Genomic DNA, 72089 nt, shown 5'->3' with positions numbered 1-72089 from the left:
TATTTTGAATTGGGAATAGAATTTCCCACAATTGAATCTTTCAAAACTGCTATGAAGGATCATGTTATTTATGAGGGAAGGAAGATTAGGTATATAAAAAACGATCAAAGAAGAGTTAGATGTGATTGTGAGCATGGGGTGGAGAGGATAAAAAAGCCAAGAAAGCCAAAGGGGGCAAGGAGGCATCTATTAATGAGAATGCAGAGGCTGTGAATGAAGAGGCTGCAAATGTGACTTTTGGAACTGATTCTGTTGAAACTGTTACTGCTAAGGCCACAGAAGTGGATGCTGGTACTACTGATGTGGTTGCTGTGGGTGCTGGTGCTATCAAACTTAATCCTTGTCCATGGGATAATCAGCTAAAGAGTTACCAAATCAAGACTTATATACCTCAACACACCTGTGCCAGAGAATTTGGCAACAATATGGCTGACCAGAAGTGGGTAGCCAATAATTGGAGAAGAGGCTCCGAACTCAACCTCATATTACTCTAAGTGAGGCTTATGAGCACATCAAAATCGACTACAATGTTATCATTAATGGAAAGATGGTGTATAGGGCCCTCAAAGAAGCAAGAGAGCGTGTGATCGGGAATGAGAGAGCACAATATAGTAAGTTGAGGGATTATTTGAGTGAGATCCTTAGGAGTAACCCAGGAAGCTCCACCATATTAGATGTGACACCGATGCCTCAGTCCCCTCCATTGTTCAATAAGCTATATATTTCTCTAGATGCTTGTAAAAGGGGGTTCAAAGCTGGGTGTAGAAAACTAATCGGACTTGATGGTTGCTTCTTGAAAGGCTACTTTGGGGGACAACTCCTTTCGGCTGTAAGTCAGGATGCGAACAATCATTTCTATGCGATTGCGTTTGCTGTTGTTGATAGTGAAACTAAAAAAAGCTGAAAATGGTTCCTCACATTGTTGCAAGAAGATATTGGAGATCAATATATCTATGGATGGAATTTTATTTCGAACCAACAAAAGGTAAAATGTTATTTAGCTTAATATTACCAATGTCAAATGTGCTTTATTAAGCTAGAATTAATACTCAAATTATATGAGCTGTTAGTTAATTTCTAGTTAGTTTTAATTATATGAGCTATTAGTACTAATATCTTAGTTTTTTTATAGTTAATTTCTTGATTTTTGTCCTTCTTGTTTTGTTTTCTAGCTCTTTAGTTTTGTGGATAACCTACCACTACTTTGAAGCATATCTTAAAGTGCTGTCATTATGATCTTCCTTTTTCTGTTAATGGTGCCAAAACCTTTTTCTTGTTTTTGTTAAGATTGGTTAAATACACTTAAAGATTGTGTCTCACGACAGGGTCTTATGATATTTCATCATGTTGTTGTTATCGTTCATGCTTGACTTTATCTTATGCATATTTCTACATATAGGATAAAAAAGCTAACTATAGTAGATATATTTTTTTTCTCGTTGCTAGAAAAAAGAAAGATAGATACTATGAATGATAAAAGGAAATGAGACAAACATAATAAAAAATCCCCAAAACTGTTTCAGGAAAGGGGTTGATACTTTGTGTGAGTTGTTATTAGTTGTTAATGATTTATGTAAGTTGCTATTAATTGTGTGTGTCTTCTTTTGATGGTCTGAGATAGGGTCTGTTGCCTGCGTTAAAGGAGGTGATGCTTCACGCACATCATCAAAATTATGTCAGGCATATCTGGAAAACCTTCACAAACCGATACAAGGACAAGAAAGTTAAAAATATTGTCTGAGAATGTGCTATATGCACCACTAATGCTGAGTTCTAGGCAAGTATGAAGAAGTTGAAAAGGATAAATGAGGATGCATGGAACTACCTTGCAAAGTTTGACCCAGCTTGTTGGACTAAAGCTCACTTCAGTCACGGGCCAAAGTGTGACAACCTCACCAACAATATGTGCGAGGTTTGGAATGTAAAAGTAGTTAACTATCGATCCAAACCCATTTTGACTATGTGTGAGGAGCTTCGGTGCTATATTATGAGGAGGATGTCGAAATACAAACAAGTATTGGAAACCCACATGCATGGGGTCTGAAGTGGCTCCTACTCAACAAAAAAGGCTTGACGACATTATGAAGGATGTTAGATATTGGCAGCCGGTTTGGGTTGGTGACGATGAGAGGAGAATATTTGAGTTCCAACAGGGATCAAAGAAGCTTTCTGTCAATTTGTCTCAGAACAAATGTACTTGTAATGCTTGGCAATTAACAGGTACTACATTGTCAGTTAATTTTTGTTTATGAAATTGTTGTGTTTTAGTTCCTAAAAGTATGTCTTTTATGTAGGCCTTTCGTGCGCCCATGCACTTGCTGCAATAGCTAGAAGGGGTGATAGACCTGAAACATATGTGCATCCACTTTTGAAGATTGGAGCAGCTTTAGCAACATACCAACACTACATCCAGCCTGTTAACTCCGAGGAGTATTGGGAGAAAACAAATTACTTAAATCCAGTTCCTCCAAAGCTAAAGAGGCTAGTAGGTAGACCACCAGTAAAGAGGAGGAGAAAAGATCTATCGGAGAAAGAAGCTACCAGAATTGAAGGCAACAAAGTTAAAAAAATATTTAGGGTTACATGCAGCAAGTGCGGCGAGACTGGTCATAATTTCAAGACTTGCAAGGGTCCTCTAGCAGCAACAACTAGGAGACCAATTAATCCGTCCAAAAGAACAACAAAGGTTGGGACAAATTTTGGAACCTCAACCCAACCGGCAAAGGAGATCCATGTCTCCCAATCAGGTCCCCAATTGCAGGTAATAACCACGACCAAACATATTGTTGCATCACTATGGGGACTATATTGTCATCTTTAAAATAGCTCAAGGATATTTTGTGGATATATTTTTGTCTATTTTAGAATGTGGTTGAACATCCCCATCCGACTCAGGCAGCAATAAATTCATCTGATTTCATGACTAATGTTGTGAGTAAAATTACTACTAAGTATTCACATTGTGCTGCTAGGCTGATAGTTATGCTAACATGGCTTTGTTTAATTATTGCAGCACACTGTCCCAACTATATTGTGTCAAGTTGCAGGTAACTATGGAGCATCTAATCCACCAAGTGCAAGGGCCAAGCAACCTATCATTAGGCCTCATCATCCTGCACCAATTCATTCTAGCACACCACCTCTTATTCCGCCACCTAGAACCATTCACGGGATCTCAGCAAAAACTGTTGCATGTACAAGTAAGGGGACTGCATCGAGGATGTTCCATTTTATCCCAAATCCTAGTTTCAAGCATCCGAAGAATAAGTGATGAAGAGAGCGATGAAAATGTGAAGCAAGAAGAAGAATTGCAAACTAAGGACAAATGATTAGGGTATTTTGATGTCTTAATTTAATCTTTTTTTTGTTATGGAAAAAGCTTGAAATATTGATAATGCTCTTCGAGATGAGAAATTGTTCTGGACAAAACTCCCTTTTGTTTTTGAATTATGATTAGACTGGTATTTGCATGAATTTTATCTTCGGTTCAAGTAATTACTATATTTTAAAGTTGCTAGAGCAACATATTTGATATTGCAACTATTTGTACTGTTTTTATTAATTTTTTTGCTAGTATTTTTAGAGTTTGTTATATCAGATCTAATGTGTATATGAATTTATTAACTAACGTCGAGGGAACAAATTCATGAAAACACTATTGTTTTTTTTAATAATTGCGTTGGTACTAAGCCAATAATTTGCTAGATTACATACAAATATAATTGTGTAATTATCTTATAATAAAGATCCAAGAAAATTTTTTGTAAAACTTATAAACACTAATATATTACAAATATTTTGTTTAATCTAACTTTGATTCAATTCACAAAGAAAACAGAATGCAAATATCATTCAAACATTGAACTAAATCATTGCTTATATATATATATATATATATATATATATATATATATATATATATATATATATATATATATATATATATCAGTTACAAAGAAGCAGTTGCAACCCATGACCAAAATCAACAATGCAAATACGATATAACAAATACTACATTGAAAATCTCGTGTTGCACTCAATTTCTGGAGCTACATTTTGATGAATTTTTAACATGTCAGCTCTACTCTACAATTCCACTAGTAGTGCCAGCAGCAATTCCATTACTTTATGCTCCAAACTAGCAGTGCCAGCAGCAAATATATGTGAAACATTACGAACAATCTCACCACCATTCATTGCAACATCCTAGAACAAGATTGCCTTTTAATTGTAACTCTAACATACAATTAATAATGTTGTTATCATGAAACCTACACTAATAAGATCATGTCAAGTTAACTGGTGCCGAAGATCAACTTGGAGTTAGAACAACAGAAAATAATACTTATAGATACACAAAATCTTTTTTTTTTCAAGACATGATAAACTATCAATTATTTTAAAATAAACTTTGATAAATTAAAAAAAGAATAAATTTAGGCAAGATTAGTATGTTACCTATGATATAGATTGGATGAATCAGGATTTAATAGCAAAATGCCAAAACAACCAGCAATCCAGCATAGTAATTATTAAGAGGCCAACAGTAACGAGCAAGGTAATCAAGATTGTTACTGCAAAAGAAGTGATGTAGAATCTTGATTCCAGAACATAACTGTTCCTCAACTCTGTTATCATAAAATAAAAAATTTAGATAATTATCAATATTGTGCCAAAATAACCAAAAAGATAATTTAAAGGAGACAGATAAAGCATTTTCGTATATGTTTATATATATGATTATTAATTTGATAACCTTTTTTTGTATATTTTTATATTTTTTTTTACTAATTTGATGTATGAATACAGTGCACTATTGTTATGTTAATTCAAGTTATGGTCTTGTATGTATATGGTAAATACACCATACCTAGTTAGGTACAGATCATGCATACTCATTCTTTCATTAACTTTAATAAAAGAAAAGAGTCCATGTTCTTAGATACAATAGTGCCCATCTAACAATAAATCATATTTAAAAAATAAGTGTTCAAAATTGAAAGTGTGCGGAACTACAACACCGTTCCCTTGTGCCAAAATATTAGTAACGAAGAAGAGGGACGGAGCTACTAGCATTATGATTCGTGAGCATCTTGTCTATTTTTTCACAGTGAATTTGCATATAATTTGTTGAGTTTAATTAAGAATTAATTATACTTTAGCGATTATAGATGCTATTTTGAGTTTTGTACAATTTTATTTATTTTAGGTAGCATTCGGATGGATTTGATGAAGTTTCTGCAGAGAAAGAGAAGAAACCAAAGAGATGACCAGCGAAGACCGACGCGGACGCATGGCTCACGCGACCGCACCGAATGGAGAAATCGCAATGACGCGATCGCGTGCCTGACGCAAACGCATGAACTGGAATCTGCACAAATGACGCAAACGCGTGGACAACGCGGACACGTCACATGCGCGATCTGCAAAAATACAAAAAATGCTGGGGGTGATTTCCGGTCTGTTTTAACGCAGTTTCCAGACTAGAAAACACAGATTAGAAGCTGCAAAATGGATAAATCAAGTGGTCCCCACCCATCAGCTGAAGACTTGTTAATTAATTCGAATTTAAATTCAAAATCCTATTTTTAGGAAAAGATATTATTTTTAATTTTAGATAATTAGATTTTAAATTTATTAGGATTAGTTATAAAAAGGGATCTGATGCCATCAGATTGAAACTCGGTACATTTAGACGCGGTACATTTTACCTGAATCCTTATTTTCTTTTCCATGAGCAATTAAACCTCCACTGTTAAGGTTAGGAGCTCTGTCTATTTGTATGGATTTATTCATTTGATCTTTCTAATTTAATCCATGTTTAGATTTATATTTCAATAATTGTTTTCGCTCTTTATTTTATGAATATGGGTGGAACGGAAATATGACCCATGTTCTAATTGAGTTCTTGTATAACTTGAAAAAGCTCTATACAAGAACAACAGCTTGAAAACATATTATACTGAATTTCTAATTGTTTGTATTTAACGGGATACGTGACATATAATCTCTTTATTTGTGGATAATTAGGATTCTTTTGGCATATAAACTAGAAATTGATCATCACCCTCTAATTGGAATTAATTGACCAAGGAATTGGCAGTTAATGAATTTTAGAGGAGACTAGAAAGGTCTAAGGAATTAGGGTCTAGTCACATATAGTTTGTCATGAAATTAAATCTTGCATAATTAAAATAGTTAGTAAGAAAACTAAATCAGAAAAAATAGATAACTCTAAAACTTTAATTATATTCTCTATATTTTATTCCCAACTCATTGCTGCTTGTTTTCTGAAATTCTTAATTTACTATTTAATGCTCTTTGAATACCAAAATATTCTTTTCTGATTGTCTAACTAATCCTATCAAACGCTATTGTTGCTTAATCCATCAATTCTCGTGGGATCGACCCTTACTCACGTAAGGTATTACTTGGTATGACCCGGTGTACTTGCCGGTTAGTTAGTGTGGTTGTAAAATTCGCACCAAATTTTTGGCGCCGTTGCCGGAGATTGACTGTGATTAACGACTACTAATTATTTGATTGCTTAGATTTGGCATTTTAGTTTTAATTTTATTTAAAAATTTTGCTTTAAATTTTCAAAAAAAAAAATTTACGGTATTTTTCTCTTTTTTTTTTCTTTTACGTTAAATTTTTTTTCCTTTACGTTATTTTCTTTTTTTTTTTCTTTTCGTTTACCCCCCCTCCCCTGATCGTTTCTTTTTCTTTTTTTCTTTTCTTTTATTATTTAGTAAAAAAAATAAATAAAATAAAAAAAATAAAAAAAATAAAAAAATAAAAATAAAAATAAAAATATTTTGATTTATTTTATTTAAAATATTTTTCTCTAAATTTCTGAAATTAAGTTTGGTGTTACGGGTTAATTTTGTTTTAATTTTTTTATTTATTTTTTTTTAATTTTTGAATTTTTCTTTTTTTAGAGTAGTTAGTATTTTTATTTTTATTTTTTTTACACAGGTTATCTCATTGGGAATTCTCTGTACTCTGACGTAGAGATTCCCATATTTTCTTGTTTTTTGTTTGTTTATGCGCAGGAACAGAGACAAAGAACATCTCTTAGACTTTGATCCTGAACTTGAAAGAACTTTCAGGCGACGTTTACAACAGGCAAGACTTTACAATGCTGCTGAATCCACTATGGATCCTAACAATGCTGATAATGCCAATGTGGCAAATCCTAATGCGAATGAGCAACAAAGAAGAGTACTTGGCTCTTATTCTGCTCCTACTGTAGATCTTTATGGAAAAAGTATTGTGGTGCCTCCTATAGCTGCAAACAACTTTGAGTTAAAGCCAGAACTAGTCACCCTGGTACAACAAAACTGTCAGTATCATGGTCTTCCCCACGAAGACCCAAATCAATTCATTTCAAATTTTCTGCAGATTTGTGATACTGTGAAGACAAATGGAGTGAACCCAGATGTGTACAAACTAATGTTTTTCCCGTTTGCTCTAAGGGATGGAGCAAAACTATGGCTAGATTCCCAACCCAAGGAGAGCTTGGATACTTGGAACAAGGTGGTTACGGAGTTTCTGACTAAATTTTTCCCACTAAAGAAGCTGACTAAACTTAGGGTGGCGGTTCAGACCTTCAAGCAAATGGAAGGTGAAACTCTTTATGAAGCTTGGGAGAGATACAAGCTACTGACTAGGCAATGCACTCTGGACATGTTCTCCAAATGGACTCAACTAGATATCTTTTATGAAGGCTTGGGTGAAATGTCCAAGATGTGCTTAAACAATTCTGCAGGAGGTTCATTGCACAAGAAGAAGACACCGGAGGAGACTATTGAGCTTATTGAATTGGTTGCTAGTAACCAATACTTATACTCATCTAATAGAAATTCTGTGAACTCTGAGACCTCCCAGAAAAAGGGCATCATGGAAGTAGAAGCTCTTAATGCTCTTCTTGCTCAAAACAAGCTAATGTCTCAACAAATAAATCTACTTACTCAACAGATGGGTGGCATGCAAGTCTCAGCTATCAACACCCAAAATTCACCACAGGAAGTCTCCTATGACATGGCAGGTAATTTTGTGCAAAATGATAATTATGATTATGCTCAATCTTCTTTTGAACAGGTGAATTACATGGGGAGTGGTTCTAGGAATCCCAACAATGACCCATATTCTAAGACATACAACCAGGGATGGAGAAATCACCCAAATTTTGGATGGAGGGATCAACCTCAGAGACCTTAGAACTTCAACAATAATTCTCAGGGCGGTTTCCAACAGAACAATTATTTGGAAGCAATATTGACAGGTTTTAAACAGGAAACCAGAGCATCCATCAAGAACCTGGAGATTCAAATGGGTCAAATAGCCACCAGAGTTAATGAAATTGATCAGAGGACCACTAATAGCCTTCCTAGTAACACAATTCTAAATCCAAAAGAGGAATGCAAGGCTATCACCGTGATAAGTGGACAAGTGGCAAATACAGAAGCACAAGTTATGCAGGAAACCAGAGCCTCCATTAGAAACTTAGAGGTGCTAGTGGGCCAACTAAGCAAGCAATTACTTGAGAGGTATGTAAGTACATTTCAAGGTGATACAGTGGTGAACCCAGGAGAAGATTGCAAGGCTATTCAGTTGAGAAGTGGTAAAGTAGCTGGATCTGAGACCAAGGCCAATGAAAAGCTAGCTGACAAGGAAGCTCCAGAGGAGAAGAAGGAAGACATAGAGCATGCCCCTCCAAAGCGTGCGAACAATCCATTCCCAGACTCCCTTGACACTCATCCTACATTGCCAAAGGCTCCTGAGAACAAGCCTAAGATGCCATATCCTCAAAGACCTCAAAAGGAGACCAAGGACAAGCAGTTCTCAAAGTTCTTGGAAATTTTCAGAAAGTTACAAATTAAAATTCCTTTTGCTGAGGTTTTGGAGCAAATGCCTATCTATGTCAAGTTCATGAAGGAGCTGTTGTCAAAGAAAAAGCGTTTAAAGGGAGATGAGACAGTAGTCCTGACTAAGGAATGTAGTGCTGTCATTCAGAATAACTTGCCAAGGAAGATGCCAGATCCATGGAGCTTTCAAATTCCATGCACCATTGGGAGCACAACCTTTGAGAAAGCGCTATGTGATCTGGGGGCAAGCATAAATCTAATGCCCTTATCTGTGATGAAGAAGCTACAAATCCAAGAGGCACAACCCACAAAGATAGCATTACAGATGGCAGACAAATCTATGAAGCCTGCATACGGATTAGTGGAGAATATCTTGGTCAAAGTGGGTAAGTTCTTCCTCCCAGCAGACTTTTTGATTCTTGACACAGGGGAGGATGAGAATGCCTCTATAATTCTAGGAAGACCATTCCTAGCCACTGGAAGAGCTCTGATTGATGTAGAAATGGGCAAATTAGTGCTTAGAGTGCATGATGAGCAACTAGTCGTCCATGTTTTCAAAGATGTACATTCAGCAGGTGAAGAAGAGAGGTGCATGCAGACTGAGCTTTTTGATCCAACCCTTCAAAAACCCTCTGATGATACACAGCAGAATCTGCAACTCAAACCTCCCTTGGCAACAATCAATAAAATTTTTCCTGACATCAAACCTAAGTTTGGCGTTGGGAATGCATCATCTACCAAGGAGGAGGTTCCCAAAAAGAAGAAAGTACCCAGAGGATGGAGAAACAAAAAGATCCCCACTGAAGGTTTCTCCCCAAGAATGAAGGTGGTGTTGACCAGCAATCCGGCATGGGTTTATACAGTAATCAGAATTCTTTCTCTGGAGCACATTGAGCTACGCTATGGAGACACAGGAAAGAAGTTCAAAGTAAGGGGTGAAGAGCTGAGCCCCTATGATCCTCCTCCTTAGAGGAGCTGACTGTCAAGCTAGTGACGATAAAAGAGCGCTTGTCGGGAGGCAACCCGATAATTTCGTATCCTTAGTTATTTTCTCATTTATTTTGTTTTTGTTAAGTTTTTACTAATTTTTTTATCATGCAGCTATTTTATCACAGGAATGACAAACCCCAATTTGACGGTTTGTTTTGTATTGAATTTAGAGTGTCTTGATAACCTTTTGTCACATTTAGCCTATGAATTAGCATGGTTTTGTCATCTCTTCCATATTCGTGCTTAAGTGTAAAAACATGCTTTTTAATCCTTATTTGGATGAATCCTAATTTCTCTTTGATTCCATAAGATGCCTTGATGTGTTTGCTAGTAATTACAGGATTGAAATAGGCTAGGCATGGATCAAAGGAAGCAAGGAAGGAAGCATGCAAGTGGAGAGAAGCACAAAAAGCCAAAGAGTTGATCTCGGCCAAGCACGCGCACGCGCACAAGGCGCTCGCGCGCACATTGCGAAACAGGCCAAGGACGCGCACGCGTACCATGCGCGCACGCGCCGATGATGGCACATGACCTCACTAAAGCAACACGTGCCTGGCGATTTTGGAAGGTTTCAGCAACCAACTTTGGCGCCAAAATGCATATAAGAGCCAAGGATTGAAGGGGGATGGACATTGATTCACACATTCACACCCATAGACTAATTAGGGGAAGATTAGATAGATAGTTAGTTTTAGAAGTAGTTTCTAGAGAGAGAAGCTCTCACTTCTCTCTAGAATTAGGATTAGGTTTAGGTTAATCTCTTTTCTTAGATCTAGATTTAATTCATGCTTTGATTCAATTTTCCTTTATCAATTCTCAATCTTCTCATCTCTCTCTTTCTAGTTATATGCTTTTATAATTGTAATTCTTCATTTTGTTTTGGATAGATTGTTGTTCTTTAGTTTCATTTCAATAATGCAATTTGAGGTAATTCATGATAATTGTGATTTCCTTGATTGTTGTTGTTAATTCTTTACAATAATTGTTGTTAGATTCTCTTCTTGTTATCAATCTACTATGCTTTTCTTTTATGCCTTCCAAGTGTTTGATGAAATGCTTGGTTGGGTTTTAGTGTAGCTTTTGTTCCTCTTGGCTTTGGTTGAGTAATTAGTGACTCTTGAGTTATCTAATCCTTTTGTTGATTGATAATTAGAAGTTGCTAATTGATTTGAATACCCCTAAAGCTAGTCTTTCCTTTAGGAGTTGATTAGGAATTGAGGAATCAAATTGATTCATCCACTTGACTTTCCTCCATGGTTAGAGGTTAACTAAGTGGTAGCAATGAACAATTTTCATCACAATTGAGAAGGATAGCTAGGATAGAACTTCTAATTTTCATACCTTGCCGAGAGCCTTTTATAGTTGTTAGTTTACTTTCTTGCCATTTATCTTTCATGCCTCTTATTAAAACCCCAAATATAACTCACAACCAATAACATAGACACTTTATTGTAAATCCTAGGGAGAACGACCCGAGGTTTAAATACTTCGGTTTATAGATTTTAGGGGTTTGTACTAGTGACAAACAAATTTTTGTACGAAAGGATTATTGCTTGGTTTAGAAACTATACTTTACAACGAGATTTTATTTGAGAAATTCTAAACCGTCAAAAATCCAATCGTCAAAATGGCGCCGTTGCCGGGGATTTGCAATGGTGTTATGTTATTGGTTATTGTACATATGTAAATATTGTGAATAGGTTTACCTTTTGTTTGCTTCTTAATTTTTGTTAGTTTTATTTTGTTCTCTCACTATGAATTCTCACTTTGGCTTTGAGTTTGGTTCTAATTGTGTTGTAGGAAATGTGGACTTTAATGGCAACATGTACCATGGATGGAATCATCAAAGATGGGAGGAGCCTCAAGGAATTGATCACTCCTATTGGCAACAACCTCCGGACACTTATAGGTATAATTTCCATCCTAATGCATGCCAATTTAACGGCTATGATGATTCTTTTTGTGACACTCAACAACCACCATCATATGCCTATGAACCTTACCCTCAACATGAACATCAACCAAACTCACTAGCCTCTCCATACCAAGCACCTTCCTATGATCCATATCCATCATATGACCAATCATCCATACCATATTTTTATGAACATTATGAGCAAGAACCTTTAGACCCACCACAACCCTATCAAGATTACTACCATGAACCACCTCAACACTCACCATCTCCATACCCTTACCAAGAAGAACCACCTTCCTACTATGAACTCTCTCTCCAAAATAATGAACCTTCCTATTCACCCCAAGCCCCAATAGACGATCCTCTCACTTTGTTACTCCAAGGACAAGAAGCCATGAAGCGGGATACACTTGAGTTTGTGACCAATTTGACCAAGGTGGTGCATACTTTAACCCACCAATGTTTGAAGACTCAAGGTACTTCCATGACCACATGTGAAAAGTCAAAAGAAGAGCAAAGCATGAAGGAGAAATTGGAAAATTTGGTGGAAAAGAAGGGAGAATCAAATTTTGTATTGGAGCAACTAGAGGAAGCTATAATCATTGAAGAAAAGGAAGAAGTGGTTGAAGATCTAGGGGATGTTGAAAGTCCATGGAAATGTAGCATCATGGAGCACTTTCCCAAGAAGCTTGATATTGATGTTGAGGAGGGTGCGCAACCTCCAAAGCATATCATCGTTGAAGACTTGGAAGAAGCTTATCAAGAGATGGATTCAATCATGGATGAATTCCTCTCTACAATCGAATCCTCTCCCATTGGACATGAAGTTGAAGTTATAGAAGAATGTGTACAACCTCCCAAGGAAAACAAAAATGGCGTGGCGTATATTAAGATTGAAGAATACGAAGAGGTTGATCAAGAGATGAATTCACTCATCAATGAATTCCTATCTAAAGTTGAATCACCTCCCATTACACAATATGTCAACACCAAGCCATGTAACAAAATAGAAAAGGTTGCGAACACCTCAAGCTAAAAAAAAAAAAAAGAAAACGTGCAAATGATGCGCAGCGTCGCTGACGCGTACGCGTCATAGGGGTGTGCATGAAATATATATATATATTTGACAGAGAGTTGCGTGGGAGTGGCGCCAGAATAGAGCCTTTCGCACAAACAAACTCACGCGTTCGCGTACCCCATGAGTTCGCGTCGTTTGTGATTTTTGCCATTCACGCGGGTGCGTCACTGACGCGGATGCGTGACCTGCAAAGTCGACGTAAAAGAATGTTTGGGCAGAGAGTTGTGTTGGCTTAGGGCAAGAATTGTGCTAAAAGCACAAATTTGGTCACGCGGACGCGTGCTGTACGCAAACGTGTCATCTGAAATTTTGGCTCCCAAGCCATACGAACAGAAAGCCACGCAGCCGCGCGGCTGGCTTTGCGCAATTCGCACAAAATCTAGGGCACGCGGACGTGTGCCTGACGCTAACGCATCATTATGAAAATGCGCGACCCACGCGTATGCGTGCTGTACGCAAACGCATCGTTTGAGCCGCCCAGTTTTCTTTCTCTCTCTCTCCCAATCCTAATTCTCTCTTATTCTTTTATCTTTTTATTTTTCTTTCATCATAATATTTATCTCTTTCTATTTTTAGTTCTTATTTGCTTGAGGACAATCAAACCTTTAAGTTTGGTGTTGATGCTTCACTTAAGGGTTTTCTGTTTCATCCTATGGCACCAAAAGGGAGGCGAATCATCTTCACTAAGGAGCACAACCTGAAGAATAAAGCGACCGCTAGGATAACTAAGGTGGTTGAGTTCCTTTCATTTTTTTCATTTTTATTCCTCCCCTCTTTTTCTATGTTATGTTCCGGCTTTCTGCTATTTTGCTTTGTTTGTTGCATGATTATTTATTAGTTAGAATCCTAGGACTAGTTTAGTTTTCTTTTAATTGCTTTAATGCTGAAAAGATGTTTTATGTACCACTCATTGAACTTGAATCTAAAGAGAAAAGAAAAGAAGTGATGTATTGCATGAGAAATTGAGTTAATTTTAAATAGTTTTATTTACTTAAAGGTGGTGGTATTTTCTGTGATTTTTAAATGCATAATATGAACAGTGCATATTTGAATTTGAATCAAAGGATGTTAATGTATAAGGAATAGGAATTTAGAAAATTATTATGACTTCTCTGAAATTTAGAAAAATTTAATCGTTGAAGCAAAAGAAACAAAAAACAAAAAAAAATTAATAAATAAAAGCAAGGTCCAAGGCTCTGAGCATCAATGACTAGGGAGGTCAAACATGATTAAAAGCTCAAAGAGTTGTTTCCCTAGTCATATGCTTGTGGTGTGATTGTGTCAAGTAATCCTTGAGACAGAACACTTAGAGTCGAGACCAAGTGCGTTTAACAGAGTATGCCAAAGGCTTTGAGCACTACTGTCTGGGAGTAACTGAAAGAAAAATCAGAACTCAAAGAGAGTTCCCCAGTTAAGTGCTTGTGGTGTTTTTGTGTCAAGTAACTCTTGAGACAAAACATTTAAAGTCACAGCTAGGCTCAAAGTGCAAAACACCAAAGAAAAATAAATTAAAGTAAATTTTGTTGTGCTCAAGGATTAAACTAAAATGTAAAAGATCAGAGAATTCATAATATTATCCGGATTCTAGTTCGAATATCAATAACATTTTGTTTGACTCAAAGGAGAGTGAAATGCCAAAACTATTCAGGATTATAGTCATAAACCCCACTATAAGAAAAGACATGAGCTTAATCAAACTCTCATTCTCATGCAAATTCACATCCCAAGCTTATATTAGTTTTGGTTGCTTGAGGACAAGCAACAGTTTAAGTTTGGTGTTGTGATGCGTGAGCATCTTGTCTACCTTTTCCTAGTGAATTTGCATATAATTTATTGAGTTTAATTAAGAATTAATTATATTTTAGCGATTATGGATGCTATTTTGAGTTTTGTGCAATTTTATTTATTTTAGGTAGCATTCGGATGGATTTGATGAAGTTTCTGCAGAGAAAGAGAAGAAACCAAAGAGATGACCAGCGAAGACCGACGTGGACGCATGGCTCACGCGACCGCGCGGAATGGAGAAATCGCAATGACGCGATCGCGTGCCTGACGCGAACGCGTGAACTGGAATCTGCACAAATGACGCAAACGCGTGGACGACGTAGACGCGTCACATGCGCGATCTGCAAAAATACAGAAAATGCTGGGGTGATTTTCGGGTTGTTTTAACCCAATTTCCAGCCCAGAAAACACATATTAGAAGCTACAAAATGGATAAATCAAGTGGTCCCCACCCATCAGCTGAAGACTTGTTAATTAATTCGAATTTAAATTCAAAATCCTATTTTTAGGAAAAGGTATTATTTTTAATTTTAGATAATTAGATTTTAAATTTATTAGGATTAGTTATAAAAAGGGATCTGATGCCATCAGATTGAAACTCGGTACATTTAGACGCGGTACATTTTACCTGGATCCTTATTTTCTTTTCCATGAGCAACTAAACCTCCACTGTTAAGGTTAGGAGCTCTGTCTATTTGTATGGATTTATTCATTTGATCTTTCTAATTTAATTCATGTTTAGATTTATATTTCAATAATTGTTTTCGCTCTTTATTTTATGAATATGGGTGGAACAGAAGTATGACCCATGTTCTAATTGAGTTCTTGTATAACTTGAAAAAGCTCTATACAAGAACAACAGCTTGAAAACATATTATACCGAATTTCTAATTGTTTGTATTTAACGGGATACGTGACATATAATCCCCTTATTTGTGGATAATTAGGATTCTTTTGGCATATAAACTAGAAATTGATCATCACCCTCTAATTGGAATTAATTGACCAAGGAATTGGCAGTTAATGAATTTTAGAGGAGACTAGGAAGGTCTAAGGAATTAGGGTCTAGTCATATATAGTTTGCCATGAAATTAAATCTTGCATGATTAAAATAGTTAGTAAGAAAAATAAATCATGAAAAATAGATAACTCTAAAACCTTAATTATATTCTCTATATTTTATTCCAACTCATTGCTGCTTGTTTTCTGAAATTCTTACTTTACTATTTAATGCTTTTTGAATACCAAAATACTCTTTTCTGCTTGTCTAACTAATCCTATCAAATGCTATTGTTGCTTAATCCATCAATTCTCGTGGGATCGACCCTTACTCACGTAAGGTATTACTTGGTACGACCCGGTGCACTTGCCGGTTAGTTAGTGTGGTTGTAAAATCCGCACCACATTACATACCAGAACCACCAGAGAGACTCTTTGCAGAATAGTTCTCCTCCATTTGATGGCCATAAGCAGACATAACTCCAAGCTGCAAGATCTACCCTTGAATCTGATTCGAATAAACCCTATTTCGTGTCGCTAGAAATCAAACCTGCATCCTGCAATTTCGGAAAAATTGGATCTTCTTCCATAAATAAGTGAGATTGATATTTCTAGTTATGGAAAAAATTCAGAAACTTTCGAATAACTAGAGTTTTCAAGAGATGAAGAATTTCACATTTATTTGCAACGAGATGTTTGGGAGAAGACACTAAAACGACATCACTTTTTGCTACTTGTGCAGGGACTATTTTGTCCTTTGAGCATACGTGGATACTTAAGTGTCACGTATGCGAGTGAACGTACTAACTCAGCAGTTTCCGTTGATGAGTTACGCCAAAAATTGGACTGGGGACTAATTTGACCGACGGAGATAAACATTGGAGATTAATAAGTGTATTAATTTTTTTGGGGGACTAAAATGTCTACTTTTAAAATTTTCAAAAACTAATTTGGATAATTACTCCTATTATGTAGTATCCTCTAAAAGTGTAATTTGGAGGCTATTATTTCCCAATTTCTATTATGTTAAATGTTAACTCTAGCTAATAGTATTCTATACTGTACCATACTCATGTTTTGATATAACAAATTGCATCTTCCATGTTTCTTCTATACTTTGATAAGTTAAAGAAAAAAGTGTTATTGTACTGTCTAGTTTGATTTAGATACGAAACTTCTTTGTATTTTTAGGGTGTCGGCAAGAGAAAAAGAGTTACGAGGATCTAACCCTACTCCTTGTAAAGGTGTTTGTTTTGTTACAATGATAAATTTATACGTATCGGTATAATAAAAATATAGATAAATTAAAACACGACACGTGGATTATAATTTTTACATTAATAATTAAATTTTTTTTAAATACATATCATATTAATACTTTTACTAAATTATCCTTATAATTTAATAAAAATATAAAATAATTTTTTATTTAATATTATAAAAGGCTTCAATACCTTTTTTATGTTAAACAAAACTATTCATTTAAATTAATCAAATTTTAAAATTCAACTAACTTTAATTTTATAATTCTAAATTTTAAACAATTTAAAAAAATAAAAACACATTTTATTATTCATCCACACTAAAAACAAATCATTCAATTTTATTAATACTTTTCATGAACCTTAATCTTTTATAGTCATTTATAGAAAAAAATCTAAAATACTAAAAAAAAATTAAAGATGTTCTTCATCTTTCTGGATTTTCTCATCAATCCTTTACCCTCTCGAGGAATGCCTCTCACTCTCAATTCTCAAACTCAAACTCTCTCTTCTTTCTCACTGCCACTAGCCCACTGGAGTCTCACTCGACTCTCGTCTCCTTCACACCCGCCGGCTTCTCGTCGTTCATCTCGACTCGTCGCCAGCCTTTCAACGTCTCCCCGCCCTCCCTGAACTACTCGTCACCAGCGACAAAAGCAACTCGTCGGGTCGTCGGCGCTCGTCATCTTCTGATTTCGGGTCTCGCTGTCACCGAATCGCCATGGATCATGGACCATCGTGGGGTCGTTGCTCGTCGTCTTGCGGTGTCGGGTTCTCGCTGTCACCGAGTCGCAGTGGACCGTTAGTGAGTCCTTGTTTCATCACTTTCCCTGCTTTGTTTTTTCCAAATTTTTCTTCCCTATGTATTTTGAGATGATGTTGAATTGCTAATAAATTAATTTATCTTGTCGATGATCTAAATGTTGCTGTAAATCATGAGAAAAGTAGGATTAACAATTTACATGAAATTTCTTAACAATTGTGCATTCAGTTTAGCAAAATTGGAACATTCTACATTCACAAATCAGCATACTACCTTTACTTATGATTCTACTACTTATTTATGCACTGTAAATGGATTTTAACTTTGGTCATTTGCCAAGTTTCATGTCTAATAATTTAATTACTTCTATTGGTGATAAAATATTCTGGTTTTCTATATTTTTGTTACGGTATATATGTACATAAATACATGTTTCTATCATTAGTATGCATCTGCTGGGGAACTTATGAGATTACATTTACTGAAGTTCTGAAATTGATGTGATAATTTGTTGTTTTATGATCCAGTTGTTGGGCAAATTTTTCTAGACGGAAGGGATTTAAAGCTATATAATTTGAGATAGTTGAGGAGCCGCCTTGGTATAGTTTTCTCAACCACCATAAGAAAAACATCCTATATGCTAGGCATAATGCCAGTGAAGCTGAGGTGAAAGAGGCCGCAAGAATAGCAAATGCTCATCATTTCATTAGCAGTTTGCCTCATGGTTACGACACAAATGTTGGGATGAAAGGTACTGACTTAACTCCAAGACAGAAACAGAGAATTGCAATTGTTAGGGAAATTTTGAAAGATATGCCTATGTTAGTGTTGGATGAAGCCAGTTCATCTATTGAATCTGAGTCTAGCCGAGTGGTGCTAGAGGCTCTGGACATACTAGTCATGGGGAGGTTTGCATGTGGCAAGAACAGGAACAATGAAGCTTGAATTAGCACTAGACACTGATAGTCATAGAAAAGAGGAAAGTGTAACAGGAATAAATGGGTAGAATTTGAAAATAGGAGTTTGAAGTTTGGTTGGTACCAGGTTTCTGAAATGTATGCATATTTTTTTGGAGGCAGGCTGTTTGAACTGGAAGTGTTGTCCCTATTGGTATTTTGATTTGTTTCTTAAAAAGAGGAGAGTGGTGGAATCAACGCTGATTCTACTTAGTTAGGATCTATAGTGTGGATAAATGATAAACTTATTCATTAATCATTACTGCATTCCTTTTCTTGCTTATGAAAATTATATAGAAAATTTAGTCCATTAGTTGTAACCTCTGTACATATATAGTGAGAGTTTAGAAAAGCTTTCTCTTTTGCTGGTTGAAATGATTAAAAATGATGTCATCAAGTTATGCCAAGACAACTGTTGAGTTTGGAAAACTTAAATTAAAAAACTTAAATTAAAAGTGATGACCAAACATTATTAAATATGTTTAAGTGTTTAAATAATTTCCAATGGTTTGTTTGATGATTTTTATTCAAGTGTGCAGGAAGCAAAATAATTTTCCACAATGGGCTAAAAAGCTAATCAAACCCACTTTGATTAATGAATTAATTTAGCCTTGTGCAAATTAAATAAATCAAGTGGCTGAATTTTGAGATTGAGATAAGCCCAAATCAGAAGCCCATAAACCAAAGTTGATAAATCAAAGAATGGAGTCCAAGGATCTCAAGCATGCTTCATTTCTCCATGCCTTGGTTATTGGAACCCAAATTTCAATTCAATTAACTTTATTCTTTGGTAACCAAAAGTCTGTCACATGACTTTATGCCTTGGTAACCAAAAATTAATTCAATTCAATTTATTTGCATTGAAAGCTCCACGGTTACCTACTCTCCTTTGGAATGGAATTTAAAGTTAATTCAATTGGTTTAATTGCATTGGTAACAGGAAAGAGAAAACTCAAAATTTATTTGATGACATTAATTGATTTCACACGTTACTATACCTAGGGGAATGGAAGTGAAAATTAACTCACTTTAATTTCATTCATTACTTCCATTGATAGTTTTTTTTTCTCTCTTCTCTCTTTATGTTTCGGTCACTTCACTGACAGGGAAGAAGCTTGTAGAAGCAAGCTATCAGAAGAAGAAAAATAGAAGCTATGAAGAAGCAAGTGACCAAGGTGATGATGGCCCTTGCAGAAAGAAGATCTACAGTATAGCGTGGCTAGGATTTTTGCTACTAAGGGCAAAATGTGGAGAAGAAACTTCAGGCTCTCCATATCCAAAAATGGAAGCAATCCAATTCGGTCAGAGAAGAAGATCCCTTAGGTGAAGCTCGTTTCTACTTTTTGTTCATCCATCATATAAGGTAGCTACTGTAGCTACGTGGAGGAAGAAGCAGAAATAGAACAGATGGAGCTGTCAAGGATCAATGATTCATCAAGGGTCAGGATTCTTTCTTGGGGACAAAGTCAAGATGGAAGGCTCAGATTAATGAAGCTTGATAAGAATGAATGAGAGAGAGGTACATTAATGTTATTATGATTTCGGTTTTCCTCTCTCTTCTCTCTGTCCGAACCGGTTTTAGGTTGAAGAAGAAGAAGTTGGCTCGGTTGAATCGTTTCAACTTTGGAAGCTTCCTCTTCTATAATAAGGTGAACGGCCAAGGCTTGAGACAAGGAGAGTAAGCACAGAGTTCTCATAGCTACCCAAGCTAATAGAAGTTCTTCTCCTTCAATGTTTTCTATTTTGTATTTTCTTTAGTTTTGTCTATCTTGAGTCTCATGGTGAATAAGGCAAACAGTGTGAGGTTTGTAAGAAAAATCCAGTGAGTGGAAAAAGACAGAGGGTACAAAATCAAAGAAAAAGCCATAGATGTATTAGAGGTCCTTTGTACATCTGTGTTGTGTATCATGATTCTGTGAAAATCTCCTTGCAAGTTGGGTTAGTACTTAGCAGTTAAAAGCTTGGCAGGTGACCAAGTCAAGTTCAGGATTGGGGATAGATTCTGGACTTGTCCCGGATAGGAAAGATAGTTCCTAGGGAGAATTGGTGTTTGTAATCAAAGATGATTATAGTGAAATTCCATCATTGTTGTGATGGAGACTGGATGTAGACTGCATTAGCAGCTGAACCAGGATACTTCTTGGTGTGATTCTTTCTTTCTCTTCTACTCCATTTCTATTTCTGTTGCGTAGGAGAAAAAATTAAAAAATATCTCCTGACTGATTACGAGACAAAAAGAAAATGTCTCTTGACTAGTTACAAGACAAAAAGAAGAAAAATCTCCTGAAGCTATTTCAAAGGGCAGAAAGTAACACTCAGCAAAAAGGGGCTAAGATTCAACCTCCTTCTCTTAGCCACTGATTACCATCAATTGGTATCAGAGCTTGGTCTCAAAAAGATCAAGCTTTGCAGCTTGGAGAAAAGATCCTGATGGCAGAGAACAGTGGCTTAAACCTGGTGGCCTACACATTGACAGAAGGGCAGTCAAGCAATAGACCTCCACTCTGCAATGAAAATAACTACACCTATTGGAAAGAAAGAATGAAGATTTTTGTTCAATCAGTAGATTACAGACTCTGGAAGATAATCTTGGAAGGTCTTCAATTTCCAACAACTACAGGAGCTAATGGTGTGGTTTCTCTCAAGAATGAAGCCAGCTGGACAGAAGAAGACAGAAAAAAGGTGGAACTCAATGCCAAAACTATCAACTTGCTCAACTGTGCGATCAGCTTCGAAGAGTGCCAACGGGTATCAAGATGCACAATGGCAAAGAAAATCTGGGACAAACTTCAAATCACTCATAAAGGTACAACCCTTGTAAAGAAGACCAGAATAGACATGCTGAACAGATAATATGAAATGTTCTCAATGAAGGAAGGAGAATCAATAGATGAACTGTTTGAAAGATTCAACATCATTATCAATGGCTTGGATGCTATGGGGATCACATATCCTAATTTGTGCTTGTGAGGAGAATTTTGAAAAGTCTCACAAAAGAGTGGGAAACTAAGGTAATAGTGATATCTGAGAGTAGTGGTCTTGATTTTATGACTTATGATGATTTGAGAGGAAATTTACTTGCTTTTGAAAACACATATTTAAAAAAAGATACAAAAAAGAAAGGAATAGCTCTCAGTTCTGTTACTAACCCTCTAGATGATAAATCTAGTGATAACTCATCTGAAAATGATTTTGTTTTGTTTGCTAAGAAATTCAGAAAAATGGTAAAGTTGAAGGAAAGAAGCAAAGGAAGCGGCTTAAGAAAACCAAAGAAATATTTCAGTAAAGTGATCTGCTACAATTGTAAAGAGGCTGGGCACTTCAAATCAGATTGCCCTAAGCTGAAGAAGGAGGATAAGCCGAAAGGGAAAAGAAGAAAGGTCTTATGGCTTCATGGGAAGACTTGGAAAATGACTCTGATGAAGATGAAAAATCAGAAACCAAGTCTCAAACCTGCCTCATGCCAGATCACGTGGAACAGGTAGTTTTTCCTAACCTTAACACTGAAGACTTTCATTTTATGATAGATCACCTTTCTGAAAAGATTAGATGCTTCCTAAGTGAAAACCAAGATCTTGAGTCTCAAATTGCTATTTTAAAAGCTGAAAATGGTTTTCTCAAAGATAAATTAAGGGAGGCTGAAACTGTTGTTGAACTTGTTGAAGAAAACAAGCAGTTAAAAGTCCAACTTAAAAGCTGTGAATACCACCATTCTGTAACTGCAAATCTGAATTATTTTGAAGAAAATGAGTGGCTGCATAAAGAGATAAAAAGGCTTAAAGAAGACCTAGTCAACTTTGCTCAAAGTTCTGAAAATTTAAATCAACTCTTGGCTAGTCAAAAATCTCTTTATGATAAAGCTGGGTTGGGTTTTCATAAAACTGCAAAATGCGAAACCTTCTTTTACAAACATGGCATCAACTTCATATGACATAAGGTTTCAAAACCCAACAAGCTTTAGAAAAACAACAACTCAAAGATTTTGTAGACTTTGCAATCACAATGGACATTTTCCTATTCAGTGCTTCTTTGGTGAAAGAATGATTGAAAATAAGGTTTACAAAATTGTTTTTGATTATAATAACTTGGGACAAAGAAGATGGTTTAACGTCAAAGGATCCAAAAAGATTTGGATACTTAAGGTCACTTGAGCTTATTTTGTAGGTGTGCCTAGCATCCAAGTGAAAGGACAACATGTGGTACATGGATAGTGGATGTTCTAGGTATATGATCAGAAATTTCGGAAAGGCAACCTTCTTTATTAAGCTTGATGAGTATGATGGAGGGTTTATCACTTTCGATGATAATGAAAAAGGAAAGATAGTGACCATAGGTAAAGTTGGTAAGAGTTTTTCTTCCTTCATAAATGATGTTTTACTTGTTGATGGGCTGAAACACAATTTACTAAGCATTAGCCAATTATGTGATCTTGGTTATGAAGTTGTTTTTAGAAAATTAGATTGCTTAGTTATTTGTGAAAAATCTGGGAAAATCTTGTTTGAAGCTAAAAGGTGTAATAATGTGTATGGATTGACTCTTGAGGATTTAAAAAATCAAAAAGTGACATGCTTTACATCACTTGAATCTGAAAAATGGTTTTGGCACAAGAAATTGGGACATGCAAGCATGTACCAAATTTCTAAACTTGTTAAGAAAAACTTGGTAAGAGGTATTCCGAACATTAAATTTGATAAGTATATTACTTGTGATGCTTGTCAACTAGGCAAACAAGTAAAATCCTCTTTTAAACCAAAAGATGGAATTTCTACTAAGAGGCTATTGGAAATGTTGCATATTGATCTTTTTGGTCCAACTAGAACTCAAAGTTTAGGAGGTAAACACTATGGTTTGGTGGTGGTGGATGACTGCTCTAGATTCGGTTGGGTACTCTTCCTAGCTCATAAGAATGATGTTTTCCATGCTTTTTCAACTCTTTGTAAAATAATTCAAAATGAAAAAGATTTGAAAATTGCCCACGTGAGAAGTAATCATGGAAAAGAAATTGAAAATCAAGATTTTGAAAAATTCTGTGATGATTTTGAAATTGCACATAACTTTTCATGTCCTAGAACTCCTCAACAAAATGGGGGTAGTTGAAAGAAGGAATAGAAGCCTTCAAGAAATGACTAGGGCTATGCTTTATGAAAATGATGTTCCAAAATTTTTATGGGCTGAAGCTGTAAATACAACTTGTTATATTTTGAATAGGACTATCATTCGAAAAGGATTAAAAAAAACTCCCTATGAGCTATGAAAAGGAACCCCACCTAATCTTAAGTATTTCCACATTTTTGGATGCAAATGTTTTGTACTTAACAATAAAGAAAATCTTGGAAAATTTGATCCAAAATCCTATGAAGGAATGTTTGTTGGATACTCCACCACTAGCAAAACTTTTAGAATTTACCTCAAGGAACATAAAACCATAGAGGAATCCATACATGTGTTCTTTTGTGATACTAATTCAATTCTCAGTGCTCTTTTAGATGATGATACAGGAAGTGAAGCTGATATGAACCATCAACCAAGTCAGGAAAGTCCCAATACTGTCCCAAGTGAAGAACCTGTCCGTCCAGAAATATCTCATTAGGATGGAAGAGACATTTCAGTTTTGTCTCCTGAACCAATCAGAGAATCCGGAACAGAACAGTCAGCTGAAGCTCATCAAGGCAGAACCTTACCTCAAAGGCCAAGAGAATGGAAGTTTATGAAGGGTTACCCCCATGATTTTATCATTGGTGATCCTTCCCAAGGCGTACATACTAGATCCTCAAGCAAGAAGCAATTGGAACCTAGCAATGTTGCTTTCTTGTCCCAATTGGAACCTCTCAACATGAAGCAAGCTCTTGAAGACTCCTCTTGGGTCAAAGCCATGGAAGAAGAGCTAGCTCAATTTAAAAAGAATGAGGTTTGGACACTAGTACCAAATCCAAATGGTAAGAAGGTAACCGGTACAAAGTGGATCTTTAAAAATAAATTGGGTGAGGATGGTAGTGTTCATAACAAGGCTAGATTAGTGGCCCAATATTACGATCAAGAGAAAGGTATTGATTTTGATGAGTCATTTACCCCGGTGGCTAGAATGGAAGCAATTAGGTTGCTTCTTGCCTATGCTGCCCATAAGGTCTTTAGAATGTTCCAAATGGATGTTAAATGTGCTTTCCTTAATGGTTTTATAGATAGGGAAGTATTTGTGGTTCAATCCCCCAGTTTTGAAAGTAAAGAATTTTCAAATCATGCTTTTAAACTTTCAAAGGCTCTTTATGACCTTAGGCAAGCTCCAAGAGCTTGGTATGAAAGGCTGAGTGCATTCTTGTTGGAAAATAAGTTTCAAAGTGGTACCACCGATACTACTTTGTTTATAAAAGAATCTAATGATGATATTTTGCTTGTTCAAGTTTATGTGGATGACATAGTGTTTGGTTCGGCCAATGAAACCTTGTGTGAAGAGTTTGAAAAACTTATGACTAGTGAGTTTGAAATGAGTTTAATGGGAGAACTAACTTTCTTTCTTGGTCTCCAAATTAAACAAACTCCTAGTGGTATTTTTATTCACCAAGGTAAATATGCAAAAGAATTAATCAAGAAATTTGGCCTTGAAAATTCCAAACTAATGGGAACACCTATGCATCCAAATACTAAACTTGAAAAGGATGATAATGGTAAAGATGTGGATGAAACATGGTATAGAGAAATGATAGGCTCATTCATGCATCTTACATCCTCTAGGCCGGATATTGTTCAAAGTGTGGGTGTATGTTTAAGGTTTCAATCTCACCCAAAAGAATCATATCTTTCGGCCGTTAAAAGAATCATTAAATACATTAAGGGAACATGTGACTTTGGCTTGTGGTATCTTAGATCTAATGATTTTTGTGCAGTAGGGTTTTGTGATGCAGATTATGTGGGAGATCGAGTGGATAGAACAAGCACATCCAGAATGTGTTGCTTCCTTGGAAGCTCACTAAACATGTGGTCAAGCAAGAAACAAGCCACTGTTGCTCTATCCACGGCTGAAACTGAATACATATCTGCCTCTGCTTGTTGTTCTCAATTAATTTGGTTAAAAACTCAATTAGAGGATTATAAATTGAAAATCAACAGCATACCTTTATTTTGTGATAATATGAGTGCAATAAACATTTCTAAAAATCATGTTCTGCACTCTAGAACTAAGCACATTGAAATTAAATATCATTTTATTAGAGAACATGTACAAAAAAGTACTATTGATATTCAATTTGTGAAATCCGAGGAATAACTTGCTGATATATTCACTAAACCATTGTGTGAAGATAGGTTCTGTTCATTGAGGAACAGTTTGGGTATGTTGGATTTGAGTTTTGTTGAAAAATTATCATTTTACTGACTCTGTTTGTTTTTGTCTCATAGGCAGCAAGGAGACAAATCTAGGCAAGTGATGAACTCTTCAAAGGAAGACTTGTATAAAGTCCAGAAAATTTGTGGATTAAAAATGAATTGTGCCTTATTGCCCAGCATGCTGTAACCACCTTTTGGGCCTATGTAAGACAAACTTTGTTCACATGATATGATCTCATTATTTTTAAATCATAAAACTCTTTTAATTTTTGAAATTAATTTTTCAACATGCCATCACTTTACTCCATTTCAAGTCATGTCAGCTTTAATCTTTTTTCATTCCTTATAACTTGTGATTTCAGTTTTCATGTTTTTTAAAACTTCAAATTAATTTTTGAAAACCGTTTTCATTAATGATTTTTCTTTAAAAGAGAAGGTTTGTTCCTAGTATTAATTACAGTTCTTTTACTCCTAAAAAGTGAATCATATCAGAGGGTAACTGTTTGAAACATCCTTGTTCTTTATGCTGTTTTAAACTCCATTTCCATATCTTTATCTTACTTTATGATTCATCATATGCGAGACTGTGTGAAAAGTGATAAAAGGAGTAACTTGTCATATGGTATGTTTTTGACTTACTTGATTGAGCATTTTAATGTTGATTTGAGTAATGAGCCTGTTGAGAATAAAGTGTCCACAATCAAAGGTGGTGGTATACCGCAACATGATAAAGGTAAAGATGTTCTCTTGGAGTTTGCTACTATGACCAAGCAAATGGTAAAATCTAGCAAAGAAGCTAGAAAGCTTGCATTGCAAAATGAAAATACTTGGCTAAAATCTCATGAAAGGGTAAACTTGCTCTTAAAGCATTTGGATTCAGTTGATGAGGACATGGCTTCTTTCGAGAAAAAAGATGATGTTCTAGAATCTAATGAAGAAAATTCGGATGCCTAAGTTTGCTCCCTGTTGCTACTGCTGCTGAATGCTCTCTGTGTATTTGACTCAGTGCAACTATTTTCATTTGTCTTGGATGACTGTACCAAACTTAACTTTGATGCTGTTTTGTTTTATGCTTTAATTATTATGGACTGTATTGTTTTTTCTCCAATTTTTTTTGCAGGGTCCCTCCTTGAGGACAAAAGGGAGAGAAGAGAAAAAGGGCTGAATTGAAACTATTATGTTTCATTGATTTGTTGTCCTATTTTGCTCTGTATGTTTCATTAGTTTGTTGCCCTATTTTGTTCTGTTTTATGCTCTGATCTGGCTCTATTTTGAGTACTTTGTGTAAGTGGGTTAATTTTGACTTAAGCTTTGAGTGTCATTGATAAATTTATTTGCTCAAATGCATGCGTGCTGACTGAATTGTGTAAAGTGTTTGCTAAATTTTTTTTTATGAAAATCTGGCTCTATTTTAAAGGTTCCATTTTTTTTGAAATTTTTATCTTCTGGAACTCTTTTGAGCTTATATACAGGTTTTGCTCCCTTCAATATTTGGTTGAATCAGACACACCTTAAGGGGGAGCTTATTAAACAAAAAAAAGGGGAAGATTTTTTTGAAAATCTTCAAAGGGAAGTTCTCTATCTTAACTCTTTCAATTCAATTTAATAATGTTTTTCATCAGAGGGAGATTGTTGAGTTTGAAAAACTTAAATTAAAAGTGATGAACAAACATTATTAAATATGTTTAAGTGTTTAAATAATTTTCAATGGTTTGTTTGATGATTTTTATTCAAGTGTGCAGGAAGCAAAATAGTTTTCCACAATGGGCCAAAAAGCTAATCAAGCCCACTTTGATTAATGAATTAATTTAGCCTTGTACAAATTAAATAGATCAAGTGGCTAAATTTTGAGATTGAGATAAGCCCAAATCAGAAGCCCATAAACCAAAGTTGATAAATCAAAGAATGGAGCCCAAGGATCTCAAGCATGCTTCGTTGATCCATGCCTTGGTTATTGGAACCCAAATTTCAACCCAATTAACTTTATTCCTTGGTAACCAAAAGTCTGTCACATGACTTTATGCCTTGGTAACCAAAAATCAATTCAATTTAATTTATTTGCATTGAAAGCTCCACGGTTACCTACTCCCCTTTGGAATGGAATTCAAAGTTAATTCAATTGGTTTAATTACATTGGTAACAGGAAAGAGAAAACTCAAAATTTATTTGATGGCATTAATTGATTTCACATGTTACTATACCTAGTGGAATGAAAGTGGAAAATTAACTCACTTTAATTTCATTCATTACTTCCATTGAAAGTTTTTTTTCTCTCTTCTCTCTCTATGTTTCGGTCACTTCACTAACAGGGAAGAAGCTTGTAGAAGCAAGCTATCAGAAGAAGAAAAATAGAAGCTATGAAGAAGCAAGTGACCAAGGTGATGATGGCCCTTGCAGAAAGAAGATCTACAGTATGGCGTGGCTAGGATTTTTGCTACTAAGGGCAAGATGTGGAGAAGAAGCTTCAGGTTCTCCATATCCAAAAATGGAAGCAATCCAATTCGGTCAGAAAAGAAGATCCCTTAGGTGAAGCTCGTTTATACTTTTTGTTCATCCATCACAGATGGTAGCTACTATAGCTACATGGAGGAAGAAGCAGAAATAGAACAGATGGAGCTTTTAAGGATCAAGGGTTCATCAAAGGTCAGGATTCTTTCTTGGAAACAAAGTCAAGATGGAAGGCTCAGATTGATGAAGTTTGATGAGAAGGGATGAGAGAGAGGTACATGCATGTTGTTATGATTTCGGTTTCCGTCTCTCTTTTCTCTGTCCGAACTGATTTTGGATTGAAGAAGAAGAAGTTGGCTTGGTTGAACTGTTTCAACCTTGGAAGCTTCCCCTTCTATAATAAGGGTGAACGGCCAAGGCTTGAGACAAGGAGAGTAAGCACAGAGTTCTCATAGCTACCTAAGCTAACAGAAGTTCTTCTCCTTCAATATTTTCTATTTTGTATTTTCTTTAGTTTTGTCTATCTTGAGTCTCATGGTGAAAAAGGCAAACAGTGTGAGGTTTGTAAGAAAAAGTCAGTGAGTGAAAAAAAGCAGACGGTACAAAATCAAAGAAAAAGACATAGATGTCTTAGAGGTCCTTTGTACATCTGTGTTGTGTATCATGATTCTGTGGAAATCCCCTTGCAAGCTGGCTTAGCACTTAGCAGTTGAAAGCTTGGAAGGTGACCAAGTTAAGTTCAGGATTGGGGATAGATTCTAGACTTGTTCCGGATAAGAAGGGTTGTTTTTAGGAAGAATTGGTGTTTGTAATCAAAGATGATTATAGTAAAATTCCATCATTGTTGTGATGGAGGCTGGATGTAGGCTGCCTTAGCAGCTGAACTAGGATACTTCTTGGTGTGATTCTCTCTTTCTCTTCTACTTTATTTTTGTTTCTGTTGCAAAGGAGACAAAATTGACAAATATCTCCTGAATGGTTACGAGACAAAAAGAAAATGTCTCTTGACTAATTACGAGACAAAAATAAAAAAAATCTCCTGAAGCTATTTCAAAGGGCAGAAAGTAACACTCAACAAAAAGAAACTAAGATTCAACCCCCTTCTCTTAGCCACTGATTATCATCAACAACAATTTCAATACAGGTTTTTTCGAACGTAGTGACCTAAACTTTGTCACTGATGCATATGAACTAAGGGTAAATTCATTTTAATACACCAAAAACTAACATCTTAAACTTGGTTTATTTATTTATCATCATATAAAACGAGCAGTGAAAACTTTTGAACAACTTTACTCATCAATGAGTGTGCCCGTTTATCTATCTCGAATCTTTATTTAAACAGTGCAATGCAAGTTTAATTGTTTAAGTTTATACTAAACTTGATGTTAGATAAAAGAGATATATGTGTTAGTAACAAGTTGAGACAGTTAATAGTATGTTGTAATTTATGTTATTTGATACCAGTAAATTGGCATCAAAATTTATATGTATTTTTTTATCATTAAAAAAACTTTCACTCTTTAATCTTTATTCTTTCAACTTCCTTAGTTTCTCATATTCAACGAATTTTTGGTATTGGAAAGAAGAATATATGAGGTAGTCATATCTTATTAAACATAAGAACTTGACTTCAGCTACTATAAAAAATGGTTCATATCCAACATCAAAAACTAGTCGTACAACCTGTTTAATTTTTTTAAATTAAAAAAAGGAAGATGAATCACTGATAATTCTAGTAAATTGCTTATTCCAAAAAAATTATCTTACTAAATCATATATACCAATTAGAAAATAAACAGTGCCTTAAATCCAAGGTCGGGCAAGCAATTATATTAGAAACATGAACAACCAAGCCTTAATAATTATCCACTCAAGAGAGTAACTTGCCTCGTTAATAACTATAATCGTAAAACACTCATTCTTAGTTGATGCACTGAAATAGAACTGAATCACAAAACAATCATAAGTATATTCCATTATCACCCAATAGCTTTCACGCCACCTAAGAAATCTCGTAATAGTACTATAGCTAGTTCCACATTTGGTACTGATTTTGCGAATCTTGGTTTGGTTTACCAGGGAAAAGAAATATAACCATCTTTTAACTCTGGCTCAATTCATTGTGTGAGAGATGAGACTGAAAATCATGTCAAAATGTGACTCAATGCAGTTTCGCTTAACATATTGGATTAAGTTGAAATTCAGATTGAACCCTACAAACATGGTTTCTGAGCATTCTCTGTGCCATGCCTAACCAATTCCAATCATTATGACAGGAGAATTGAGATAGTGACATAAATATATTCTCTGGTTATAAGCCCGGTCATATGAAAAACGATGAAGTTGTCGATTACAGATGAAAGGAACAGGAGAATTTGTTAGAACTCACCAAATCATGAAGTAGCTTCTGATTGCGCGAAGGAAGCTGACGGCGAGACTCGAAACAAGAAGACGACGAGCCCCAGGACTTGCTGCTTCTGCCGCCGGCAACGAAGAGTGCAACGAACGCACGTGTCTGTGTGCAAGACAATGACGAAACAGAGAGCAACGACGACGATCAGTCTCGGAGACGAGAAGAGGGATGACGACGTTGTTACGAGACCGGAGCCGAGAGAGAGAGTTTGAGTGCGACGCCGAGACAAATGAGAGAGATCGAGCTTGAGAAGATAAAGAACCATGAAAGAATAATTTTGATTTTTTTTGTTTATCAGATATGTTTTTGTTTTGTTATTTAAATTATTTGAAAATATAAAATTAGAATGAGTTGAATTTTAAATTTGATTGATTTAGAAGGGTATTTTTGTCTAATCAAATAAAGTAAGAATGTTTAAACTTTTTATAAAATTTAATAAAAAAATATTTTTATTTTTATTTAATTAAAAAGGTATTTTAATAAAAGTGGTGATATAATATATATTTAAAAAAAATAAATACTGATGTGAAAAATTAATTTCACATGACTTATTATTATTTGTTTATATTTTAAACCTATCGGTATGTATGAATTTATTATCGTATCGTAACAAACACCTTTAAATAATAAGAAAGATGGACTGTCATTTAAAATAAGTACGGTAACACGTTTACTTTTTCTAACAATTGAAATGAGTGGAAGCATACATAATTATACCGTTAAACTGTTTACTATTAACACAATTTTTTTTAACTACCAATTATTAATACTATTGCTTATTACATTCGCTTAAAACTTTAACTAATATTCTTAGTATATTGTTAGAAATAATTTTAAAATTCTAATGATAATAATTAATAAATTAAACATACATAGATTTACTTTGTGTATACATTTTTTTATATTTTTATCTCTTTTCCAATAATATTTTTTGTACAAAAATAATTCGAAATAATTAAAATTAATATTTGCATTATTGTTTGTGTCCATTTTTTATATATTTTTATAATATAAAAATATTTTGTTTTATCTTTTCTTATTTTAAAAACAATTTGAAAGTAGTTGAGTAGAATTTACTAGGGGTGTAAGTTATCGAACCGGATCGAAATTTACTGTAAAATCGAACCAAAATTTATTACAACCAAACAAAAAACCGAAAAAATCGATTTTTTTTTCAAACTAAACCAATTGGTTTGGTTCGATTTTTGATTGGCTCAGCAAAAACCGAACCGAACCAAATAATGGGTTCAGAAATACTCGTTTTTACAAATTTGCCCTCTAACCTAATAACCAAACCCCCAAATCCGTAACTTACCACTCACCACTCACCACTCACCACTAGGGGTGGCAAACGGGCCTAAACCCGCCGGGCCGGCCCGCGTAACCCGCCAAAAAAGGCGGGCTGGGCTAAAAAATCGGGACCGCCAAATAGCAAAAGCCCGCCTAACCCGCACCGCTTAAACTGCGGGTTTTGGCGGGGCGGGGCGGGCTTTCCCGCCGGGCTAAGGTTTTTTTTAGTGAGGGGGTATTTTTGCAATTTTTTTCCTAAAACCTAACTTCTCCAACCTAACTTACAAGAGTATGAAGATAAAAATTGAGTGTTTTGAATATGTTTATGTTATTTTGGAGACAATATTTATAATTATGTTTTGGATTATGTTTATTTTGCTTTGGAGAGAATATTTATACTTATATTTTGAATGAAAATTTGGTTTATAATTATATTTATTAGATATTTATAATTACAAAGACTTTAATGTTTGTGAATATAAAAAATATAATTTTTTATGCCATTAGAAATTATAAATTTATTAATATGGTTGTGAAATTATATATATTACTTAGTAGTTAATAGTAAAAAAAAAAGAGGAGTTTTGGCGGGCTTCTGGTGGGGCGGGGCGAGCTTCCCCGCTTGCCACCCCTACTCACCACTCAGCGCAGCCACACACAACCCCCAACACAAAGCTTCAGTAAACTCACTCTCCCTCTTTCTCCTCCATGCCTGAGACTCTGAGAGGATGAGAGCCTGAGAGAGCCAGTAAGCCAGAGAGCTGCCGCCGTCCTTCAGAGTTCAGTCGCAAGTCGTCCATCGTGACCGTGAAGGACGTCGTCGATCTCCATCGCGCCATCTCTAACCGCAGTCTTCACGCCGTCATCGATCTTCGTCTGATCCGTTCTTCTCCATCGCCGAGCAACAGTCTCCGTCGCCGAACAAACCCTTAGTCCGAGCCCTCTCCAGCAACTCATTGTCTTCTTCTGAGGTTAGTAACTTGGTTTTTTCACAATTTATTGCAATTTATGAGATGTTCTTGTTGCTGGTCTATTCTTGTTGCTCTCATAAAAATTCATTGTCACAAGGTTGTTCATGCATGTCTGTTGGTACTTGGTAGAAATTTGGCAACAAAATCGAATCTTTGTGATAAGATTTGCCACTCACATACATACATACATGATACATGATACATGATGGAGAAATTTTCATTCTACTGTCGAAAGCACGTGTTGCATTTTCTATACATGTTTTTATTTTATTTTATTTTGTTTAGTATCTTATATGGTGAATGAATGTGTTTTTAGGCATCTTGGAAGATGATCTCACAAATAATTTTATTTATGCCAAAAATATTATATGCTAACAAGTCTTGAAATGTATTGAAATGAAGAGCAAGTTAGAGATAATTTATGCCAAAAATATTATATGCCAAAAAGAATATTTAAGAATCCATTGAGATGAAGTTTGAAATGGAGAGAGTGCAAACGATAAATATTTCCTGTAAAAGTTTAGGAAGAATTTATCTTTTTAGCTGTGTTTATCTTTTTCTTTCATAAGAAAAAACGAAACAATATATTAGGAACACATAAAATAGCTATAAATTATTATGTTGTTTGATAAAAATATTCTTTAAATTTATTAATAATAAAAAGAGTTTTGTTAACTTAGGAACACATTTTATGCATACTATATTAGGAACACTCAAACATTTTTTATATTCACTATGAGATTAATCATTATCAAGGTTCTGAAAATCGATTCAAACTGGCTGGTCAAACCGGTTAAACCATGAACCAGACACTAAAACGGTTCGAACAACATGGAAAACCGTGAAATTTAAAAATCGAGATTGAATCGGTGAACTGGCCGGTAATCAGTCGGTCGAACCGAACCGTGACCTGGCCGGTTTTTGAGCTTTGCAGCAAAATGCTGCCGTTTGGAACTCTGGAACCCTAAATGGCTAAATGTGATGAACGCTGAGGCTTCTCTGTTCTCTCTTCTGAGTTCTGAAAGTGAAATTTGAATCCCTAATGCCTTCGCCCTTCACCATTCTCATCATTCATTAAGGTTCAGAGAGAAGGAGAGAACGCCATCACCCATCACAATCTCACCGGCACACACAGCCACACGGGTTCGTCGTCGCGCAGTGAGCTCCGTCGCGCAATCACTTCCTTCGACCAGTCACCACTCGAGTCGGCGTCGCTGTCTGTCTCCCACTCTCCCTACTGGCCTGCTGCATGTTCGATTGAAGCGTTGAAGCCTGAAGGTGCCTTCGAGACTGAGAGAAAGCCTTCGAGTTCCAGGTAATTTTTATTTTAGTTATGAACTTATGATTGTTCATTGAGTAGCTGTGATGAACTCTGAATACTGTGATACTGTGATGAACTCTGAGTCTATGATGCTGTGATGAACTTTGAGTCTCTGATGCTCTTTGATTTTGTGACATGATGAACTCTGAATTCTGAAACTGTGAACTCTGATTTTGTGAACTCATTTTTTGAACTTTGATTTTGTGACATGATTTTGTGAACTCTGATTTTGTGAAATCTGATTTTCTGAAGTCTGATTTTGTGAACTAGGTGAAGTCTTATCTTGTGAACTCTGATTTTGTGACATGGTTTTGTGAACTCTGGTTTTGTGAACTCTGATTTTGTGACACTGTGAACTGCTAAACTTTGAATTTTGGATGTAGTTTGTTGTAAACTTGAGAGTTGAGATTATTGGGTTGGATTGCTGGTAATGTTTAGGTATGGATGAAAGTATCCACCAAGAACTACCTAGGAATAATAATGCTGAAAATAATTCTGCTTCGAATGAACGTTCTCTTCCTCCCGCGAATAACGAAAGTCAGTCACAAACTTCTAGTGTTCGGGGAAAATCTGATCCTGCTTGGAGATATGTTGCTTTACAAAATATAAATGAAAAACCGCATTACCAATGCTTATTTTGTCTGAATACTTTTGGGGGGCGGGGGAATTAATAGAATGAAAAAGCATTTAACGAAGATAGGTGGAGACATTAAGAAGTGTTCTAAGGTCTCGTATGATGTAGAAAAACAAATGGAAGGTTTATTGAAAGAGATTCAGAAAAGTAAAACTATGTAGTACTTTTGATTGGTTGTTTTGTTTGTTGACTTTTGATTTTTGAATTTGTACTTGAATGAGATTATAACATTTTGGTTTATGTAGTACTTTTAATTTGAATGATATTTTAAAGTTTAGATTAGACTATAATTATATTTTCATGTGCTTATTTATATTTTATTTATTATTTTATTATAAAACGATTTTTTCTGTTCAACCATGATCGAATCAGTTGAACCTATAAACCAGTAAACCAATAGTTAGAGCGATTTGATGACCAGTTCGGTTTTCAGAACCTTGATCATTATATAGTATTCCCAACTTTATTGTTAACCAACCACATGGTATTTCCGTTATGATTGTTTTTATCTTTATATATTGCTGTTACATTAATAACTTAGTATGTTGCTGTTGCTTTAATAACCTAATATGTTGCTGGAAAGTGGCTTTTTGAACAAGTTTAAATGCTGATTTTTCAATAAAATTGCTGTCTTTGTTGTTCATTGTTATGTATTCATAGTTTATGTTTATAATTTATAATCTATATTATGTTTATGTTTATAATCTATATTGATTTCTTTGTTTTGTATTTGTAGAAATTGCACCAACTGGAGAAGATGATGATGAGTCTGGTGTGAATTCAGATTAAGCATGTTGGCTGTTTTGGTTTTTATTTGGTTTAAAGTGTGTTTGTTTTTATTGTTTGCTAGACATTTTTAATTGTCTTTGTTTTATTTTTAATTGTTGTGACAAGTTGAATTTGTATTGAATTTGGATGTCATATACTCTTGTTATTCTAGTTTATTCTTGTTATTCTAGTTTATTGACAGTTTTAAACTTCATTTTATGATGATTTAATTCTGATTATTAGGTTTAAAAAAAACCAAAAAAACTGACCGAATCAAACCGCTGTTGGTTCAGTTCAGTTCAGTTGTCTAAAAAACAGCAAACTGAACGGTTAGTATTGTTGTAAAACCGAACAGATCGGTTCGGTTGGTTTTCGGTCTAAAATCAAATCAAATCGAACCGATTACACCTCTAGAATTTACGGTAGAATAGAAGTGGAGATACGAAAATGGAGAATAGAAATGGAGATACGAAAATGGAGGAAGCGTTTGAGAATGGAATGCAATTTCCAAGGATGAATGAAAAGTTAATGTATTATTTGGGTATTAGCGGCCACGGGGACAACATACAATTTAAATAATGGGTAGTTAGAAAAAAATAATCGTATTAATAATGGATAGTTTAACGGTACAATTATATATACTTTCACGATTTCAATGATAAGAAAAAAATAAACGTGTTAATATATCCAAAAAGGATAAAAAAAAGATATTTTCATATAATAAATAAATAAATAAATATTTTTATATTAATATATTTAAATATAATTAATAAATAAAATATTTTTTTATAAAATATTCAAATATAAAATTATTTTTATTTTTTTATAAATTTTTAAAAAAATAACTAAAAAAATCTTTTTTTAAAAAACTTACCCAAACAAACTCAAAAGATATTAGTAATATACTTTTTTTTTCATTTTGGGGGATAAACCTGATATAAACTTTCTCCTCCAAAAGTCGGTCGGAAAAGTCGGTCGGAAAACAGTTAGAAAGGGGTGTGTGCCGTCACCTTGGTCGCGAGGTCCAGTTGATCAGTTGAAGCAAAACGGCGTCGTCCTTCAAGTTGTTAGGGAATTATTTTAATTTCCTAATTTGTTTGTAGGCAATACATATATTAATTATAATCATAAATTATGCTATTTCAAATTAAATAATTTATATAATGGTGATCTCATTTATTGTTTTAAACAAGTGTAATTATCCGTGCTATGCACGTGATAAAATTAAAATTATAATTTTAAATTATTTTTTTTAAAATTAATTTAAATTATAATAATTTGATTAATAAAAAAGTAATATATTATGCATTGTTTTTTTAATCTAGTGTTAATTGGATTAACTCTAAAATAATTATTAATTGGTTTTAATAATCTACTTTCTTCAATAGATCAGATATATATATTGAATGTGATCATAAATAATATAGAGATAGTTAAATTTACCAACAAATATATTGCCTATTATCACACTACAAAACAAATTAAATATAAAAAGGAGCTGGTACACAAAGATATGTTATCGTAATAAAATATCACACTATGAATAATTATATTTGTCAAGTAAATTTATTTATACTCTATATTTATTATATTATTTTAAATTTAATATATATATATATATATATATATATATATATATATATATATATATATTTGCTTCTCAAGTTGTCCACAATTAAATTGGGATTATGTCTAAAGTCTTAACTCGGTAAACAGAATATAATTAATATCTAATATTTTAATAATAAAATACCTAAAATAAGTTAATATATAACAATAATTAATACCTAAATATCATATATATATATATAATATTTATTTTTGATATTGTCCAAAATTAAATTGAAATTATGTTCAAAGTCTTAATACCATAATTGAGATATAATTAATACCTAAAATTTTAATAATTTAATACCTAAAATAAATTAATTAAATAACAACAATTAATACCTAAAATATTGAAAATGAATTTTTAATAAATGTGAGAAATAAAAAGAAAAAAATTAATAAATAATATTAGTATTTAAATGAAAGAATCGATAAAGAATAATAATTATAAGTAAAAATAGTATTTTTATTTTGAAAAAAAAACACATGAGAAATTGTTTAAAAATCCGTATCATGTACATGATAATAAATTGTTCAAAAATTCGTACTATGCACGTGATAAGGTTAAAATTATAATTTTAAATTATTTTATTGAAATTAATTTGAATCGTAGTAATTTGATTAATAAAAAAGTAATATGTTATGCGTTCATTTTTTCTTAATCTAGTGTTATGTGTATCAACTTTAATATAGTTATTAATCATTTTCGTTAATCTAATTTTTTTTCTAACTTTATGATTTAAAATAATAATTTAAATATTAATAATTAAACAAATTATTATATTATAATTACTTACGTTTAAAATAACAATTATTACTTTTGATTTGGAATTAAATGAGAATAAAAATGAATATTATCTTTTGTTCTTTAGATAATTATCTTTTAGATTTTAGATATATTATCTTTTGGAATTTAGATACTATTTTATTTGGGCTTTAGTGTTTAATGGGTGTCATACTCAAATATAAATAAGCCTTCAAGGTTTTGATCCCCAATATACTAAAGCCATCTTTATTATTCTTTTTCCATCAGAAGAATCACAGTTCAGCGGAAGATCCAAATTCTTCCATCTATTAATTTCCGACTTTTATAAGTAAAGGTATGCTTCCGCATTATGATATAATTTTGGTGATTCAATATGGATTAATATGGGTTAATAAAATTATTTATTCCAACACAAGTCTCTTTCTCCGATTCCAATGTAACGAGGCCCCGGCTCCCCCCCCTAATTTTTTAATATCGAAGCTCACTTTCGTATTTTCCCCTAAATTGCTCTGAACTTCACAATTAGGGATTTTTTAAATTCATAATGGAGCTTGGAGCTGCTGCTTATCCAAATCCAACTTGCATCATGGAGGTTAGTATCATATTCATGGCCCTATTCCTTTTGCTCTTTTAGGAGAAATATTTAGTTTGTCATGATGTTGTCCTAGTGTCTAGTATATTTTTTGTGAAACTGACCCTTGAGTGTGTATATTTGTTTTATGAAGGACATGAAGAATATTTTTAGTCATTATTGAATATGCCAATGATCGCTTTTGTTCATCTCTCCAATAAATAATTAATACAATATTTTTTTGTCCAAAATAAGTTTTCTTATATTTTCACTGCTCAATATTATATCACTTCTTACTGTTGCTTTCATCAGTTAACAATTCTTGTTCGATTAAAATTTAATATTTTGAAGTTTTGCTGCTATGATATTTTAACTTTGAAGGTGCCTGCTTCACCTTCTGGATATGAAAGGGAGTATTATAGGAATGAAAGGAGACATCACAGAGATGAGTCAAGAAGTGGTAGTAGAAAACTGCAACATATAGACAATTTTAAAAGTAAGGAGCCTTATTTTGAGAGGTATTGACGTAGTAGGTATGGCCATGAATACAACAGAAAGAGGGAGCATTATTCTGAGAGGAATTCACGTAGTAGATATGACCATGAATACAACAGAAAGAGGGAACATTATTCTGAGATGGATTCACGTAGTAGATATGATCATGAACGCGGTAGAAGTAAGGAGCCTTATTCAAAAAGGAATTTCCGTAGTAGGTATGACCATGAATATGGTAGAAAGCGAAGCAGATATGAGGGTTCCAGGAGAACGCTTGGTATGTTATTGTTATTATTCTGCTTCTTGTAATTTCCCGTATTAATCCGATTACTGAAGCCAGATATGCAGTAAATTAATCCAAATTTGAAATGCTAGCAAACTTTCTGCTTTTTTAATTTTGTATCATTATATCGAACAGAAATTTAAGAAAATATCATTTCCAAGAGTATAATATGCAAGTTATCCCCAACACATTTGTAAGTGTTTGGCACCATTTTAAAAAAAGCTTCTAACTTTTCGAAAAGTTAAGTTATAACTTTTTGAAAAAGTAGAAATATATGACTTCTCTACTTGTCGATAAGTCATTTTACCACTCTCTTAAAAAAAATTAATTTCAAAACAAAAAAAATATAGTTTCCTTCTTGACTCTATGAAAAATACTGACCTTTCACCACCATTTTCACTCAAGGTCTGCTAGAAGCACTAACCTTCTACCATCATTCCACCATCATTCTCACACAATGTTTCAAACCTCACTATTTTTACGTAATGATTCATTTGATGGAAGTATTGATCCTCTACCACCATTTTTATTTTCAGACAATATTATATCTTACTGCATATATTCCTTCTAAGTATTTTTTTTATCATTTTATCACTCTATTTTTTATTATTAAATTTGTATTTAACTGTGGTATGAAATTTCAGTTTTAATTTTATTTTTTTCACAAGTGATTTTATAGCTTGCTATTATTTTCATAGTTAGTTATAGCAAGTTCTTGACCTCAATAAAGAAGAAAGGAATTCTAATAGGAATAAAATAAAAAACAGCAACATAATATACATTGACACACATTTTATAGTTATTTTTTATTTTCACCTACCATATCATACATAATATTAGTGATTAGGTTAGGTAAAATCAACATTCATTATTGGAAAGTATTTGTTATCATTGTTATTTTAATATTCATTTTCTTCTGTAAAAAAATTTATTTTTTGAATTATTTATCCAAACGCTACAACTTCAAACAACTAAAAATTCAAACACAAAATAACTTATTTATAAACTACTATTAATAAAAGTCATTATATTTTAAACTCTTTTTTCAAAAGAACTTATTTAAATTATTTACCTAAACTAAACCTTAATATTATTATCATCATTATTATTTAAGAGTTACCAGTGTTTTACTTGCTGACTGGGATGATGGGCAATGGGAATGGGAAGATACTCCTCGAAGGGACAGTGTCTCTAGTTCTAGACGTCATCAACCTTCACCATCCCCTATATTAAAATTAAATAAAAATTTTACTTAATTTTATAATTATTGAATAATTTTTTATATTTAAATTATATACTTAACAGTTGTAAAAGAATAAAAATTTTATATGATCTAATTAATTAAAATCTTGAAATTTAATATTTTAATTTTTTATAAATAAAAAAATTAATTATATTATTATATATTTTTATTAGAGTAATTTATTAAAAATTAGCTAATATTTTTATACCACAAATAATCATTTAAAGTAATTTTATAGATTAAATTAATTTTTTAAATTAATACTCTATGTTTTAATTTTATTAAAATTATTTTACTCAAATTAAACCCGAAATTCCCAATTCCAAACGCAAACCCTAATTCCTAAATTAATTTAGAAAAAACCCTAACCCACTTACCCTTGACCCCATCGCCGTTTCCCCCTTTCACTCATCAGCTTCATTTTTCATCACACAGAGCAAAGAAAGAGAGACCCGAAAGAGAGAGAGAGCTGAACGGAAGAGAGAGGGAGATCCAGAGGAGGCGCCGCTTGGCCAGAGCTGCCGCGGGGAGGGTCCTCGCCGCTGCCGCCATAGCCATGCAGTTGCTGTCTAGTCGTCATCGTCGTCGCGCTCGCCAGAACCGAGGCAGAGAGCAGCGCCGAGAGGAAGCCCGTCAACTCCATCGCCGCCGTCGTGCTCGCAAGTATGGAGGAAGCCCGTTGCTGCCAGCTTTGTCGGATCTTTGTCATCGAACCCGTCCTTGCCGCCGCCATTGCAGTCGCGAACGGAGGAGGGTGAAGAGGCACGAAAGGGAGCGTCGCGGTGTTGCCGTGGTCGTCGAGTGGCTGGGCTTGCCATCGTCGCGGATGGGTGGCTGTTGCGCCGCCGTTCGTTGCTGCCTTGTCCGTGCTGCCGCTTTGATCGCCGGTAACCACCGGTGGAACCCCATCTTCTCGGTAACGTAGGGTCGAATTACGAGTCTTGCATGCTGAATTCAATGGTTGTTGCCTGCGACATCAAGCTGCTGCATCATCACCGGAGCTGTTGCTGCTCCGTGTTCTCGGTTAATCGTAAGTCTGGTAAGCTGTCCCTTGTTCCGAACTCTGTTAGTCACTATTCTGTTATATGTTACTAAGATTCCTACGACGTGAATGCCTTAGGATCGAGTTCCGGTTATTGTATGTTACAATTCAAGCTGTTTCGGTTGTTGCGGAAGTGGATAAAGCTGAGGTTAGGTCGCTGGCCAAGGAAAAAGGGGTTTTTGGCGCGTTTTGGTTTTGCGAGTTTCGACTTTGACGTAGGGGTTTTCTTAAAATTTATTTTATAATTCAGAGTTGTGATAAATAGATATTGATGCAAAAAGATATATTTCTGTGATTATATTTGTCTTGTGGATGTGATGGTTTGTTGAACTGGATTATTGGATGCTTGATTGCGTGAGTGGTGTATGGTTGTTGATAAAAACCGGTTTGAAATGTTATTTGCTTGATTATTGTGAAAAGTGGATTTTTCTTGGTTTTGGAGTTTACTTAGTAATATAAATGAATCGATTCTGGGGGCTGGTATGATTTTATAAATGAATTACTATTTGAGCTGATTTGATTTTAAAGAGTTTTACTGTTGGAATTGGTTTGATTTAAAAATAATTTGGTATTGGAACTGGCTCAACTCTGGAAAATGTTTGAGATTTGGAAATGGTTGAAAAAGATTTGAGAAATGTTTGGATGGGACCCGAAAAGGGTGGTAGTGTCCGAGATTTAGAGGAGATGTTGTCGAAATTTTATAAAATTGGAAGTTCCACTTTAAGTATTATCTGAAAAGATTTGGTTTTAAACATTACATGTCTTAAGGTTGATTTATTTATCAAAGAAAGAAATATGTTTTGAATTGGGATTGTCAATGAGCGGAATGGAGAGAAGGATGATAAAGATTTTCTTTGAAATATGATTTTTGAATGAATTTGAAAAATGAGACATGGATTGATAAATGATGATGATGTTGAAAATGTTGAGATATGGATTGAGAATGTTACATGAAGGTTAATGCCATGGCTTGATAAATGATTATATATTGATTATGAGAATGAAATGGCTTATGAATGATGATATCTGAGATACGAGGTTCCCTGGATTAAGTGCCGTGGCTTGTCACCACGTGTACCAGGTTGAAAACTCAATTCTCTGTTGACCCTACGATGTAAGTGTGACCGGGCACTATATAAATTCCCGGGAATGTTACCCCCATTGAGCAATATTGATTATTTGAGAAAAAGCTATGCATAGACTCTTGGGGATGCACGTCGGGGGACAGTCTAAGTACAATTCAGACTTGTCGGGTTGGCTGGATAACCGACAGATGAGCCTCATCAGCCATAGGACAGACATGCATCATATGCATTTGTATGCTTTGCTTGGGTTTGAACTTGTTTTGGTTTGCCTAATTGCTAAACTGTATTTAACTGCTACTTCAACTATTTGCTGTAACTGCTACCTACTTGTGCTTTCCTTGTCTGTCTTGCCTATGTTTGTCTTGGCGTGCTACATTTGAGAATGAACTTTGGTATTGAATTAATGATTGTATTGTTTGATTGTGTGGTTGGTTTCTAATTGAGATTTTCTTATAAGATCAAGAAAAGGTTTCGGATTTATGAAAGATTAAACATTATTTCTTCGAAAAGGTTTTGAACAATTACCTATTGGTTTTTTTTAAAAAACAATTCATAAGGCAATGATAATCACTGAGTTTGAAAACAGTTTTCTTATTAAATATCTTCTTATGACAACTTTGAAATTCCGTGGTGAGACCGTATGGTTAGGTTCTGAACCCCCTACAGCTTTACCTTTTCATGAACCGGTTGAAGAAGCATTAAGAGGAGTTATACTGCGTTTGGTTTATAAGTTGTTGTATTAATTAGATTATTTTCTTCCTTCGCCTTTATTATTACAAGTTTGTAAGAGGGATAGGAATTGTATGTTTTATATGTATGTTATATTATGAGTTATTATGTAAGGAGTATTGTATATGAATCTATGTCTGTTTGTATTTTTCTTAAGATAAAGTGTTTATTTCCGGTTTTCAAAGAAATAAGTGATATAGTGTCGAGTCACAGGCTCCTATTTTAATATTTAGTATGTAAAGTAGTCGTAATACTTCTTGCTATTAGAATAGCGCAGCCGGAAACGTGACTTCTGATAGTGAGGGTGTTACATATAAAATAGAGGAGAAGAAAATGTTATTTTAATACCTAGTAAAAGAGGAGAATGAAATTTTCTCTTAATTTTAATAGATCCATGAGTTATTTTTTCTTTTTTTTTTTCATATCAAAGAAAAGGAAACGAAGAATAGTAGACTATATTATTCTATTTTTAAATGAGGTATCTAAAAAACTTAATTTCTAAATTATAGAGTCAATTGCAATAAATTAAATAAGTAGGTTATTTTAAAAATTAAGAACTTTATTTTATATAATGACAATGTACATTTATAATGATAGTGTTATTTATATATAGTTGAACGTATACTTTAGGTTTTCTTTATATATTTTACTTGTCTTAGGAATTAAATTGGGAAAAGCTAGATAATCAATAATTTTTTTGAACAATATAAATAATTACCAATTAAATCAAAATATATTAAATCTCTAAATTATCTGCCTAAATTTTAATATTAGAATAACTATGGATACACCAAGTGAAATGCACCAAAACATTAACAAAAACCCGAAAATCCTAAACCTTGATACCTGAGCCTTGTCAGCGAGCTGAACGACGAGTCGTCCAACGGGAAGAGGAGACTCGTAGGTATACGAATAGTTGATGCACTCGTTGCGCATGTAGCGCGAGAGAACGCGGCCGTCGGCGGTGAGTCCGGCGATGGCAACGCCGATGTGGTCATCGACTTTGAAGATCTTCTTCTGGTGAGAAGAGAGCTCGGAGTTGGCCTTGTTGGCGCATGCTAAAACGACATGCATTTTGGATCGGAGGCCAATTGCCGCGGAACCCTACTTCACTGCCTCCATTGCGTATTCAACCTTATTAATATTTATTATTCAGTGGTCAAGATTCAAGATTTACTAATTTTGCTCTCACCAATGACCAGCCTTCCAACTTGATATGCTCGATCTGATTTTGTATCTAATTCTATTCTTTGTGCTTACACTGCAAAAGTTCTTTGGGAATAGAGTGCAGGCATTGTAGTTATCTTCTGCCTGCATGATAAACTAGTAACTGAGTCTCTTTGATTCCATTTGTTTTCAACTACCTGAAGACCACTTCTTATTTATGAAAATGGTTGATTGCTGAATACATATATGTCCTTATACTGTTTCTTTTGAGACAAAGTATTGTCAGTTGACTCAATTTTTTGCTGTGAAATTTGGACAGGCTTACTTCTCCAAATCCAAGGACATACATTGGCTCCGGAAAGGTTTCTGAAATTAAGAGTGCAATCCATGCCTTGGACGTTGAAACTGTAATCTTTTATGATGAGCTATCACCTGGGTAAGGGCCCCTTTATATATATATATATGATGATCGATTTGAACATATCGAATTTTATAGTCATGTTGCCGCAAAAGCAATGCCACTTTGGATCTCACATGACATTAATGTCCCTTGTTAATTCTAGGCAATTGCGCAACCTGGAAAAGGTTTTTGGTGGGGACGTGAGAGTTTGTGATCGAACTGCTCTCATCCTTGATATATTTAATCAGGGAGCAGCAACACATGAAGCATCGTTACAGGCAATTATATATGTATATATAAATGGAAATTTTTTTTCTCTTCTATTTTGTGTTTCGTTGTCAGAGCCAGCTTTGGCAAGTAGGAGAATCTAAATGCCATTTCTAAAAATCATATGGTCATTCTAGGTTTCATTAGCACAAATGGAATACCAACTACCGCGTCTAACAAAAATGTGGACACATCTTGAGCGTCAATCAGGAGGAAAGGTGAAGGGGGGAGAAAAACAAATAGAAGTGGACAAGCGTATTTTGCGAAACCAAGTAAGCAGCCTTTTACAACCACGCCAAAGTTAAAATCAGCTATATTTCATTCAATTAATGTGCTGTGTGCTTATGTCATTCTATCTGTGAAGTTATGTAGGCACATTGTATATCCGATTAGTAATCTTTCGTTACATAGATTATGCATTTCTTCACTGTTATTTCTGCTTTCTCTCTGGAATCTCAGTTTTTGAGTAATATTCTGATGCCTTTGCTTTGACAGATTGGTGCACTTAAGAAAGAGCTAGAATCTGTTAGGAAACACCGACAGCAGTACCGTAACAGGCGTTTCTCAGTACCTGTGCCGGTGGTAGCCTTGGTTAGTTCCTTAAAAGTATATTGAAGCCATTTTTTTTTTGCTTTTGCTGATATTGTCTTTGTAGCCTATACATCATGGTAATGTATATTACATAAGTTATCATTCTTTGTATATTCTTTGTGTTGACACTTTTTTATTTGACATTGTAGGTTGGGTACACAAATGCTGGAAAGAGTACCCTTTTAAATCAATTAACTGGGGCAGATGTTTTTGCCGAGGATAAATTATTTGCAACTTTAGATCCAACTACAAGGAGGGTCCAGGTCAGTCAAAGTATACTTGGAGAGCATGCATTTTCTTTTAATTTACAAATGATCCATTCTTGTTACATTCTTGTTTGCTTTCAACTATTGTGCATATATTAAAATGAGATTCCACTCCAAAAAAATAAGAACTAATAAAAATAGGTTATTCTTTATCTAAGAGGATAGCCATGTTCCATGGTTAAATTATGCAATGGCTGTACAGCCAAAAAAAATTTATGTTTCCAACTTAATATACAATATAATTAAGTTTTTACAATTCAGATCATTGTTAATTTAACATGCCATGCTTTCTTTGTCTGCTGTCAACCAGCTGAAGAATGGAAAGGAGTTTCTCCTAACAGACACTGTTGGTTTTATTCAGAAATTGCCAACTCAACTGGTATGAGAGTTAACCCTCTTAAAAATATTGTTTCTCTGTTATATGACCAAAATGTTGATGCTTATTTGGTGTTTTACTTGTAACATTATCAACTGTGAAATTCACTTGTTACCAACTTCTCCTTTCTGACTTCTGTAGGTTGCTGCCTTCAGAGCTACGCTGGAGGAGATATCAGAGTCGTCACTTCTGGTGCATGTAGTTGATATCAGGTGAGAGGAACTTCAATATTGGTAAAACTGCTGAGAGGGAACTTTATTATCAGAGAATGGAAAAATAATAGAGATACAGGTGTTGACCTCTACATTATTATCTCATTAGTTACGTTTTGTTTAGTGCAGTCATCCCCTGGCAGAGCAACAAATAAATGCTGTTGACAAAGTTCTGTCAGAACTAGATGTATCATCTATTCCAAGATTGATGGTTTGGAACAAGGTATTGGAGAATAGTTTGTTAGTTTGTGTGAAAATAAGTTTTGTTTTTCTTTTTATTTTTGGATCAAATTCTTTTATCGAGATGAAGAGAAGAAATATAGAAAAAGATAGGACAAGGTATCCTCTAATACGAAACGAACAAAAGAAAAGAAAAAAACTATCAATGAAGTAGAGCTTCTTTAATCACCCTGTTGGTTAAGAGGACCAAGATGAATTTTGTTCCTTTCATTAATGAGCTTTACCAAGCGCCCTAAGTTTCTCATACAGCATGAACTAGAAGTTGAAAATTTGTGTATATCTGAATTCTTATGTCAGGTTGATAAGGCTAGTGATCCCCAGAAAATCAGGTTAGAAGCTGAAAATAGAGATGATGTTGTATGCATATCTGCATTAACGGGTGATGGCCTACCAGAATTCTGTAACTCAGTTCAAGAAAAATTGAAGGTACAGAACTTGAAAGTCATTTTGAATATAATCTACATATGCACTGTATTATATCTTGCTTTCAATTTGTTAGAACATTTGCAATTTGCTCATTAAAACTTTTCTTCTTTTACAGGACTCCATGGTGTGGGTTGAAGCTTTTGGTACCATTTGAAAATGGAGACCTTCTCAGCACCATACACCAAGTTGGAATGGTTGAGAAAACTGTAAGTAAATATTTCCATTCTCATTTACCAAAAGCCACATTTTGATCAGTGCCTTGAATATTCTTGCCTTTTAAACTATTATAGGTTATATTTTATTGAGTTTAATTTCTATGTATTGTTAAGAGTTTTACACTAACTTATAATCAAGTGTTGCCACATAAGCAAAGGTAATTTACTTCCACAAACAGCATCTAAAAAAGAAACGACATTTTCCTACATGGTAGTACTTGATTACATGTTAGTGTAAAACTTTTCAACACTGACAATACATAAAAGTTAAACTCAATTGGCCTATGTAGCAACACTGTACTGGATATCAGTGTAAAATGCATTGCAATTAAGCTCAATTTTGTTTATTGTGTCATGATTTTCTTCCTACCTTACAGTTTCACTTTGAATTCACATTTAGGAATACACAGAGCAAGGGACATATATCAAGGCACATGTGCCCCTTCGTTTTGCAACATTGCCGACACCCATGAGGCAAATGTGTGTATCCCAATCTTAACTTCTTAAATTTATATAATTTGGTAGTTTATAAAGTTATAAATATCTTTTGTATCATACATGTCACTTTAAAGATGTACTTATTTATGTAATTCTTGTAATCATACTCCCGTGCCCTTTAAAAATTTAAATACATATATGACTAAGGAACTATGGGAATGCAAGTTTTGCAAAATGTGATTGCAACTACATTTGTCATACATGATTCCATTCCTTTCTTTGTTTTCAAACATTAAGATGGCATATTCTGCAAAATTCCTGAGATACATCAGCAATATCTGTTGCATTCAAACAGAAATGTGTTATGCTCATCAGCAATAACCAATAGCACATTAGCAGAGATGTGGTGTGCTTTATATATATAAAAAAAACTTGGTGATGTTTCAAAGGTACTCAGAGTAATGCTACCAACATTTTAAATTTGATTACATTTTATTGTGAAATATATTAAGTTTGATTCAATAAATGTATAATTATGTTGCTTATGTATCATGATTTTAGTGATCAAATATTGTATTAATATGCATAAGAATTTCTTTCTAGCTGTTGACTGGTGTATGCCCAAGTCATGAAATCAAAATTGCTGACTCTAAAGTATGAACTGCCTTTACCAACTCTTTGAAACATTTCTCCTTAAGCAATTCACAGTGCAATATGGTTCAATATTGAAGTTCACCAATGTTCATTTGTGTAACATGAATGGAAACTGAAAGTATTGAGTAATGTCAGGCCCTCAGGGCACTTGTTCTATTCTTCGAACCAAAGTCCTCTCTCTTTTTCCTTGCATCCCATAAAGAAACCAAAGAAAGAATGAAATACAGCTATTCAAATAGTGCTGTTATCTTCTTTCGAAAATAAATTATGACAAAGTCAAATTTCAATTGTTCTACACGTAAGAAATATCTTCCGAGATAATTTACATGAATCAGCAAGGCAAGAGAATGTGATTATTCAGTATGAATAATAATACTCAAAAAAGAATAAATTTATCTGATAAAAGATAAATTTGTCACTTTTAAAACTTTTTTGATATCATTTTTATCCCTTATAATTTTTTTGAAGGATGAGATTGGTGTTTATTGTAAATAAATAAAAGGCATCTAATGCAACAAGATGCCTAACTTTAGAGAATAAGTGTAACCCTTTATTTGGTCCCAAATCAAAGTGGCATTCCCCATGTGATCATGACAGATACATGTACATTTATTTCCATTTTCGGCCGAGTACTTATCTGCCATACTTTTAACCTTAATAGTAGTGTAAAACTTTGTACAGTGCTTAAAAATTAAACTTGGAGGAAAAAATGGATTCTTTGCCCCTTTTTTATCAAATCTAGAGCAGGTAATAGCACAACCACTGTGAAACAGAATTGAACAAATTACATCAGAAATTCAGAATCAAGGCAAGGACAAATATGGATGCTGTTTGAAGAAGTCATTAACTCATAGCTCTTTTGCTTTCCCGGTTTGGGTGGAAGAAACCATGGAAGTAGGGGAGGAATATCTTATGGTCTTTCTCCTCAGTTCTACCAATTCTCATGCCCTCAAGCCAATGGCATTGTCATGTCAGTGTTGGAGAAAGCCATGGCTAAAATCATGAGAATTGCTGCTTCTCTTCTTAGACTTCACTTCCATGATTGCTTTGTCCAGGTGAATCTCATTTTATATATATCCGTTATAATAACTGTTTCTCGGTGGTAAGTTGCTTCATGTTCTTTTTGCATGAATAGAACAACTAGTATTCATAAGTTCTTTTTTTTTTTTTAATGGCAGGGCTGTGATGCTTCGATTTTGCTGGACGATAGCCCTGCAATAGTAAGAGAAAAGAACTCTGGCTCGAACAAGAATTCCGTCCGAGGTTTTGAAGTGATCGACGAGATCAAGGCTAAGTTGGAAGAAGCATGCCCTCAGACTGTGTCTTGTGCAGACATTCTTGTTCTTGCAGCAAGAGGCTCTACTATTCTTGTGAGAAAACCACACTTTAATCTACTTTAATTGCTTGTTATATGATAGAGATTAATTTCGATAAGCAATAAAATATCTTACACTGTCAATTAATCATAATATCATCTGTATAGAAATTAAATTGACCGAACATTAAAATTTAACTTTATGACCGAACATTAAGATTAAATTGTTATACTTACATTTCACTTTAAAATGATTATTGATATATATGGATATGCTTAATATCTTAATGATAAATGAAATTTAAATGATTATTTTTGAAACAGAGTGGAGGGCCTAACTGGGAGCTACCATTAGGGAGGAGAGACTCGAGAACAGCAAGTTTAATTGGTTCAAACAACAACATTCCACCACCAAATGCCACCATTCAAAATCTAATAACATTTTTCAAGGGTCAAGGCCTTGATGAAGTTGACCTTGTTGCCCTCTCAGGTCAGAATACAATTGATTCAACCTATTTTCCTTCATTTATATATAATTTTTGTCATGCTATATCATAGTCATCTATCTCCATCTTCTTTGTTCTCATCAAATCATCAGTTATGAACACTCGACATAAATATTTTTTTATACAATTTTTTTAAATATTTATTAAATTTTATATTAGTAATGCTTGCTAGTACTATACTCTACCAAAAATTTAAAATATTTTAGACATATTAATACTTTCTTCTGCTAAGTTTAGTTGAAGATATAATAATTCTTATTAGTGGCTTAACAACCAAATATATTACACGTATTCATGTGCTTATTATTCTGAGACAATAAACAAACAAAACGTAACTGTTAGACCCTGATACTTGTTAAATGCCTAGTTAGACAAGCCACTTAATTAATCTTTCTGTGCTTCATAGCTTAGTATTAATGATCACATTTTATGGATTTTTACTCTTTTTTTTGTTAATTATATTATTATTAGGTGCACATACGATTGGGGTGGCAAGGTGTGCAACATTCAAGCAAAGACTATACAACCAAAATGAAAAGAACGAAGCAGATGTGTCAATAGAAAGAGCATTCTACTTTGGTCTCAAAACAATGTGTCCAAGATCAGGTGGTGACAACAACATTTCCCCATTGGACTTTGGTTCTCCCAGGATATTTGATAACACTACTTCAAGTTCATTCTTCAAGGAAGAGGCTAACTTAATTCTGATCAAGTTCTTCTCTCTGGTGGTGTCATCAAGACTCAAGAACTGAAATATACTCAAGATGAGGCTTTCTTCTTCCAACAATTTGCTATGTCTATGATCAAATTGGGAAACCTTCTACCCATTACCGGTTTTAACGGCCAAGTTAGAAAGAATTGTCGCCGAGTTAATTAATAATTAATTAAGTATAATTATGCGTTTAATTAGTAATATTATTGACATCATGGTGATATATAAAAGTAGTAAACACCTAATTAAATTGAGGGTGAACCGTTGAAAATAAAATACACTCAATTATTTTGAAGCTGATAAAAAAATTTTAAATTTGTTATCGATAAAATTTTTTTTAAGTAATTTAAAATTATATAAAAAATGTTTAACTGTAAATAAAAATATGATTTATTAATGAAAAAATGTAATGTGATTCACTTATCAGCATAAAAAACTTAATTTGTTATATCATTATTTTTTATTAACGTAAAATGTCTCAATTTATATGTATATTTTTTTCATATTTTTAAATAATTTAAGAATATTTTTATTAATAACAAAATTTAAGATTATCAGTAATCAAATAATTGGATTTTTTATTTTAATAAATAAAATAATTATAATAATTACTGAATAAATAATTTAAAAAATATTTGTCGAAATAAATATCTTTCTCTTATCTTGTTTACACTTTAAACGAGATATATGTATAAATAAATAATTAAATATAATTTTTAAAAATAATAAAAGATATTATAATTTAAATTGGACCAAACTCTTAAAAGTGGAACATTTTAAATAACATTTTAAATAATAGAAAAGATGGACGATTTTAAATAATAAAGAAAATAAATAGTGCATTTTAAATAATAAAAAAGATGGATTGTCCATTTAAAATGAAAAGCATACATAATTGTACCGTTAAACTGCCTACTATTAACATGATTATTTTTTTTCTAATTACCCATTATTAATACTATTGCTAATGTATTATTTGGGCCAACATACAATTTAAATAATGGATAGTTAGAAAAAAATAATCGTGTTAGTAGTATGTAGTTTAACGGTACACTTATATATGCTTTCACTTGTTTAAATGTGTTAACGTGCTTATTTTAAATAGACAGCCATCTTTCTTATTATTTAAAATGCACGATTAATTTTTTTTTATTATTTAAAATCGTCCATCTTTTTTATTATTTGAAACGTTCCATTTTTAAGAATTTAATCTAATTTAAATTATTAATATTTTTTATTATTTTTAAAAATTATATTTAATTATTTATATATATATATAAAATGAAAAAATACACATATCTCATAAATACTATAAATGAAATATATAAAAAATTATCTCATTTACAGTATAAACAAAATAAGGGAGGGATATTTATTTCAATAAATATTTTTTAAATTATTTATTTCATTAATTATTATAATTATTTTATTTATTAAAATAAAAATCCCCAAATAATTTGAGTAAATTTTTTGAATTTATCCTTAAATTGATCTTTTAATTTTTATATTAACGATAAAACTAGTCTTTTAATTTTTAAATTTAGCAACTTGTCTAATTATATTTTAAAGAGTTAATATTCTACTTAAATTATTTTATAGCGTTATGAAGGGTAAAAGTGTCATAAAAAAATTCCGTTCATGAAAAATGAAATTGAATTTAATTCCATCATTCTATGATAATTTCAATCAATGAAATTGGATTTAATTCCATCATTCTATGAGTTTTGTTAAGCAATTTTAGTGTTTGTTTATACGTTATTATTTTGATAAATTTTTTTTATTTTTTAGCATATTTGATAAATTTTTAATAATAAAAATAAAAATATTAAAAAATAAAAAAAATATTTTTTTTAAGAAGATATAATTTATATTTTAATTTTTTTTTTAAAAAAATATTTTTCATATAATAAATAAATAAATAAATACTGTTATATTATTTTTTTTGATACGAAATATCTAAACATAAAATTACTTGTATTTTTTCATAAAATCTTTAAAAAAAAACAACGAGTGCGAGTATCCAACAAATATTAGTAATATACTTTTTCTTCGTTTTGGCGCGTAAACCTGATATGAACCTTCTCCTCCATAATTCGGTTGGAAACCAGTTAGAAAGGGCTGCGTGCCGTCACCTTGGTCGCGAGGTCCAGTTGATCAGTTGAAGCAAAACGGCGTCGTCCTTCAAGTCTCTCTCTCCGATTCCAACGTACCCTAATTTTTTAATATCGAAGCTCACTTTCGTATTTTCCCCTAAATTGCTCTGAACTTCACAATTAGGAATCTTTTAAATTCATAATTGAGCTTGGAGCTGCTCCTTATCCAAATCCAACTTGCATCATGGAGGTTAGTATCATATTTATGGCCCTATTCCTTTTGCTCTTTTAGGAGAAATATTTAGTGTTTGTTTGAACACCATTATTTTGATAAAAAAATCTTTTTTTAAAGAAGAAAAATCTTTTTTTATTTTTTCTTACATTTTCACTGCTCAATATTATATCACTTCATACTGTTGCTTTCATCAGTTAGCAACTCTTGTTCAATTAAAATTTAATATTTTGAAGTTTTGCTGCATGTGTCGTTATGATATTTCAACTTTGAAGGTCCCTGCTTCACCCTCTGGATATGAAAGGGAGAATGATAGGAATGAGAGGAGGCATCACAGAGATGAGTCAAGAAGTGGTAGCAGAAGACTGACACATGTAGACAATTTTGAAAGTAAGGAGCCTTATTTTGAGAGGGATTCACGTAGTAGGTATGGCCATGAATACAACAGAAAGAGGGAGCATTATTCTGAGAGGGATTCACGTAGTAGATATGACCATGAACGCGGTAGAAGTAAGGAGCCTTATTCAAAAAGGGATTCCCGTAGTAGGTATGACCATGAATATGGTAGAAAGCGAAGCAGATATGAGGGTTCCAGGAGAACGCCTGGTATGTTATTGTTATTATTCTGCTTCTTGTAATTTCCCGTATTAATCCGATTATTGGAGCCAGATATGCAGTAAATTAATCCAAATTTGAAATGCTAGAAAACTTTCTGCTTTTTTGATTTTGTATCATTATATCGAACAGAAATTTAAGAAAATATCATTTCCAGAGTATAATATGCAAGTTATCCCCAACACATTTGTAAAATCTGGCTCTTAGTATTATCATCATTATCATCATCATTATTATTTAAGAGTTACCAGTGTTTTATTTGCAGTCAGGCCTGACTGGGATGATGGGCAATGGGAATGGGAAGATACTCCTCGAAGGGACAGTGTCTCTAGTTCTAGACGTCATCAACCTTCACCATCCCCTATGTTTCTTGGTGCCTCACCTGATGCACGATTGGTTTCTCCATGGTTAGGAGGCAATACTCCTTATTCTTCTTCTCCATGGGACCATGTGTCTCCATCTCCTATTCCAATACGTACTTCTGGATCTTCAGTCAAATCTTCTACTTCTAGATATAGTGGAAGGTCCCATCAACTTACTTTTTCTTCGGGAGCTTCAAGTTCGTATGAGGTATATCTTGTGCTTAATAATATCTGTTTTGCCCTTGTTTAGTTGATAATTGATCTGAGATACTTTAAATAGATGATTTTAAACTGATCACTAACAAAATGTCTAGAAAGGTTCCATGGTTTCATTACGGTCGTTTCTAATAATATGCATGTACATCTTGTCATGTGTTCAGGATGAAGTGACTGATAAGTCCGAGTTTGCTGAAGAACACAAGTATGAGATTACTGAAAGCATGCACGCAGAGATGGAATATGATGCTGACCGGGCATGGTAATTATGCTAATTAAACTTCATTTTGAGAAGTATCCATTTTGATGTTGTGTTAAATCCTTGTATTTGACATGTGTGGTGTTAAGTTCTTGGAAAATAATTTGGTTCCTTTTCTATGCTTGTCTTCTATAATACGTGCTCGGTCAAATTTAGGTTAAAATTAAGTTTGACCTTGTGATAGGGTTGAAGTTATAGATGACCTTTTAAGCCTTAACATATATTGTGTAATTTTCAAACTTTCACTTTTTGATGTATAATACATCAATCTGATTAAGATTATCTTTGTGTAGGTATGATAGAGAGGAAGGTAGCACAATGTTCGATGGAGAAGATAACTCATCCCTTTTTCTTGGAGATGAGGCTACCTTTCAAAAAAAAGAGGCTGAGCTTGCCAAAAGACTGGTAAATAACTAAACATTAAGAATTCTAATTATATGTAAACTAATATTTGCTGCAAACCGTTATACACACACAACTTCTTGTTACTTGCAAATTTTTCTTGGATAAATTAAAGATAGTTCCTTGTCATAAGTAGAACTGATACATATTAAAACTGAAATGTCACATATGAAGATGTTCTATACACCGTGTTATATATCTTATATATGCAGCATGGATTGTGCATTGTTTTTAGCAACTTGCGTTTAGTTATCTTGTTAAAGTAATCAGGAGTTGTTAACAAATAACAGACTAGAAGAGATGGGACCAAGATGTCCCTTGCTCAGAGCAAGAAATTGTCTCAGCTCACAGCTGATAATGCTCAATGGGAGGACAGACAACTGCTGAGATCAGGAGCCGTTAGAGGTACAGAGGTTCAGACTGAGTTTGATGATGAGGAAGAACGCAAAGTTGTTCTTCTGGTGCATGGTAAATCTTCATCTGGCTAATTGATGTTTTATGCAGTTTGTATGGCATTCACCTCTTTATACTGATTATTTTTTACCAACATTCGCAGATACAAAACCTCCATTCCTTGATGGCAGAGTTGTTTTTACTAAGCAGGCAGAGCCAATTATGCCAATAAAAGATCCAACATCTGACATGGCTATAATTTCTCGTAAAGGATCTACTCTGGTCAAAGAAATACGTGAGAAACAGAGTTCAAATAAGTCTCGTCAACGTTTTTGGGAGCTTGCAGGCTCAAAACTTGGCGATATCTTAGGTGTTGAAAAGACAGCAGAACAGGTATTCTTCTGGAACAGTTGTGATCTTTGCTTTCTCTTACTGGTGTATAAAGACTTATCCTTTTTAAAATCCTTTCAAATGCAGATTGATGCAGACACTGCTACAGTGGGTGAACAGGGTGAAATAGATTTTAAGGAAGAAGCTAAGTTTTCACAGCATTTGAAAAAGGAAGAGGCTGTGAGTGATTTTGCCAAGTCAAAGAGTATTGCAGAGCAAAGGCAATATCTGCCCATTTTTTCAGTGCGAGATGACCTATTACAGGTTGGTTTTTTCTTTATTGTATGTGTATCTCATAATCAGCTAAGAGAAGAAGTGGGAGATTAATATAAAAAATTGAATGTAGTACCCACAAAAATGTTTTGCCCTCTCACTTGTGAAGAAAGTGAGAAGCAAATAGAGCCAGTGGTTCATATATGTTGCAATAATTTGTTGATATACACTTGTGTAGGTAATTCGAGAAAATCAGATTGTGGTAGTGGTTGGAGAAACAGGCTCAGGAAAGACAACCCAATTGACACAGGTGCATTGTCCTTTTCTTTTCTTTTCAATTATTTATTACATGATCATGTTTGTCCAATCAAGACAGAAATTTGACATTTGAGTTTTCTGAACAGTATCTGCATGAGGATGGCTACACTATAAATGGTATAGTAGGTTGCACCCAACCCAGGCGTGTGGCAGCTATGAGTGTGGCCAAGAGAGTCAGTGAGGAGATGGAGACAGAGCTGGGTGAGAAGGTTGGCTATGCTATACGGTTTGAGGATGTGACTGGGCCAAATACCATTATAAAGGTAAACACTTATTTTATAACACTGGAACTATTGTGCTATTGAATGTGGTTTCTTTTCATTGTATTTATCCTTTGAGCATACACAAGTCTAACATATACATTAGTTACGTGCACACATTATTAACTTTTGTTGCTATGTATTCTAAACTTAAATGGTTGAATTTTACAGTACATGACAGATGGGGTTCTTCTACGAGAAACACTCAAAGACTCTGATCTAGACAAGTATCGGTATGAAAATATTGAGAAAATTCACCCTCAACAATGACATTTATGGTGTTTCTGCAAAAAAAATAACGTTAGTATCTGAAACTATTGCAGGGTTATTGTCATGGATGAAGCCCATGAAAGATCATTAAACACGGATGTTCTTTTTGGAATATTGAAGAAAGTTGTAGCTCGGCGTCGTGATTTTAAGTTGATTGTCACGTCAGCAACGCTGAATGCACAGAAATTTTCACATTTCTTCGGAAGGTGAGTTTCAGCTCCTCAATCTTGTCTAATATCTCATTTTCCACATTTTGGTTGGTTCACGATCTAATTAGGGCATTCTTGCAGTGTGCCAATTTATCATATTCCTGGGAGAACATTTCCTGTGACTACATTATGGAGTAAAACTCCAGTTGAAGATTATGTTGAAGGTGCAGTGCAGCAGGCCATGAGGATTCACATTACTAGTCCTCCAGGTGACATTCTTATCTTCATGACTGGCCAAGATGAGATTGAGGCAGCTTGCTACGCCCTTGCAGAAAGAATGGAGCAGATGGTCTCTTCTTCAAAGAAAGCATTCCCTAAACTCGTGATTCTACCCATATACTCTCAGCTTCCTGCTGATTTGCAGGCTAAGATATTCCAGAGAGCTGAAGATGGAGCCCGAAAATGCATCGTTGCCACTAACATCGCTGAGACATCATTGACTGTGGATGGTATCTTCTATGTCATAGACACAGGTTATGGTAAAATGAAGGTGTATAACCCAAGGATGGGAATGGACGCTCTCCAAGTCTTCCCCGTCAGCCGTGCTGCTGCTGATCAGCGTGCTGGTCGAGCTGGTAGAACTGGGCCTGGTACATGTTGTCGACTGTACACAGAGAGTGCTTACCTAAATGAAATGTTGCCCAGCCCTGTCCCTGAGATTCAAAGGACTAACCTCGGCAATGTGGTCTTGTTGCTGAAATCTCTTAAAGTTGATAATTTACTTGATTTTGATTTCATGGACCCACCTCCGCAAGATAATATTCTCAATTCTATGTACCAGTTGTGGTTATTGGGTGCCCTTAACAATGTGGGTGCCTTAACAGATCTTGGCTGGAAAATGGTTGAGTTTCCACTGGACCCTCCACTTGCCAAGATGCTTTTGATGGGTGAACAGCTAGGGTGCCTTGAGGAGGTTCTGACGATTGTTTCCATGCTTTCAGTACCGTCAGTTTTCTTTAGACCCAAGGACCGAGCAAAGGCGAGTGATGCTGCACGCGAAAGATTTTTTGTGCCAGAATCTGATCACTTAACCCTGTACAATGTCTATCAGCAATGGAAACAGCATGATTACAGAGGTGACTGGTGTAATGATCATTTTTTGCATGTTAAAGGTCTAAGAAAGGCCAGAGAGGTGAGATCCCAGCTGCTTGATATTCTCAAGACACTGAAGATCTCTCTAATCACCTGTTGGCCTGATACAGACATAGTCAGAAAAGCAATTTGCTCAGCATACTTCCACAATGCAGCAAGATTAAAGGGTGTTGGAGAGTATGTCAACTGCCGGACTGGGATGCCGTGTCATCTACACCCCAGTAGCGCACTCTATGGCATGGGTGCAACTCCGGAGTACGTGGTTTATCACGAGTTAATCCTAACCACGAAGGAGTATATGCAATGTGCTACAGCCGTGGAGCCCCAGTGGTTGGCTGAGCTTGGACCCATGTTTTTCTCTGTTAAGGAGTCTGATACATCATTGCTGGAGCATAAGAAGAAACAGAAACAAGAGAAGACGGCCATGGAGGAGGAGATGGAGAATTTGAAGAAGATGCAAGCAGAGGTCAAGAGAAAACAGAAGCAGGAGGAGAAAGAAAAGTTGGCTAAGCAGCAACAGCAAGTCTGCATGCAAGGTTTGAAAAAGGGGTCTTCCACATATTTGAGACCAAAGAAACTTGGTTTGTAAATAAAGTTGTACTCTCAAGATGTGATTGCATATATGACTAAGGAACTACGGGAATGCAAGTTTTGCAAAATGTGATTGCAACTACATTTGTCATACATGATTCCATTCCTTTCTTTGTTTTCAAACATTAAGATGGCATATTCTGCAAAATTCCTGAGATACATCAGCAATAACCAATAGCACATTAGCAGAGATGTGGTGTGCTTTATATATATATATAAAAACTTGGTGATGTTTCAAAGGTACTCAGAGTAATGTTACCAACATTTTAAATTTGATTACATTTTATTGTGAAATATATTAAGTTTGATTCAATAAATGTATAATTATGTTGCTTATGTATCATGATTTTAGTGATCAAATATTGTATTAATATGCATAAGAATTTCTAGCTGTTGACTAGTGTATGCCCAAGTCATGAAATCAAAATTGCTGACTCTAAAGTATGAACTGCCTTTACCAACTCTTTGAAACATTTCACCTTAAGCAATTCACAGTGCAATATGGTTCAATATTGAAGTTCACCAATGTTCATTTGTGTAACATGAATGGAAACTGAAAGTATTGAGTAATGTCAGGCCCTCAGGGCACTTGTTCTATTCTTCGAACCAAAGTCCTCTCTCTTTTTCCTTGCATCCCATAAAGAAACCAAAGAAAGAAAGAAATACAGCTATTCAAATATGTTAACTTCTTTTGATAATAAATTATGACAAAGTCAAATTTCAATTGTTCTACACGTAAGAAATATCTTCTGAGATAATTTACATGAATCAACAAGGCAAGAGAATGTGATTATTCAGTATGAATAATAATACTCAAAAAAGAATAAATTTGTTTGATAAAAGATAAATTTGTCACTTTTAAAACTTTTTTGATATCATTTTTATCCCTTATAATTTTTTTGAAGGATGAGATTGGTGTTTATTGTAAATAAATAAAAGGCATCTAATGCAACTAGATGCCTAACTTTAGAGAATAAGTGTAACCCTTTATTTGGTCCCAAATCAAAGTGGCATTTCCCATGTGATCATGACAGATACATGTACATTTATTTCCATTTTCGGCCGAGTACTTATCTGCCATACTTTTAACCTTAATAGTAGTGTAAAACTTTGTACAGTGCTTAAAAATTAAACTTGGAGGAAAAAATGGATTCTTTGCCCCTTTTTATCAAATCTAGAGCAGGTAATAGCACAACCACTGTGAAACAGAATTGAACAAATTACATCAGAAATTCAGAATCAAGGCAAGGACAAATATGGATGCTGTTTGAAGAAGTCATTGATTCATAGCTCTTTTGCTTTCCCACATTAGAAGATTTGGTGAAGAGTGAGAGTGGTTTGATTTGATCACTCTGAGTAGTATATATACCAAACAAAACCAATCCAATAATAAGAACATGCACACTTCAAAAACCAAAAACAAGAAACTTCTAAACTCTTGGCATTTTTCACAATGCATTTCATCAAACTCAATAATCTTCTTGTGATAGCTTTGGTTTCAACTTCACTACTATCTTCTTATGCGTACCCTGGCTTCAACTTTGGTTGGGGTGGAAGAAACCATGGAAGTAGGGGGGGAATATCTTATGGTCTTTCTCCTCAGTTCTACCAATTCTCATGCCCTCAAGCCAATGACATTGTCATGTCAGTGTTGGAGAAAGCCATGGCTAAAAACATGAGAATTGCTGCTTCTCTTCTTAGACTTCACTTCCATGATTGCTTTGTCCAGGTGAATCTCATTTTATATATATCCGTTATAATAACTGTTTCTCTGTGGTAAGTTGCTTCATGTTCTTTTTGCATGAATAGATCAACTAGTATTCATAAGTTCTTTTTTTTTTTTTAATGGCAGGGCTGTGATGCTTCGATTTTGCTGGACGATAGCCCTGCAATAGTAAGCGAAAAGAACTCCGGCCCGAACAAGAATTCCATCCGAGGTTTTGAAGTGATCGACGAGATCAAGGCTAAGTTGGAGGAAGAATGCCCTCAGACTGTGTCTTGTGCAGACATTCTTGCTCTTGCAGCAAGAGGCTCCACTATTCTTGTGAGAAAACCACACTTTAATCTACTTTAATTGCTTGCTATATGATAGAGATTAATTTCGATACGCAATAAAATATTTTACACTGTCAATTAATCATAATATCATCTATATAGAGATTAAATTGACCGAACATTAAGATTAAATTGTTATACTTACATTTTACTTTAAAATGATTATTGATATGTATGGATATGCTTAATATCTTAATGATAAATGAAATTTAAATGATTATTTTTGAAACAGAGTGGAGGGCCTAACTGGGAGCTACCATTAGGAAGGAGAGACTCAAGAACAGCAAGTTTAATTGGTTCAAACAACAAAATTCCACCACCAAATGCCACCATTGAAAATCTAATAACATTTTTCAAGCGTCAAGGCCTTGATGAAGTTGACCTTGTTGCCCTCTCAGGTCAGAATATAATTGATTCAACCTACTTTCCTTCATTTATATATTTTTTGTCATGCTATATCATAGTCATCTATCTCCATCTTCTTTGTTCTCATCAAATCATCAGTTATGAACACTCGACATAATATGGATATAGAAATACACCGAATTTTTATAATGGTAAGATGTAAAGATATCATTTACATATATAAATTTTATATTAGTATTAATGATACAAACAAAACGTAACTGTTAGACCCTGATACTTGTTAAATGCCTAGTTAGACAAGCCACTTAATTAATCTTTCTGTGCTTCATAGCTTAGTATTAATGATCACATTTTATGGATTTTTACTCTTTTTTTTTTGTTAATTATATTATTATTAGGTGCACATACAATTGGGGTGGCAAGGTGTGCAACATTCAAGCAAAGACTATACAACCAAAATGGAAAGAACGAAGCAGACGTGTCAATAGAAAGAACATTCTACTTTGGTCTCAAAACAGTGTGTCCAAGATCAGGTGGTGACAACAACATTTCCCCATTGGACTTTGGTTCTCCCAGGATGTTTGATAACACTTACTTCAAGTTCATTCTTCAAGGAAGAGGCTTACTCAATTCTGATCAAGTTCTTCTCTCTGGTGGTGTCATCAAGACTCAAGAACTTGTCAAGAAATATGCTCAAGATGAGGCTTTGTTCTTCCAACAATTTGCCATGTCTATGATCAAATTGGGAAACCTTCGACCCATTACCGGTTTTAACGGCCAAGTTAGAAAGAATTGTCGCCGAGTTAATTAATAATTAAGTATAATCATGCGTTTAATTAGTAATATTATTGACATGATGATGATATATAAAAGTAGTAAAATTTTATGTAGTGAAATATGTGGCTTCTGTGTTACTTTATTTGGTCTAGCTGGCTTATTGTTGCAACTTTTGATAGTGATTTAATTTGTGAAATGTGAAGTGCTGATTGAAAATTATGTTATATATAGTAGTTAAGATAAGATGGGGACAAAAATATATCTCCAAAAATTATTTCACCCTTTTGTTCAACTTTTTTTTTCTTCTTGATTTAATCGATACCGTGATTTCTTTTATTTGTAAATTGAAATAAAAGTAACTTTTAATTAACATAAGTTATAAAATTTGTGTTTGATAAGATTATTTTTAACATTTAAAATAATTTTAATATATACAAATATAATAAATTATATGTAATAAAAAGTATTTTAGATAAAAATAAATTAAGCATCAATTCTTCTAGTATCTCCATTATATTTAGTATAGAAATAAAGACTAGTAGCACTAAGGTGCCTCAAAATAATTATATATTGGTGACTTATCTTCAGCCCATTCATGATGATTTGGTGTTTTGTGAAGATATTTACTTGGTTCTATTGCCTCTTTTACTTTTTAATAAGTGTTTTTTTTTTGTGATTAATAAGTGTTTAGTTTATAGTATTATAGCATATACAGTTTTATTTGTCATATTTACCAGTGATTTTTCACATTAATTTTAGTGTACTTTTATTTATTTTCACAATGTTAATACATTAAGAGTATATTTCACTTTAATTATTATTTCTAATACTATTTAACAAAAAAATTGTAATAATTGAGGGATATAATAATAATTTTATATATTAATCTTTATTCATTTAATATTAAAATATGAAATACATATTTTTTAAAATAAAAATAAAATTTTAATTTTGTTAATAATATCTTTCTAAAAATTAAATTCTAAAACTAAAATAAGCCTAAAATTAAAATAATATATTTGTATAAACAGTTCTCATAAATAAATTAAAGTTTGTTAGAACAAACGTCGTTGTTAGTTTGTTACATTACCTTTCTAACTCCATGGCTCGTGTAAAAACTCATCACACTTGATTTGAAACTTTGAATAGTCATGACTTAGGAAATTGTCAAGGATTTGGTAATTATTTATGTGTAATAAGTCACAAAATATAATCAACATGATTGAGACTCTTTGGCCTTGCATTATGAGAAATCTTATTGTTTCCACATAGAAAAAGAAAGATAATATATATAATATAATTATTAAATCAATATCCTACAAACTCCACACCTGTTTTGAAGATGTCTTCTCTAATGTAATTTTTTTCTTCCATTGAAGCGTCATATATATTATGTACATAAACATTATAATTATAAAGGTGATAATTTATCTAACAAGTTAAGAACCACCAAGGAGTGAAATGTAATTGTCACTCCATTTTCCTATTACTTTATGGATAAAGATAGAGAAGGTCTTCTTAGAAACAAATACATAAAACACCTAGATGATATTCCTTCCATTTTTTGTAAAAAAATATTTGCTTTATTTTTAAGTCCCTTGATAAATTAATATATGTAGATAAAATTTAGAAATTTGTTTATCTAAATACATTAATTTCTCATTGAATCTAATAAGCAAAAAGATAATTATTTTGATAATGAAAAAGTAACTTATTACACCAATATATAGAGTATCAAATTTTCATTTAGAGAACATCTCTATAAAACTTGATATAATACAAAAGAATTGGACACATCAACATCCAAATTAAATATTGGTTTCACAATGAAAAATATTTCAGAAGATAATTATCTCAAGACTTATTTTTACGCTAACTAAAGCCATATCTCAAAACTAAAATCATATTTTATTGGTTAGGTAATGAGGTTTAATAAACTGAATTTTTTATTTTAATAAATAAAAAATATAATAATTACTGAAATAAATAAATTAATTAAAAAATTATTACCGAAATCTTATCTTGTTTACACCGTAAATAAAATATATATAAAATTATTTTGTTTATGGTGTAAATAATATATATATATATATATATATATATATATATATATATATATATATATATACACGTATACGTGTTTTATACATATTTTATTTACCGTATAAATAAGATAAGACAAGTCACAAATTTTGATAATAATTTTTTAATTTATTTATTTCAGTAATTATTACGTTTTTTTATTTATTAAAATAAAAAATCCTTAATAAACTAGTGAGCAAGCAGTGATAAATAAATAAAGGAAATATAATTGAAGGTAGTGGCAATTATTTTAATTAGTCTTATAGAGACTTGGAGTAGTAATATATCTCAATGTTATATTCTACTAGAAGAAGAGAAAAATTAAGTACATACCATCCGATATGTTGAAAGTTCAATTGAGAGAAAAAGTAGGAAGCCGACAAAATTTGTTAACCTAAAATTCAATGGATTCCTACTTGTAAATTATAATTAACACTTGATATAAAGAGTTCAATTTTCTCACTTTTCCTCCTTATATAATATAATATGTTATACTAAAAATTAATCATATATTATGTTATACTAAAAATTAATTACTAAATTAATTATCTGTATGAAATATGTTAGAAACAAGAGACTAAATTAAAGAAAGTGTTTTTGTGTATTATTCAATATGATGAAAAGTACAATATACAATGGGTATATATAGGTGCCAGAAGAATCAAAGTAATAAAGGCACAGAATCCTCCAATTAATATACATATATATTATATAAATATAAACGATATTGACTGATCTAAAATGATTCTAATGATTCTCTAATGATTCTCTAACATCCCCCCTCAAACTCAAGTGGGAGCTAAGGATACCAACTTGAGTTTGGATAACAAAGTTCGGAAACGAGTCGGATGATGAGCTTTCGTGAAGATATCAGCAGTCTGATCCAGTGTTCCAACAGCAATGAGACGAACAGCATCAATAAGGATACGTTGCCGAACAAAGTGACAATCAATCTCAATGTGTTTGGTGCGTTCATGAAAGACATCATTATGTGCAATCTGAATAGCACTGCGATTGTCACAAAAAACATCAGTAGGGGACGACTGAGGAGCACCTAAATCCTCGAGAAGCCAACGAATTGAGATAACCTCAGCAGTGGTATCAGCGAGGGCACGGTACTCAACTTCTGTGCTTGATCGAGCAGTGAACGTTTGTTTCTTAGCACGCCAAGAAATGAGAGCATCGCCAAGAAACAAACAGTAACCAGTAGTAGAACGACGATCAGTGGGATCACCAGCCTAGTCAGCATCAGAGTATGCCTGAAGGGACAAAGAGGAATGGGCAGAAAAATAAAGGCCATGAAATAGAGTGCCTTTGATGTAGCGAAGAATGCGAAGAACTGCCGCATAGTGAGTAGTACGAGGAGCTGACAAGAACTGGTTAAGTACGTGAACTGGGTAGGCGATGTCTGGTCGGGTGACAGTTAAGTAGACGAGTCCTCCAACTAGCTGTCGATAGAGGGTAGGATTCTCCAAAACAGTGACATCCATAGGAGTAAATCGAACATTAGGCTCAAGAGGAGTGGACTCAGTGCGACTGTCGGTAATTCCGGCTCGAGCAAGAAGATCTGAGGCATATTTAGCTTGGGAGAGATAGATGCCATCATCAGTGGATATGACTTCTAGACCAAGAAAATAGCTGAGAGGACCAAGATCTTTCATCTCAAAAGTACGCTGAAGGGACGCCTTGAGATCAGAGATACCATCAGCATCATCTCTAGTAATGATCATGTCATCAACATACAGAAGTAGAAGAACAACTCCACGTTCACTTTTATGAATAAAGAGGGCATTCTCATGAGGACTGCAAGTGAAACCAAGACTGCATACGGTAGTGCTGAACTTGTCAAACCATTCACGAGGAGCTTGCTTAAGCCCATAGAGTGCCTTGCGAAGGAGACAAACCTTGCCAGGAGGACAAAGATAACCTGGAGGGGGTTTCATATAGACCTTCTATTTCAAATCTCCATTAAGAAATGCATTCTTCACATCCATCTGACTGAGAGACCATTTTTTGACCGCAGCAATGGCAAGAAGAGCTCGAACAGAGGTGAGACGAGCAACAGGAGCAAAAGTCTCTTCATAGTCAATACCATACTCTTGCGTACAACTCTGAGCAACCAATCGTGCTTTATAACGGTCAATAGAACCATCAGAGCGAGTCTTGATCTTATATACCCATCTGCTTCTCACAACTTCCTGATTAGAAGGAGAATCAACCAAGTCCCAAGTCTGTGCTTTTTCAAGTGTCTGTATTTCTTCCTGCATTGCTTGTTGCCAATTTGGATTTGCGGAGGCTTCTTTGAAAGACTTAGGTTCATGTTGATGAAGAATAGTAGAAAAACAATGATAATCAATAAGATGAGGAGGTGGATTTCTCACCCTGGAACAACGAGTGGAAGGAGGAGGCATGACGGTAGGAGGAGGAGCATCGTCCGGTCCAGAATCATCGGGAGATGGAGAAGGCGGAAGAACAGGAGGCTGTGGAGGGTGAATCGAGACAGAACCTGTGGAATCATCACTAGGAAAAAAGATCAACATTGGGGTTAGAGAAAAAAGGTGGCTGAGTAGGAGGAATAGACTCAAAGGAGGAGAAACAAGAAAACATATGATGCTCCCAGAAGACAACATGACGAGATATACGAATACGTTTAGAGAGGGGATCCCAACAACGATAACCCATGTGTTCAGTCCCATAACCAAGGAAGCAACACATACGAGCCCGAGGTTCAAGTTTGCTATGTTCATGAGGCTGAAGAAGAACAAAACAGACACAACCAAAAACTCGAAGAGAACTATAATCTGGGGAGGTACGATAAAGACGCTCAAAGGGAGTAATATTACCAAGAACCGAAGAAGGGAGTCTATTGATAACATGAACAGCAGTAAGAATAGCTTCACCCCAAGTACGCTCAGGACACGAAGAAGAAAAAAGCATTGCACGAACAGAGTCAAGAATGTGACGGTGTTTGCGTTCAGCACGGCCATTTTGTTGAGATGTACCAGGGCAAGAAAACTCAGACAAGGTACCCTGTTCTGCAAGAAAGGTTAAGAGTTTGGAATCACGGTATTCCATAGCGTTATCACGGCAAAAAACCTTAATGACCTTGGAAAACTGAGTTTTAATCATAGTGGCAAAGTTAATATAAATCTGAGGTAACTCATGGCGATTGGTCATCAAATAAACCCAAGTAAAGCGTGAATAATCATCAATGAAGATAACAAAGTATCGAGCTCCTCCCATAGAAGCGGTGGGAGCGGGACCCTAAATATCAGAGTGAATTAGATTAAAAGGAGAGCAAGCAAGAGAGGAATTATTGTGAAAAGATAAAGCAGGTTGTTTGACAGTTTGACAAGAAATGCAATCAAAAGATTCATTAGGAACCTGACCCAAAACACCTTGAGACATAAGAGGACGCATTTTTCCTAAGGAGCTGTGGGCAAGACGTTGATGCCATAAGTGAAGAGTAGATGGAGAAGAAGCAGCACAGAGATTTGGTACATGAGGAATATGAAGAGTCTCGACTTCAAACAACCTTCCAACCTTACGTCCAGTCTCGATGACCTGTCCCGTCCGACGATCCTGTACACGACAACCAGAGATAGAAAAAGTGACATCAAAGCCCAGATCAACAAGTTGACCAACAGAAATAAGATTAAAGTTTAATTTGGGAATAAAATAAGTATCAGGAAGATTAAGAGTTGACTGGGAGATAGAACCCTTGTGTGTTGCATGCAGAAGGGAACCATTAGCAGTATTGACAGAAGGTGCATTTGTAGTGGTAGACAGAGACGAGACGAGATTATGCAATGGAGACATGTGATTAAAGCATCCCGAGTCAAAATACCATTTAGAATCATCTGGAGGAGTCGAAAGAGCAGCAGGGGTATTACCAGAAAGTGAGAGAAGACGCTGAAGAAGAGATGCAATATCAGATAAAGAGACAGGAGACGGGTTGAGAGGTGCAGAGGTGGTAGATTCAAGAGTAGCATCAACAGGAGAAGCAGGCTGAGGACGTGGTGGGCGAGTAGGACAGGTAGTAATCAAATGTTCAGAGAGCTTGCAATAATGGCAGAACAGTTGTGAACAATGGTAGCTAATATGACCTTTCTGATGGCATGTGCAACATTCAACAGAGGGACAAACGGAGAAGAGGTGCCCAAAACGGTTACAATTTCGACAGAATATATCCTTTCTGTGTGTGGTAGCAAAAATAGCTGACTTTTCCATAATAGCATATACAAATGATCACGGAGAGGAGAGAAAAACTGCAACTTGGGAGCCGAAAACGAGAAAACGGAGGGCAAAATTAGAAAGAGCTCACCAAAAAACCTTAGGGAGGGTCCCACTGAACGACACGTCAGCGCCACATCAGCGGCCACGTCAGCACACAGGGACACGTGGCGCTATGCGATTAGAGATAGATGACAGGGAGGCGCTGACTGGGCGGGGCGAGCATGCGGGTTGAAGAACGGTTCGGGTCGGGCGAGCGGGTCAGGCACACGGGCAAATGCGGATCCGTCTGGCTATCAGGTGACACGTGGCGCGTCTTGGAGGCATTGATCGAGATGCTGATCCAACGGCGCTGGAGGCATCTGGAGGGAGGGCTGCTTCAACCGGACAGCCAACTTTGACTGGCGCGTGGCGGCGCGTCTGGCGGCGGACAGAGGTGATTCTGGTGGCGTTGGAAACGTCGCAACGAGGAGAAGGCTAGGGTGGCGGCGGTGACGAACCAAAGCGTCGGGAGAAAGTCGAAAAGTGAGTACAAAGTACTGCCGGAGGAAACAAAATAAAGGACTAGAAACCAATTATTTTTTGGAAAAAAATAACCTAAGCTCTTGATATCATGTTAGAAACAAGAGACCAAACTAAAGAAATTGTTTTTGTATATTATTCACTATGATAAAAAGTACAATGTACAATGGGTATATATAGGTGCCAGAAGAATCAAAGTAATAAAGGCACAGAATCCTCCCATTAATATATAGATATACTATATAAATATAAACGATACTGACTGATCTAAAATGATTCTAATGATTCTCTGACGATTCTCTAACAAAATATATATCAAAAATATAAATATATATTAAAAATATATAAATAACACATAATTTTATATATAAATATATAATATCTGATCTAGTAATTATTTTTTTATATAATAGATTTTTTTTGTTTAAATTTATTTTTGAAGGAGACATGTTCAAAACAGATGTGTAGTACTAGTTTGCCGTACGACATGATGAAAGTAGTTATGCTTCTTTTTTATTATGGGAAAAACAAATAAGTTTTCTCTCACAATTAATTAATACAACAAAGCCAAAAAGTCTATCATGTTGATTTATTTGTGAATTAGTCTTGATCAATCTTTGACAATTTCCTAAGGCGACTATTCACATTACAATGACAACACTTATAGTGTTTTTTATTCAATTCCCATAAAGAACTCTAGCTAGATCTGATCTCCTTATTAGAATACAAGAAGAAGAAACAAAATTTTATCTCATTAAATAAAAATAGTGATGAATCTAAAAAATTTTGACAGTGAAGATAAAATATATATAATATTATAACTTTTATAATAAAAATATTATATTTATATAAAAAATTAGTTATCAATTTATTTATTATAAATTTATGTATAAATATATATATATTATTTAATTTATTTTTAATGTATATTTTATATTTTAAGAGTTATTTTGTAAAAGTAATTTTTTTATGTATACATAATATAATTATTAGTATAATTATATTTTGTTATTATAAAATAAGATTAGTCACTAGAACATCTAATTACAAATTAAAAAATTAAAATAATATTTTAAATAATAACATATAATTTAATTTTTTTTATATTCTATATTTTAAAAAAATTGAATAATTTTTTATTGATAATATAATCAAAAAGTCTTTTTTTATATATATGTTATTAAATAATTATTTAAAAACATTTAAAACCCATGTTTCATATAATTAGCTCTGATTTTAATGATATTCACGGTTGAAAAAGTTCATTCAATTAGTATAATCGTTATAAAAAAATTAAAACTAATTTCAAAAGAAAAAATACCAATAGATAAATAATATTTTTTCAAATCGATTTTTAAGAAAAAATACCACTCATTTAAATTTAAAAATTTATTATTATAATACACATCTAATATGAAATTTTAAAATTAACTATCAAGTGTTAGAAGTTGAATAAAAAATTATTACAGAGTCAAATTTAATAATTTAATGAGATAAATAAATATTGTTATTATTATGTACTATTTAAAAAAATTTCAAATTGTAATCGATATAAGTAAATCCGTCCTTCTCATAACACTATTATGTACTATTGTGAATTCATTTATATTATTATATCTTTTAATAATTTTATTTATAATATTAAAAATATAATTATTTATGTATTTTTTTTAGTTTTTATTAACTTAACTTTTTAGAAAAAATAATTTTACGATATTGTATTAAATTTTTTAAGACTAGAGTTTGATCATTATTTAGAGTTTAATTCTTATTAACTCAATATAAATATTTATGTATCTTTTTTTATTAACTTAAATATTTAGGATAAATAATTTCATAACACTTAATTTAAAAAAAAATTATCTCTAGATCTCACCAAAACATAGTTAGACATACTTTTAAGAAACATTCTTTAGATTTCATATCTTCAATAACTTGTTAATCATTTTCTTAATGGATCTACCTAATCCGGAGAGAGTAATAACAAATCCTTAATTAAAATATAATAAAAGGGTAGAATAATGAGTCCCTAATAAACAATAATGATTTACAATGGCACCTTACTACTATATAAAGAGATGATTCATTGTTGAGTTATGCATACCCAACACACACACAAAAGCTAAGTTACTAGTTAACAAGATGGCTTGCTTATCTTGGTTAATGGTGATCCTCTTTGTTGCCCTAATCCTCACTCCCCAAGGGCTTGCAGATTATTACAAACCCCCTTATAAGCATGATGAGCCTCCTAAATACAACCACCCAATTGAAAAACCACCGGTTTACAAGCCTCCGGTTTACAAACCTCCGGTCTATAAGCCACCGGTTTACAAGCCACCCGTGCACAAACCACCGGTTTACAAGCCACCGGTTTATAAGCCACCCGTGCACAAGCCGCCGGTTTACAACAAGCCACCGTACCACCATGACAAGCCTCCTCATGGCAAGTACCCTCCACAACATGACTAAGGAAAAGCACATATATGTGCAAATTTAAACGAGGCATGTTATTAATTAGTTATCGTATGCTTTGAATAAGACATAGGCTTCGTTTCTTTACTATCTTGTTGGTTCACAACTTTATTATTCATATCTACATATATAAGGAGTGTTCCTTATGCATTGGGTGGTTTAATTTCATTTCATTCCTTTTGTATATGATGCTATGAGCATCTATCATATGTGTTGTGTGTTTGTGTAATCCATAATATTAAAAAAAAAGAATAATATTATTGTTGCTTTT

General features: G+C 33.9%; 3 protein-coding genes, 2 long non-coding RNA genes and 1 pseudogene across 7 annotated transcripts; all 6 read left to right on the top strand.

Moving 5' to 3' along the window:
* The first annotated feature begins 17111 nt into the window (after positions 1–17111).
* Positions 17112–18902, top strand: LOC140173432 (uncharacterized). The gene is made up of 2 exons (XR_011862239.1): positions 17112–17707; positions 18193–18902. It is a non-coding gene; the product is annotated as an uncharacterized lncRNA (long non-coding RNA).
* Positions 18903–34047: 15145 nt separating this feature from the next.
* LOC140173338 (uncharacterized) lies at positions 34048–36003 on the top strand. The gene is made up of 2 exons (XR_011861959.1): positions 34048–34381; positions 35758–36003. It is a non-coding gene; the product is annotated as an uncharacterized lncRNA (long non-coding RNA).
* A 2704-nt stretch (positions 36004–38707) lies between these two features.
* Positions 38708–48444, top strand: LOC112805395 (uncharacterized; annotated as a pseudogene).
* Positions 48445–48557: 113 nt separating this feature from the next.
* On the top strand, positions 48558–51672 carry LOC112696336 (peroxidase 9). Its single transcript, XM_025749060.3, has 4 exons — positions 48558–49918; positions 50042–50233; positions 50503–50668; positions 51156–51672. Exons 1-4 carry the CDS (start codon positions 49832–49834, stop codon positions 51434–51436), a joined length of 726 nt encoding a protein of 241 aa, XP_025604845.1. The 5' UTR covers positions 48558–49831; the 3' UTR covers positions 51437–51672.
* A 1930-nt stretch (positions 51673–53602) lies between these two features.
* LOC112696334 (pre-mRNA-splicing factor ATP-dependent RNA helicase DEAH7) lies at positions 53603–59482 on the top strand. Of its 3 annotated transcripts, XM_072196825.1 has the most exons (14): positions 53603–53739; positions 53997–54327; positions 54602–54906; positions 55079–55176; positions 55467–55578; positions 55866–56043; positions 56132–56361; positions 56446–56622; positions 56810–56881; positions 56976–57152; positions 57321–57382; positions 57473–57625; positions 57710–58760; positions 58831–58976. In XM_072196825.1, the coding sequence occupies exons 1-14, from the start codon at positions 53734–53736 to the stop codon at positions 58834–58836; spliced, it is 2958 nt and encodes a 985-aa protein (XP_072052926.1). In that variant the 5' UTR covers positions 53603–53733; the 3' UTR covers positions 58837–58976. The 3 variants fall into 3 exon arrangements, with proteins under 3 accessions (XP_072052926.1, XP_072052925.1, XP_072052924.1); XM_072196824.1 differs by having other exon boundaries at positions 57710–59482; XM_072196823.1 differs by having other exon boundaries at positions 56132–56622; positions 57710–59482.
* A 1142-nt stretch (positions 59483–60624) lies between these two features.
* Positions 60625–62628, top strand: LOC112696335 (peroxidase 9-like). Its single transcript, XM_025749058.3, has 4 exons — positions 60625–61040; positions 61164–61355; positions 61599–61764; positions 62131–62628. The coding sequence occupies exons 1-4, from the start codon at positions 60765–60767 to the stop codon at positions 62541–62543; spliced, it is 1047 nt and encodes a 348-aa protein (XP_025604843.3). The 5' UTR covers positions 60625–60764; the 3' UTR covers positions 62544–62628.
* Positions 62629–72089: the final 9461 nt, after the last annotated feature.

Source organism: Arachis hypogaea, chromosome 6, assembly GCF_003086295.3.
Source record: "Arachis hypogaea cultivar Tifrunner chromosome 6, arahy.Tifrunner.gnm2.J5K5, whole genome shotgun sequence".
In the NCBI taxonomy this organism is placed as follows: Eukaryota; Viridiplantae; Streptophyta; class Magnoliopsida; order Fabales; family Fabaceae; genus Arachis; species Arachis hypogaea.
The sequence above is the reverse complement of the archived record's forward strand: the minus strand, read 5'-3'. Positions and strand labels throughout refer to the sequence as shown.

Excerpts from the sequence above, each read along its gene's own strand:
- LOC112696334 (XM_072196823.1), top strand. Across the intron at positions 56,882-56,975 it reads AGACAACCCAATTGACACAG|TATCTGCATGAGGATGGCTA; the intron begins GTGCATTGTCCT and ends TTTTCTGAACAG. Across the intron at positions 57,153-57,320 it reads GGCCAAATACCATTATAAAG|TACATGACAGATGGGGTTCT; the intron begins GTAAACACTTAT and ends TGAATTTTACAG.
- LOC112696336 (XM_025749060.3), top strand. The coding sequence starts at position 49,832 with ATGTCAGTGTTGGAGAAAGCCATGGCTAAAATCATGAGAATTGCTGCT. Across the intron at positions 49,919-50,041 it reads TCCATGATTGCTTTGTCCAG|GGCTGTGATGCTTCGATTTT; the intron begins GTGAATCTCATT and ends TTTTAATGGCAG. Across the intron at positions 50,669-51,155 it reads TGACCTTGTTGCCCTCTCAG|GTGCACATACGATTGGGGTG; the intron begins GTCAGAATACAA and ends TATTATTATTAG.
- LOC112696335 (XM_025749058.3), top strand. The coding sequence starts at position 60,765 with ATGCATTTCATCAAACTCAATAATCTTCTTGTGATAGCTTTGGTTTCA. Across the intron at positions 61,041-61,163 it reads TCCATGATTGCTTTGTCCAG|GGCTGTGATGCTTCGATTTT; the intron begins GTGAATCTCATT and ends TTTTAATGGCAG. Across the intron at positions 61,765-62,130 it reads TGACCTTGTTGCCCTCTCAG|GTGCACATACAATTGGGGTG; the intron begins GTCAGAATATAA and ends TATTATTATTAG.